The 62,762-nt window shown below is 37.4% G+C and overlaps 1 protein-coding gene across 1 annotated transcript; it reads left to right on the top strand.

Moving 5' to 3' along the window:
- Positions 1-9,466: 9,466 nt before the first annotated feature.
- On the top strand, positions 9,467-50,917 carry LOC139718763 (nitric oxide synthase 1-like). Its single transcript, XM_071630228.1, is given in 25 exon segments — positions 9,467-9,865; positions 17,116-17,246; positions 17,796-17,928; positions 17,931-17,960; positions 19,094-19,185; positions 19,940-20,081; positions 20,590-20,729; positions 21,120-21,294; positions 21,402-21,503; positions 21,697-21,891; positions 22,561-22,594; positions 22,697-22,719; positions 23,947-24,150; positions 25,979-26,083; positions 32,696-32,754; positions 37,042-37,140; positions 40,339-40,513; positions 42,002-42,231; positions 42,709-42,908; positions 43,538-43,701; positions 44,626-44,836; positions 45,526-45,613; positions 46,170-46,461; positions 49,214-49,402; positions 50,780-50,917. Coding segments are annotated over 25 exon segments (3,750 nt in total).
- The last annotated feature ends 11,845 nt before the right edge of the window (positions 50,918-62,762 follow it).

The raw sequence follows: 62,762 nt of genomic DNA, 5'->3' as shown, positions 1-62,762 counted from the left end.
GGGAACTTTCACACCCCCACCAATTATACAACTTGTTTGTTATTCGTTTTTTTGAATTGTCACTGTATAATATAGTTGAGCAAAAACATCCTAACACGCTCAAGCCTCCGCACACTTTCCTCATTTGCATAAACATGCACACACACGTACACACATAATTTCTATCTGCGTCAAACGCAGAAGTCACCCACATAACGTGTTTCACATACCTGCTCGAAATACCTGCACTTGTCGTAGGCCCTTAACATCGCTAAATGTTGGAGCGTTTGGCAATATTTCTTTTTTTTTTTCGGGGGGGGGGGGATGAGGTGGGCGGGTCACTCACTTTATGTGATGAATATTAAAGGAAAGTACGTTTACCATTATTTTTTCAGCTTTCTAGGACTACACAATTCAATTTTGTATCCTTGACAAATGCTTTTTTTTCTACTTGTGGACAAGCAACTCTTTCGCAGTTGAATGATTAGAATATGAAGTGTGAAATCCATATTTTCTGTAATTTTCAATCTAAAACATTACGTTATTTTAAGCCTACCTATTTGAAATTGTTAATGAGAGTCAATGAATGGTTCATAGTAGATATGTGGTTTTGCAAAAGCAGACAAAGCGGGCCAAAACACAACTTAGCAGAAAAAGATCTGATATTCAGTTAGTTACGCATACCTTCATTTCGAATTCTCATTTTTGTTGAATAAGCATGAATGTTTCAACTCTCTTCTCATACTATGTATGTGTCCTTTTTCTTTTTTTTTTGTAATAATCTCTTTGTGTTTAACGTACGACCTTATTCACACGACGACCTATTTAAAATGAACATATATAACATTGGTTCCATACGTGTAATGTCGACAAAGGGCGTAAATTGTTTCTCCTCCCCGCCACGGCTGACTGATCCCACGTCAGTCCAATGTGGCATGGTGCTCTCAAATTGAACACATGTTGCATTGGGTTCATTGTGTAAATAGATTGATTGACCAGCCTGACTTAGGTTTTAAAATTGCGTTTTGCTTGTTTGTTTGTTTTTGATCAGAATTTAAACTTTAATGAGAAAGTATTAATCATATTATGTTTCTTTTATTCTTTGGGAATGCCAATATACTGTAGTTCTCACTAAAGGGATGTATTCTGAAGAGTTATGATTATTCGCAAACATGTACGTTTAATAGCTCGCATGATACACATGAACGTCTCGCTGTGTGGATTGCGATGGCGGATACGATATTTATTTTCCACAACTCATTTCCTTTTCTTGGTGTACGTGTTTGAAAACACAACACCCTTATACTGGGTGGTCCGGCTATCCCCTGGTGATCTGTTGTAATTGAGTAATTATTGTATTAATAGTGACCAAGATGGGTCTAATTGAATCGTATTTTGTACTGTATATTAAAACCCCACACCCACTTGCACTTTGTACACACACCAGCACAATAGTATGCACTTGCAAAATGCACATCAGCACCTATGCAGTTGTTGTCTTTCAAATCTCCGGTAATTTGCATTTCTGTATTACAAAATGGCGTCACATCACGTCTTGCTGACGTTATGCCTATGCACGACAGTAAATATTACACACCTCTTGAATTCAATGATACCACACCGTATAGTCCAGATAATATTTCACTTCTTCATATAAACTCTAGGAGTTTGAATAAAAATTTTGAATATTTGGAAAATCTTTTGCACTCTTCAAATAACTTTGAATTTTCTGTTATTGGAATAAGTGAAATTTGGTTACATCAGAACTTCCCAGATATTTTCAATTTACCTAATTACAAATCTATTAGGGCTGATCGTCAAGGAAAAAGGGGTGGCGGTGCTGCGTTTTACATTGCACAAAATTTAAGTAAAATCCGTTCTGAAATTACATAAAGATATGCAGAAACGTTATTCATTGAAAGTGATAACCCAATCTCTAAAAATGTTATTATAGGTTTAATTTATCGACCCCCTGATTTGAACTGTGACTTATTTTGTGATGAATTGGATTTACATCCCCATAAGATAAGTAATAACAGTAAACATATCTTCATTTTTGGTGATTTCATCATTTATTTTCCCCCCACATCCGACAACAACAATTCCCTTAATTTCATGCACTTAATGTACTCATATGATTTTGTGTCGATTATTAATAAACCCACCAGGATAAATCCGCACTCATCGACTCAGATTGATAATGGTTTTTTTTTTTTCGAATGTATATAATAAAACAGCTATAGGGGGTTTATTCTGTTCTGAAGTTTCTGATGATTTACCAATATTTTCACTTTGTGAATGTAAATTAGGTTGTAAAAATTTTTTGATAAAATTTGGTATTATAAAGAATCAAAACGCAATGTAGAATTGCTGAAACAGAAATTATTTCTAGAGGAATGGACATACATTTATAGTGTTAATAATGTTAATATGGCATATAAATGTTTTAATGCAAAATTGTTGTATTATTTTGAAAATAATATTCCTTTCTGTAGAATAAAAAACAACAGAAGTAAGCCAAGAAATCCTTGGATTACTAAAGGTATTTTGAAATCTATAAACAATCGTTATTCATTGTATAAGTTATATAGTCGTAACCCAACTGAATTTAATTTGAACATGTATAAAGTTTATCGAAATAAATTGACAAAATTGATTCGTTTATCCCGCAAATTATGTTTTTCTGATAGATTAAAAGAGGTCTCTTCGAATATCAATGCAACATGGAAAATCATCAAAGAGGTCCTGGGTAAAAAGCCCGATTCTCCACCAACGGATGAAGTTACATTAAATGGCATCAAAATAACTGATCCCAATACGTATGCAAACTCATTTAACTCATTTTTCGTTAAAATCAGTCCGGAACTTGCAACTAAGATTAGCAATACTCATTTTACAGATTAGCTCTCTGACCAAAATCGAGAGTCTGAAATTATCAATATCATCAAATCTTTAAATAGCTCTAAATCTTGTGGTTTTGAAAAAATAAGTTTTTGTGTATGTAGACTGCTCAATGCAATCACCTCTGTGTATCTATTTGTGTACTGTTATTGATTTATTTCACTGCACTTGCTATTCTTTGTCTTTGAACTTTTGAAATTTGTATTCAAATTGTATCTGATTGAATGCAGAAATAAATCAAATCAAATCTAAATCAAAACATAATATCTGCCATACTTGCTATCTGATTTGTACATTTCCTTGTAACTTCGTAACTTTCCCCTCTTAGTTTGCTAGTTTGCTTCAACATTACTTCCATGCTTTTTAAGGGATGGCACAGTTTTGGTTGAGATTGGGCTTCAGGAAGTTACCAACGTTTTTCGATGATAATTTTTTTGAAATAATCAGAAACGTTTCATGAAATGTGAAAGAGTATACAATTCTTTAGAAGTGGAATTCAATGTTTATTTGATGAAAAATGATTTTGAAATGATTAAAATGTCCAGAATAAAGCGATCCTAATTAAAGGTTGGACCCATCTTTTAATAGGGTCGCTTTGTTTTACTTTTTTTTAATATCTCAGCCATTTAAAACCCCATTTTCATCAAATAAACTTTGAATTCCTCTTAAAACTGCATGGTCTTTAAAGGAGACCTCCGGATATTTTCAGATTTTTACATTTGAACGACTTATACTGAGTACGAAGTTTTAACATTTATAGTGACTGGGATGAGGAATAACAATGTTTACAAAATTTATAACAAATTGCAATGAACAAGGATGACGACAGCCTCGCTATAAGAATGCATGAATTTATAGTGACTGGGATGAGGAATAATAATTTTGACAAATTGCAATGAACAAGCATGGCAGCCTCACCAAAAGAATGCATGAGCTGGGGCTCAAGGAAGCAGAACAAAAGAAGAAGGCATGCATGGATTCTACACAGGTGAACTGGTTGAGCAAGCGGTATTATAATGGAATTACACTGCTACATTTCTGAAAGGATTGAGGCTCCTGTGTCATGTGATTTGTTTAAGATTTTCAGAGTAAGGGTTTCTCTGCTCAAGGACCACAATAAATTCCACAAATCTACACATGCAGTCGTCGATTTATGTACTTCATGATGTGAAATTATGAAAATCGTCTGGAATGCCCCTTGAACATTTCATGGAGAGGTTTCGAAGTATCTCGCAAAAAAATGAAAGCTAAATCCTCACCGCAACCAAATACTGCATCTTACCTTTAAAGTATTGTTTCCTGCAAACCCCGAACAAGATGGCACATTGCAACTGATTGACAAATTGCCCTACATCGACGTAAACAAGTTGATTTACGTCGATGTAGGGCAATTTGTCAATCAGTTGCAATCAAAACATCTCGACGGAAGAATCTCTTGAAGATGACATATTTAAACACTACAATAGTAGGTGTTACAACGCTCTAACAACAATAACAACAAAACATTTTCCACTTTTAATCCTTGATAGTTCAAAAACTATCTATCAGATCACACTGGCATTGATATGAGCAAAAACTGAATATTGTACAATTTTGCTGGAGGTAACGTGGACATGGACATGAAATGGAGGCTAAAACAAAACAAGACAAAAAAACATACAAAATCAGTCTGCCATTGACTACGGGGATATTTTAAATTCACCATTTCCTTCCCGAGCGTAATGGGCGACACTGCCTCTCATGGACCTGCTGCTGCCTCTAGAGATCCAATTGTAGACTTTGCAATAGAACCTTACTCTGCAACAGTGATAGATTACCTACATTTAACAATAATCATTGATTTCTTGTTATATGTGTATGATTGTACCAAACAGGGGCCGATCCAGGAATTCAGGGAAGGGGGTGGTGGGGAGGGGGGCGTAAAACTACTTTTGGTGCATACCACTTCCGGGCTCAATCAGTTGACAAGCCAAAAAAAAAGGCTTCAGCACAACTCTCTTGTACAGTACAATCGAAAATTAAAGGCCGCACAATCTTCTTATCTCTTTTGTTGAAAAAAAAAATTAAAGGGGCCGCGCACCCGCTGTGCTCACCCCCCCCCCCCCCCCCCCCCCCCCCCCCCGGTCCGCCACTGTAGAATATTAAAGAATGCAATAAACGACATTTTGGAGGGCTTTTTTTTTTAATAGTCAAGTTCGTTGAACGGATGACCTGGGAGTAAATACGGAGGCACCTCACATAGGTCAAGCAAATTCATGAGGCTCATCTAAAACACTCTAGGAAAGATTTTTGGCCGTCATTTACAAAGACAGTCCCGCACTGAGCATCAGATCAGGAAACCTCGGTAAGATCACATTTCAACAATGCAGCCGTTTTTCCAATAATGTTAAACTGTTCCTGGAGTAACCAATAATCCACTTCCAAGAGCCACATTAAACCGCGTTCTAGTCATTTGCTCATGAAGAACTCATCGTGTTGCCGACACCTGCCTAGTGCATCTGGATTCACAGTGGAGCTTCTGAAGTATAAAAGTGGGTAAAAGGTAGTAGTCAAGGCGCAGTGACCCAGAAAAAATGACTTCGTTCAACCCACCCCGCAGAAAAGGTTTGACTGCATGGGGTGGTCGGCTTGACCCTCTGGAACACCCCTAGGTATTACGTGATTCCAAATTGTGGTATCAATAAAATTTTACAGGCCACTTTAGTTGCGACAAGACCTTATTCTTCGAGAAAGAGTCTGCGCACGCTAAGACTACTACACGTACCACTAGCACTGCTACAGGCGCCAATGCCAGTGGTGCGTGTAGTAGTCTTAGCGCATACAGACTTTTTAGGCGACAAACAAGGGTTTTTGCCTGCAAACTAACTTTTCACGCCAAGCTGGGTTCGGTGTAGTGTAGTTTCTAGACGTTTTTATTTCGTCTTTATTTCTACGAGTTAAAGCAAGCCGAGTGAGAGCGCATACCCAGTGACTGCGACGCCAGAACCGTTTTTTTGTCGCAATCACTGGGTATGCGCCCTCACTCGGCTTAGCGCAATACAGCGGGCTTCTGCACAATGCACAAGCTGCAACTCAGAGAAATAAAGACGAAATAAAAACGACTAGAAATTAAGACTAGGGTCGGTGACGCTTGTCGCTATTGGGGCACTGAAAATGACAAACTTATCACAGTTTTTGCATTCATTTCATGAAGAATTCATCAAAACTGCATAAAACTATAAACACCGTAAAATTAGCCTGGATAAAAGGGAAAAGACGCCCAAGAGTTTTCCCTCATTCTCTCCTATGCATTAATTCATTACTGCACGTTTTGATACAAATGAAGACTTTGTTTGCAAAAACCGATAAGTCCATATTTGTCAAATGGAGATATTATTTGCGATTAAAGGTCAAGAAAAATAAAGAGAATAATAAGAAAAATTTTGCTTCTTTTGACCATAACTTCAAAAATATACCTTTCTATGTAGTGACCAATATATCATTTAAAAGGTGTTATTTTGTACTTCATTGACAGAGACCGTACTTCAAAATCTTCAAAAATGGACTTATCGGTTTTTGCAAACAAACTCTTCAAATGTACATATCAGGATTTTTCATTTTATTCTATATTTTTTTTTCACAAAAGCTAACGACCACAAAAGTATGCTTAATTCTTGATGGATAATCCAGCGCACGAGTATATTCCTTCTTTAGAAAGGAATTTATCTGCATTCTTGAATAAACTTCCTTTACGAACATGAACAGTTATTGCTTTCCTCTGCTCTTTTCCAGGATTGTTTTGAATAACCATCGCTCGTTAAATACTCAAAAGAGCTAACATTAGAATGTAATTGGCTTTGCTCTCTGTATTCACCTATATTTCTAAGGGAAATGTGTGTCCATACATTACTAAAAACTACATTGGCCTATATACTTTGAAGTCAAATTTGTGTTGAAAGTATACGACGGATGCAACTTTTTCATGCAATTTACTATTCGAAAATGATATCTTTCTTTCAATGGCCGTTTATCATGCCTTTGTTTACAAATTTTGCTGTAACTTGAGAATGCTTCAATATATTCTTCACATAAGTGGTACACAATGCAGAGGGAAGGACATGCTTATTGAGCTTTTTGAAATTATGGGCTTTAGTTTTTGAGTTATTGACAGCTGAACCCTGATTGGATAATACTGGTTGCCTTGGCAACAGAAGAAAACTTTTTTCTTTACAATAATCAATATATTTTTTTAATTGGATCTATAAAATATAAAAAGAAATCAAAGTTTGCAGCAGTAGGAGGCATTTGGGGGTTACCAATCACCTGTAGGCATCTGGTTACCATGGTAACCAAATACAATATCATAACTTACAATGAATTCCACTGTATTGCTGACATCTTTAGCAACGTGTACATATGTGACCCTGCACCTCAAAACAAACAAAAAGTCGCCAGACATGAATTTTTAGTTAAGACCATATTCTGAAAGAGCAGATTTTAAGCTTTAAAATGATGTATGACTCAAATCAAATGGACTCTCCTAACCTATCTAAATATTGGAAAGAAAGCGCAAACTCAGGAAAAGTGTGAACTGAGAAAAGAGGCTCTGAAGTACAGTGTCTATTCAAGCGCTTAATCTCTACCAAACCGTGCTGGCTGTGCGATGAATGGGACAAAAAACAGGAAGTAAACCACCAGAGTAACAACAATGAAGGGATTATCAGATTAAACTGAAATTAAGTATGCCTCATTAACACATTCTGTCCATAATTAACGGCAACTTTCAAAGCATTAGCACTATCCTTTCAAAAGTTATTAGAGTTGAAAGTGAAGAGTGTGGACAAGGTTTCTCAGAAATGAAAATGGGATCCCAAAGACACACCTAATCACACTATTCTACCAAAAATGTTCGAGATAAACTGCTAAAAAAACACACTTTCCCTCCCGTTTTATGATACCAAATTTTAGCATAATGTAAAAGAAGACCCGCTCTTTCAGAAAATATGAAAAAGTCAAGTTCGGCTAGGTTGACCCATTTCACTGATTTTCAGTCCTCACGCAAAATCAGTGTGTGCGACTTTATGTTCGTTTTGAGGTGCACGGTCACATATATAGTTTTATGCAGTTTTGATGAATTCTTCATGAAATAAATGCAAAAACTGTGATAAGTTTGTCATTTACAGTGCCCCAATAGCGACAAGCGTCACCGACCATGGTCTTATTTCTAGTCGTTTTTATTTCGTCTTTATTTCACTGAGTTGCAGCTTGTGTATTGTGCAGAAGCCCGCAGTATTGCGCTAAGCCGAGTGAGGGCACATACCCAGTGATTGCGATTCGGGCGTCGCAATTACTGGGTATGCGCTCTCACTCGGCTTGCTTCAACTCGGAGAAATAAAGACGAAATAAAAACGGCTAGAAACTACACTACACCAACCCCAGCTTGGCGTGAAAAGTTAGTTTGCAGGCAATACCCTTGTTTGTCGAAGAAAAAGTATGTGTGCGCTAAGACTACTACACGCACCACTGGCACTGGCGCCTGTAGCAGTGTTAGAGGTGCGTGTAATAGTCTTGGCGTGCGCAGACCCTTTTACGTTTATTCCAACAAATAATGATGAAAAGTGGCCAGTAAAATTCTACTGACACCACAATTTGGAACCACATACTACCTGGGGATGTTCATGGAGGTCCCATCTACCACCCTGTCTGGTCAAACCTTTTCTGCGGGTTGGGTTGAACGAACTCCTTAAGAATAACTTAGATGTCACATGCGTACAACAATATAAGGAAAATATAAAGAGAATTTCACAAAATTCCATCTTTTGAAAAAAGTACACATTCCCCTGACTCCTTACCGACAAATGTTATGGGTAATATCATTCCCCCTGCCTTTAGAAAGAGGCAAGTCAAGTGCTCTTTTATTATGCGAAAAAAATAAAAATATGTTGAATTTTCTTTTACATTTTCTTTATACTGTTGTACGCATATGACTCACAAGCTGAAGTAGTCTCCTCATCCAGCGGTTCCAACACAAAAATTTAAAAAATTCATAACTTTTGCATCGATTGTCCGATTTTCCTCAAACTTTCACTGATGTGTTCTACTGATATTGTTGCATTTTCTCAATCCTTATGTTTATGAAGGTGAACTTGTCCTTTAATTAAGCCTCTTACAGGAATTAGCGCCTTGACTATAGCAAACATTGTTCCTACACTACGTCATGACTTGCTGGTGCCAGATTTTTAGCCCCATTTATGCCACGCCCCGGCAGTTAACCTATGAAACAATTATTGAAACATGAAATTTCCTAATCATCTAGTGAATTGCTTTGTGTAGTTCAGAGAAAACAATGCGGAGATAGCCCATCATGCGTGATGAACTAGTTGCAATCTCAAACAATAACGGCAACATTCATGCCTTAATAAACATCATGTATGACAACGATGATAACAGCACGAGCAGAAAGAAGCACACCCTTTGTCGGAAAGGAGGGTCGCAGTGATCGTTTTAACGAGCTTGGATTTTGAGAGAGACTCCACATGAGCTGCAAGGAGATTGAGGAGTACATCACTGATCTAGGGAACTATCTACCAGCGAAATAAGACTCGACATGGAGAAACAGTGTTCAACAGATGACGTCACAATAATAAGGGATGAAGGCAAAGAGGAATATTATTCCACCAGTGACAAGGTTACAGGGAAGGGCATCCAATTAGCCCTGGTCAACAGAGAAGCAACCACTTACCATGGTTACGGGGATGGACACAGCCGGACAGTCCCGTCCATCTCAGAGTCGACGTCCATTCAACCCGATCCCCTTCCCTCCGTACAGTTGGGAGAAAGTTCCGTGAAGACGAGTGTCCAGCAAAATGGACAGTCGCCTGTGCGGTCAAGCAAATGTCCAGGCAACCGGCATATTACGTGTCCCTTGACTCGACGGTACATTCCTTTGAAAAACATGGTCGATAGGAGTCGAATTCATGATACATTGCACCAGAAAGTTTGCCAAGTAAGTTGCAACACATCTTTCATAACGACAGGTCAATTTCACTCGAAGTGCTCCCCCATTTCATTATGTGAAAGAAGGGTTCAAGAGTTTCATTTCAATAAAAAATTACAAACACAATGTGCTTTACATTATCGCGCATTTTAACGAATCCGTGATATAGGGTTGTAACTACAATATGCATGGAAAGTAAATGAAGCGACTGTTATCATCATATCTCCAAACAGATTACCTTATAAAATCGTAAAATACTGCTCGGAACGTATCCCACTGAATATATGCAGTAAATGCAATATTTTCAATTCAGTTCAAATTTATTGCCGTTATCAACATGAAATAAAGTTTGAATTAAATTAAATTTAACAAAAGTGATAACAGAAGTAAGACATATTAAAATTATGCATTTGTCGGTTCATGTTATTGATCAAATAATATGATTATGTAGTGTTACTTCGTCACTATATCTTCGTGGTAAACATGGCTGAATAGTGTCCGTATACCATGTTTTTCTACGTTTATATTTTCTTCTACTTTACAAGTACTGTTTATGAATGCTTAAAGGGATCGTATAGTTTTGGTCGAGACTTAACTTCAGGTTTTTATCATTTTTGGTGAGATAGTGAGAAACCTCTTATGAAATATGAAAGAGCATATAATTCCATGAGGATATCAACGCTTGTTTGATGAAAATTGATTTTGAAATGGCTGAGATGTCCAAAACAGAGTGATCCTAATAAAGTGTGGGACGATCGTTTTGCTTTACTTTGTTTTTGGATGTTTCCGCTATTCCAAACCCGATTTTCACCAAATAAACTTTTAATTCCTCTTAAAGTAGTATGCTCTGTACTCTTTCGTAAGTGTTTTCTTGGTATCTCGCAAAAAAAAATTAAAGCCCAATTTTCATCCCCACCAATACTGTACCATCCCTTTAATATCATTATAACATCAATATATCTACATTATGTCATTATAGCTATCTCAATTGCTTAGCGGAACAAGTAATTTTTATCAAATTTGGATATTCTATATCTTACATTATTTTTTTTTTCTCTCGAGTGATCTACGATGTACAAGCTTTGCTTCTTAGTGGATCAATCTTTTAATTGCTACGGACGTCTCAAGGTGAATGTGTGGGTCGGAATGTATTGAATAGCACCATCCGTAATAACGGATCAACATGCTGTCTTTTGAAGAGAAACAATGTTTGCTTCACACCAGATGATAACAAAAAGACAACAGATAATCATCTGCTCATAATAAATCTAACAGATGCATTCACAAACATTTCAAGAGGCATTTTTGGTGAGTTACAGTCTATTTGACACACCAATCTAATGTGGAAAACAGAGATCCAGGTCGTTGCCACAACGGACGTCTCACGGTGAATGTGTGGGTCGGAATGTATTGCACCATCCGTAATAACGGATCAACATGCTGTCTTTTGAAGAGAAACAATGTTTGCTTCACACCAGATGATAACAAAAAAACAAGAGATAATCATCTGCTCATAATAAATCTAACAGATGCATTCACAAACATTTCAAGAGGCATGTTTGGTGAGTTACAGTCTATTAAACACACCAATCTAAGGTGGAAAACAGAGATGCAGGTCGTTGCCACAACGGACGTCTCACGGTAAATGTGTGGGTCGGAATGTATTGCACCATCCGTAATAACGGATCAACATGCTGTCTTTTGAAGAGAAACAATGTTTGCTTCACACCAGATGATAACAAAAAGACAACAAATAATCATCTGCTCATAATGAATCTAACAGATGCATTCACAAACATTTCAAGAGGCATGTTTGGTGAGTTACAGTCTATTAAACATACTAATCTAATGTGGAAAACAGAACGAAGGCCACATGCAATACAGCCTCACATTTTCAGAGAACTCTAAAAATACATATCATTATACAGCAGGGGCCGCGGAACCGGGGGGGGGGGGCCCCCCCCCCCCCCCACACACACACACACACTTTTGTATCGTAAGAAAAAAAAAGAAAAAGAAAGGGGAAAAATCGGAGAAAATCACACTACCCGAATTTCTCACAAAAAGTGTGCTTCAGATCGCTTTATCTTGATTTTAAAAACGCAAAAGCTCCGTCGAGTGGGAGGGGGCATCCCCCTCCCACACCCTCTCCCTCTACCTCATTAGACTTTGTACATACACACAGATGATGCACACGCGGAATAAGAGCTAAATGCCGTGATTTTGCTATTAACAATTTTCTGAAAAAAAAGTACAAATTATTTCCATAAATATTTTTTTTTTTTGGAGGGGGGCCGGGGGAGCTAGAAAAAAATCCAAGTATTGCACCAAAAGTTTGTACCAGATCTCTGAATTTCAGGTCTGAAAATGTAAAATCACCTTCGTGTGGAAGGAGAAATATCCCCTTTCAGTGGCGGATCCAGAGGGGGGGAGGGCGCAACCGGCGCACGCCCCCCCCCCCCCCTCCCTTATTTTTCTTGAAAAACAAAAGAAATAAAACGAAAAAGTGAAATGAAACCGGAAGTGGCACCAGAAATATTAGTCACGCCCCCCCCCCCCCCCCCCTTTACAGAATTCCTGGATCCGCCCCTGCTATTGTATATGTGACACGGCACCACAAAACAAACAAAAAGTCGTCTGACATGAAATCTTAATTAAGAGCATAGTCTGAAAGAGCAGACTTTAAGCTTTAAAATGATGTATAACTCAAATCAAATGGACTTTCCTAACGTGTCTAAATATTGGAAAGAAAGCACACACTCAGGAAAAGTGTGAACTGAGAAAAGAGGTTTTGAAGTACAGCGTCAATTCAAGCGCTTAACCTTTACCAAGCCGTGCTGGCTGTGCGATGAATGGGACAAAAACAGGATCTAAACCACTGGAGTAACAACAATGAAGAGATTATCAGATCAGACTGAAATTGAGCATGCCTTATTAACACACTCTGTCCTTAATCAATGTCAACTTTCAAAGCAGTAGTATTATCCTTTCAAAAGTTATAGGAGTTGAAAATGGAGAATGTGTATAAGGTTTTTAGTCACACTATTCTGCCAAAAACTGTTCGAGATAAACCGCTAGAAAATACACTTTCCTGCCCGTTTTATGATCCCAAATTTAGCATAATGTAGAAGAAGGCTTGCTCTTCCAGACAATATGAAAAAATCAAGATCGGCTTGGTTGACCCATTTCACCTGTTTTCAGTCGTCACACAAAATCAGTGTGTGCAACTTTTTGCTCGTTTTGTGATGCACGGTCACATATACACCCTCGTGAGCATGCCTTTTCTGTTTGATTGCTTAACAGACAACGTTCATTAAACCTGTAACAATAAAAGACGGAAAAAACATGCAACAAATTGCACCATTTACAACATAAAAATGCAAAAAGTTCTCACCGTGGGAGGGGGAACACCCCCCTCCCACACCCTCCCCCCCCCCCCCCCCCCCGTTCCCTCCGCTCGCTCGGGCCCGGTCGCTTCGCTCCCTCGCATAGTAACCACCGCCCTCCCAATATCACAAGATCATTGTCCAGGCTAGGCCGGTGCGTGTAAGCGGAGGGGGGGGGGGTTCAAGTCGATAAAAGACGCAAAAAGATGCATAAAATTGCACCATTTTCAACATCAACATGCAAAAAGTTCGCCCCGTGGGAGGGGGAACATCCCTCTACCTCCGCTCGCTCGGGCTCGGTCGCTTGGCTCCCTCGCATAGTAACCGCCGCCCCTCCCAAGATCAGAAGATCATTATCCAGGCTACGCCGGGGGGGGGGGGGGGGGGAGGGGGAGGTGGGTTTGACCTTGATTCCCCCCCCCCCCCCCTGGCTGCGCAGCCCCCCCCCCCCCCCCCCCAAACTGAAAAACGTTCCGCGGCCCCTGTACAGTACTCTCCGCGTAATCGGGTATCGCTTAAACGGGTACGCCGTTTAATTGGGTAGTAATGTCAAAATCAGTTCCAATACACATTAAAATTACCTGATAATCGGATTGCCTCTCAGGGTAAATATTATGGGTAAATATTTCCTTCTAATCTAATTTCCACCCACATTTTATCGCAGATAGGCTATAACACTTCAAGAAATCATGAATGTCAAAATTTCCACGGCAAACGCGTTCTCTGCTTAATTTGCAAAGAAGACCGATCATTTGGGTAGTGATTAAACGTGAAAACACATGTACCAGTACCGACTTGCCACACGTAAACGAACATTACACATGTAGCTGGCACTCACAATTGCATAGACAGACAGGAGTTGAACACACTTGCGCTCCTCCCTTGCTCCGCAACAACATTCACAATACGAGAAGTTTACAGCGAAAATCGGGCCATGCACCAGCTCATAATCCCCAGTTACTTCTCGAAAAGTTACCGGACCTTCTACGTGACTAGTGCACGCAAAGAGACGTGTTCATTTCGCAAAATGCCTGCGTGTTAGCGAGGAGTCTATAGTCAAACGACAGAGTTTTCTTAAGACATATTTGTCCTTAAGAAGAGTGTAAATTATTGCTCGTCACTGAGCAAGTGTAAAGTATGTATAATGTGCCGTGCAAGCACGCGTGTTTAGCATACATTATAGGTGTTTAGTGCAGTGGACAATGCATGTTCATACACATTGTGTGTGTCAATTGTGAATGAGACGTGTTCTTCTGTTAATCGGGTCCTCCGCTTAATCGGGTAAGAAACGCTCTCCCTGAGCCTACCCGATTATGCGGAGAGTACTGTATTTAGTCACGATGGAGAGAGACAATTGGAAACAGCAACATTGCAAGACTGATGAATATGAGTTGCATATGAATGGAATTGAATTGAACGGAATTGAATTGAATTTATTCACATATTTCACAACAAACCAAATATAGCACATATCACTGGGCAAAAAAAAATATCAAAATCATCAGAATTACAATTTAAAACATAAAAGAAAAAGTATTGCTACGAAACTAATCGAAATTATATCAGGGTGAATCGACAAGAAAAGAAAATCTGTGAGTAAATTATGAAACCAAAGTCTATAGGTCTGTTACGAATAAAAGCGTGCAATATGTAACCTAATACTGTACCTCCTAAAACCAATGCTCGTTACTATACTTGTTGGTTCGTAAGGTTGAATGTTATATACATATGTTCATATATGGAAGACAAATTTAGCCATGAGAATAAAGATGCTCAAATGTTTGCTAATATTTATGATAAGCAAAAATAATTAAAATCGGAAAGATTTGAAAACGCCTCTCTATAACTCGTAGGATCAAGAAAAAGAATTTTGGGCCAGAATAAAGTCAAACAGAATTTCATTTGAGTTTTGGTTTCTCTGGGACGACAAAACCTTAACATGGAGCTGTTGATTTATGTACTACGTGATGTGAAGGTATGAAAATTGTCTGGATTTCCGCTTTAAGTACTTTATTCAAGACACACCATAATACATACTTATTTATGAATATATGAAAGTATACAGCAGTTGTAGAATGTTAGCAGGAAAAATATCTTCCAGTGTGTAGAGAATTCCAGTGTTTGTTGCAAGTAATTTACATAAAATAAATTGATTTTGGGATTTCCGTGAGGGATTATCATCAATTCATAAAACTTCAAAATCTAAGAAGATTTTTTCTGATTACTGTTAGGAAACACCATTGGAAATATTCAGAGACAGCTTATTAGCATGTATCCAATGTAAGTAACAAAAAATTGTTTTCTGATAGAAAAATAGCTCTTGAACCAGTCCAAGCCCTTTGCATGGAATTATTATGAGACGGTTTACATAACAAAACATCGTTGTCAAATAAAAATTATAGCAACAAGGGCAGAATTGATCATCGATCGCTTGGATATCCATAGAAGTCAGTGAAGCATGAGTGGTGAAATGTTTCTTCCTGAAACCAAATTGTGAATTTAGAAAAAGCGTTTTTTTTTTTTATTAAAAATTCGAAGTTAGAAAAAGCTTTTTTTAATTAAAAATTCGAAGTGCATTTACAAACACACTTTTCTTTAAAGTATTGTAGATGTAAATATTGAGAGTTACATTAGACGATGATTAAGGTCTGCCTAACCTTACTTTTAATTTCCCTTTTGAAATGTAATAATAACTTTAGCGATTTTCAAATCATCTTGAACGATGTCTTGTAATAAGGTCATATCTATAAAGGAGAAATAATTTTCTTAACAGTGTGCTTTAATAGAAAATCTGTTTTCTGCCAACACAAGAACATTGTTCGCACAGGCGTGACGTCTTTATTCTTAAAACAGTAAACAGTATACAATATTATAGTATGACCAGCTACGCACCCTCATAAAAAAAAAACATGGAAAATGTCTGCTTTTTAGACATCTGATTCAGTATCGTTGATGTCGTCGCTAATAGAGGGGTGTTATTTACTTTTGTTTAGGCATTCTACTTCACAAAATAGGTTCTCAAAATTGAGTAGACTGTGTAATAATACAACTGAATCTGACAAAGGTTATTTCTTGACGAAATTGTCATTTAGTCGGCGAAATACCCGAATTCGCGATGAAGGAGGAGATCGTATGAAGCCCCATACTTACCTACACGAGCTTATGCTGTATCTTATCCTCGAAGTGAAGGACCACCGTCTGAACGTATATATTATCATCTGTTTCACTATCAAAGTTCCCATTCTCTTTGCACGCCAATAGACACTAAAATTACTTCCTGATTTGTAACATGGATATGTGTGATGAAAGAAGGAGTGGTGTGCAATAACCTTGTCACCTTGTTATTTATGTTCAGTCTCAAAACAATCTAAAATACTGGTATTTTAGAGGCGGCGTCTCTAATTAAAGCTGTCTGACAGATCTACCGTACTATTTCTACTGACTTGTTGCAATGTTGCAGGTCTGACATGTCCGCGAAGACGTTTCGTGATGAAATTGCTCGGTTTGGGTTTCAAAAAGTATTATACTTTAACGTTATTTCAATACGCGTTTTCTCGAAACTTATTTTTCCCTCAATGCCACTCGAGAGAACTGTTCGTGTTGAGAGCGACGAAATGATGACTTTCAGCTGAAGGTAACGTGGAACATTCTTTGTGTTCTGCCATCAGGTTTTCAAATGTAGGTTTGGGGAGTTTTAAAACAAATTATTAGTAATCACATTTCGTTTGGGAATTTCTTATTTGTTTCGATTTTAGACTCTGAAGATGGAATTTTTTTGTACGTCGCGCCTCCCACACAGTTTATCAGTAATGTTATTATGGTCCATTATTGTAATTGTCCTTTAAAGGCTGCTGAAATATATTCCTATCACAGAATGGGCCGTGTACGGAGCAGAGGTGCATGGGATCTATTGTGTTCCCTCCACGCAAAAGGGACCGGACTAAAGAGGAACTCTTTCTTCACGCCGAGGACTTCGTCAATCAGTTCTACGCTCACATTAAAAGGTAACTCTACGTTTCTACGGTATTTCTTGATAGTTTCATTACTCAATAGTAAGTGTGCCTATTATACATAAAAAAACACTCAAGCATATTCTGTAAAATACCACAGAACGACCAAACTGATAACGTTGATACCCACCGAAGTTTGCTAAAAATTCACAGATTGTATGCGTAAGAATACAGGTTAGACCCTGTTGCTGAGGAGCGGATAAATATAAGTCACTTCCACTTCGTAATACTTCTCCATGCCAAAAAAATAAAAAAACAAGAAGAATGAGATCATTGCTGTTCTTGTCAAGTTACGTTGTAGATTAAAAGAAAAGGATGTAGTTGTAAGTTTATGGCACGGAGCGCGATTTTTTTTTCTTTTTTGAGATATCATTTTGAACACAAACCGATGGGAGAGCTTAAACATCACTCAACCTCCACTGACCTCTGTTGACAAGATATCACATAGAGCAATTAATCAACGTAGTGTTAGTGTTGCAACTGATTGACAAATTGCCCAACATCGACGTAAAAAAGTAGTGTTAGTGTATTTTGCTGATCCAGGTCAGGTAGCAAGCTACACAATGAGAGACTTGCAGACGTTGTCGAGTCGATTGAGAAGACGGGAACCTACGAGTTGACGGAGGCCGAGCTCACTTTTGGAGCCAAGACGGCTTGGAGAAACGCATCTCGCTGTATATTGGCCGCATTCAATGGAATCACCTTCAGGTTCTTCAAATTCACTTAAGTCTATATAAGAAAATAGATAAATGAACAGATAAATTGCATACATGAGACGTTAATGTAAAATTGCATGTTTTGTTGGTTAAGCCTGTCTACGTGGTCGGTCATGGGAAATACGCTAACAGTTCTTGAGTGCATGTGGCTTTAATAGACAGTTATGAATTCATAGAATCTGTGGAAAAGTGATAGTCGTTCCTTTTTTTCACATAATTTTTTTTTTCAGTTATTCTTGTCGCTATGGAAAATTCCTCATTTACAGAGTATATCCCTACGTGTCTCATTATGTAGAGTTAAAACATTTAACGGACCATGCAATCAAAGAATAGCCACATTCCTTTACGATTTTCGTTCGGCCGTTTATTATGTAAAGGTTATGTGATTAAAAACAACAGCAAACCAACTAATGCCTGATAATGAATAGTTTAGTTTTTGTAAAAATTAAGACGAAATAATGTGTGCCTATGAAAGGAAAAGAAATTTACAAAATATAGTCAGTTCAACAAAATGTGCGAACAACTCTTGGAGATGATAAAACCTACCCTCCCTCGAAGAAGTGCGTATAGGTTGAGATTCACTTAGTTTAAAAGCAAAAACATGCTGAGCACAAAAGGAATTATCTGATATTTATATCGACAGAGACCGAACGCAACATATCACTTATAGATGAATTAAAGCTCATAGTATAACTTAAGGCACAAAAAATGAGAGTACTGAGATTGAAATAGAAATGAACATTGATTAGAGGCAAACATTGAGAAGTCATAATAAATGTATATGCTGAAATAGAATTATTGCTAATCAAGAGATTGGTCATTTTATTCCATAAGCTTTGTCCGTCTTGGACTACGTAACACAACAATATCGCAATTTCAGAGCCTAGGCATTTATTCCAAATTCAACATGTCACTGCCTGCGACCAGGGACAGCCTGGTGGAAGTGTCACTGTCCCGGCCGGAATTGTAGATGATAGTCTCGATTCCTGCTGGCTTCTTTTTTCGACAAGTTTGTTACAATATCGATCAACGGTTGCGATTTTAGAATATATATTTGTAGAGAGGGAGACGAATGATCAAAGTCTTTTGTAGCATAATCATTGTTACTTTTGCTTTCTTGCCAAGGTGTTTGACGCACGAAAAGCGATTTCGTCGAGTGACATGTTTGATGCTCTCTGCAGCCATTTGAATTATGCGACGAATAAAGGGAACATAAGGTAAGTATAGGCCTGGGGAGGCATTTCATGCAGTGTTTTGTCCGACAAGTTTGTCGGACGAATTTGCCCTCAGCTAATCAGATGCAAGGATTTCAGTAGCTTGTAACCGCTTGTCAGAAAAACAACAACATCCCATTAAAATGCTTCATGAAATGCCCCCTGGAAGGTACAAATGAAAAATTGTACCCACCCTTGCCCACCTTCATTCCCACAATACATTCATTGACACAACAATCACGAGGTGTACTTACCCCCAAGTACATGCAGTAGCATTACAAACATGCCGAGAGCTAGGCATCCACTAACGGCATAGTATACAATCGACTCAATTACCATTGCAAAATCCTCTTTTATTTAACTTCCAGAGGGTTCTAGGGAGACTCTTATCATGATCTTGGCATAGTCTCACTGGTATCTAAATGATGAATAAAATCAGTAGATGTTAGGACTGATAATATGTAATCATCATGTGTTTAATCAGTTAATAAATGACCTCGATATCGTTGCCCAGTCGGATTCTTTTCATTTCTCCTATTTTATTCCATTTTACTTATTTTCATATCTGATAAAAAGCATTTACAAAGAATACAAGAACTAACTATACATAGAACATTGAAACAATACAGGAAAATGTATTACTTGTATAATTTGACAAGAGACAAAACACAACATGGACATTTTTCACGTGACCAAATAGCTTCAAGTGTGATACTTTATCAACAACAGATATTTTACTCAATTCTATGTGCTTCAGGTCAGCGATCACGATCTTCCCCCATCGTAAAGGTCACAGGGGTGACTTCCGGGTGTGGAACAGCCAGCTGATTAGCTACGCAGGGTATAGACAGAAAGATGGATCCATCGTAGGAGACCCTGCAGGAGTAGAATTCACACAGGTATGTGGGATCCCATTTTATTAGGAACACAGCTTTGTTTTAATTCGACTTGGGATATCTCAGCCCGTTCAATACCGATTTTAATTCCCTCTAGCAATAATTTGTTTGCCCTTTAACATTTCATATAAGTCGTTTCTAATTGTCTCTAAAAAGTTAAAACCTGAATCACCAACTCTAACAGATGCTATACCAACCCTTTAAAGAGGACTCCAGATGATTTTCATGATTCCACATCGTGCAGTGTGCATAATCGATAGTGACATGTTTAAATCTGTGAAATTTATTGTAGTCCTTGAGCAGATAAGATACTAAATACTCTGGAGAAAAAAAAAAGTTGCACTGAACATGGATGATGACGTAGGAGGCTCACATATTCCATTAATGTAGCACTGTTATTCACTACCATTCCACTTGCTTAGCAACTTTACCAGTGTAGAATTGATGGATTTTAAAAAGGGCTTCAATGACTTCAATAAACCGATGATTTTATATCTGGCGACTGATACAGGTGTGTGAAAGGCTAGGATGGAAAGGGAAAGGGGGTCCTTTCGAAGTCCTCCCACTCGTACTACAAGCCGATGGCGGGGAGCCAGAGATGTTCGATATACCGTCTGAGCTCCTACTCCAAGTGTCGCTTGAACATCCAAAGTGAGTGGTATTACAACAAGGATGAAGGGGTTAATTCCATTGTTTTTGTTTTGTTTTTTTGTACGTGTACGTGTGGGTGTTTTGTGTATACCGTTGTAAAAGGATGGGGCGGGAAAAGCACATGCATTGACATATGAATCACCTAATATCCTCGTAGGGTGTTCAACAAATTATTTCGTTTAATTTCATTGTACTTCCTTGGAAATAGAATGTAAGATTACCTATTGTAATGTCTGTCTAAGTAACATTTGTATGACTATTATTTATGATTGTATAAAGTGCATCAAAGGAATCGAGCTTTGATTATATACAGAGGCGCGACAAACGACATTAAAGTCAAACAACCCTTTGAGCTAACAAGCATAACATTTCTTTGTTCCCCATGTGCAGGTACCCATTGTTCAAGGAGCTGGGGCTAAAGTGGTACGCCGTACCAGCCGTCTCCAACATGATGCTCGACCTCGGTGGTCTGGAGTTCACCGCCTGTCCCTTCAACGGCTGGTACATGGGCACAGAGATCGGCGCCAGGGACCTGTGCGACAAGAACAGACTGAATATGCTGGAGGTATAGAAGACTTTTTTTTCATGCACTTTACATTACAAATAATTGTGAAAGCCTCTAAATAATGCCTTTGATCTTGATCTTTGACCTCTGCTTATGTCTATAAACAGAAGGTGGGACGAAGCATGGGTCTGGATACCAGTACGAACTCGACTCTCTGGAGGGACCAGGCTCTTGTTGAGACCAATGTGGCCGTGCTCCATAGCTTCCAGGTTAGTGTTTGTCTCAAAGAAGTTTAAGGATGGTATCACTTCCCTGAGCGAATTATTAAACAGGAAACAATCCAAAATAAGGGTCTTAAACATAAAAATCATAGTTGTTAGTAGGTATCTGAAGCCTATTCTGGGGTTGTGAGAGAGAAATTAATCTTTCTACCTTAAAATTGTGATTTTCTGTGCTTCTAAGAAAATGAACGTGACCATAATTGACCACCACTCGGCGTCGGAGTCGTTCATGAAGCACATGGAGAACGAACAGAGGCTTCGTGGCGGTTGTCCAGCGGACTGGGTGTGGATCGTCCCCCCGATGTCCGGCGGCATTACCCCGGTCTTCCATCAAGAAATGCTAAACTACGAGTTGAAACCATCTTTCGAGTACCAGGTTTGTGCTGCAAGGAACCTCCTCGCATACTGTCTACGGTATAACCTATCAACAGCGATTTTTAAAGGGGAACGATCAGCAGCTAAAATATATTTATTTTCTGTTTTACGATTTGTGTGTGTGTTTTGTTTTAATCTATATTTTGTTTTGGGGGTGGGGTGGGGCGGGAATACTTAATATCTTAAAGAACAACTCAAGCGAGTGTCGAGAGAAGACGTCATCGCTACTTAAAATGTTTCCTACTAAACATCTATTATCATGTTGAATCGAACTGAAAATAAAGGGCCTACGAGACACAATATATTCTATAATTAGTTTTTGTGAAACTATGCGAAACGTTAACATTCCGTGACTTGTTCATTCTTTGTCTAGGTTTGTGCAGAACGTGTACCATTCACTCTGTATGTCTTTCTGTCTGTCTGCCGGATTTAGCGGTATCTATTAATCCTTTGGGTTTTTGAGTGCAAAATTGCAGACACCGTCCAAAGTCCCCGTATGGCACAGGAAGGGTTCAGGTCAACTTGACTATGCTGTGGCATTGTACTACATAATCGACATAAAGTAAATCTCTGGCTGTTGTGAGAAGCATGTTACCAGGAAGGGCAATACATCAATCAAAATGTGCTACATTTCCACTGCATCTGTTGTTTCTGTACCACTCGTTCCCAGGATGAGCCGTGGAAGAGCGGAGCGTGGAGGGCAGGTAGAGCTGCCACAAACAGACAACACCTCTCCTCCTTCAAGAGCGTTGGAAGGTGAGGACACAACCATTTCAAGTCATGGTGCGTGTGTGTGTGTGTGAGAGAGAGAGAGAGAGAGAGAAAGAGAGTGCGTGAATGTGTGTGTGCGTGTGTGGGTATGTGTCTTTCAATTTCTTTTACATACAATATAACGCGCAGGGTGGCCCAAAACTTGAAATTTGAGCCTGGTGCAAGGTCTGAATCTGAGAATATTGCAGAAATTGTATGTGCGCGGAGCGCACATCACGAGAACGTAGGAGTAAGCAATATTTCACAGCATATCTCTCTTTGTGCTGCTTACATTCAATGTTCTCTCTTATGTTTTGCACACAAATACTGTATCTAAATACAAGGTAGTTTGATGTTTCTTATGCTTTCCACACATGTTCTTCACATCTTTGAATACATTTTATTTCAAGCTTGTTGCAAATTCTTGAGGATGTTGCAAAACATGGTGCTGGCTTTTGAGGATGTTTCACAAGATTTGAGGATGTTGCACAGGAATTTCAGCATGTTGCAGCGAAGTGCTGAAACCCCTCGTGTACCACCCTGAACGCGCATCGCTACTATTTCCTTTCATTCATACTATAAAACGGTACACCTGATACCAATGACACTGATGATAACGAAGAAGTCTTGTCAATCTGTCTGTCTTGTTTAGGTCAATGTACATCAAGAAGAAGTGTTTCCTCAAATGTTTCGTGATTTGATTCTTATTGTTGCATTCAGATAATGTTATGAAATAATGAACAGATGATAATGAGAATGTTTGGAATTTTTATGTCTTGTGCGTGTCAAAATAGAGTCTGTGGAGCAGACATCAACAAGAGAGATTCTTAAAAAGGTTTAACGGCTCGACTCACACCATTGCTTTCAGACAATGTTGTTGTTATGAAGTTTACCTATTCAGTCCATATTCATTGTGTAAGGGTAATTACCGAGTCTATTGAGGCAAGAATCCTGCGCTCCGCAAATAATCTTTAGCTCGGTCTGCGGGGTATGTTCTAGCACTGTATGCTCTAGCATGGTTTGAATGTTTTGAGTCTGAATAACATGGCCTTCGTTCGTGCCGTTAATTCATGGTGTCCTTCTGTTGGTCTATTCTTTGTTTTCAAAGAAAAGGAAAATAAGATATGCCCAGCGGTGATACTCACCGTTGTACCCATACACGCTTAATGGACTGATTCACTTTAATGTCAGGGTTATTTGTATTTGTATTTGTGACTGTATATATATATGTATATGTAATGAATGTATGATATTTGTATTTTTAACCCTTGTGGACCCTTTTGAAAGCCAGCATTTTCCTGACGAGGATGTTCCACCCTACGAGTGGAAAATATTGAACTGAAATGAATTGAATATTTGTTACAGGGCAGTGATATTTGTTACAAGATTGATGGGTAAAGCCCTGGCCAAGCGAGTCAAGGCAACCATTCTGTACGCCACAGAGACAGGCAACTCGGAGAGGTTTGCTAGGATGTTATGCGAGATGTTCAACCACGCATTTAATGCAAAGGTGAATGATGACTTTGATAACATTATTTCGATTCAGCTCGATTCAATTTTGTAATATATCTAAAAATACATCGGAATGAAGAGACTGGGATCTATGTTATTCTGATAGCACAATACAGAGGGTGTAGATCAATTATAGACATTTTTTCACAAATTGCCTAATAAGATTATCGGGTTTTCTTTACATAGTTGTAGAAGGACCAACTAAAAAGTAATGAAGCATACGACAATATTCCCTAACTACTCCACGCTTCTCTCATTATGATAGTACATCTCCAAAGCATAATGTAATATGTGACCGTGTATCACAAAACAAACAAAGTTGCACCCCTTGATTTTACGTGAGGACTAAAAAAAAAAGTGAAAGGGGTCAACCAAATAGGTGAGTTTTTCATATTTTCTGAAAGAGCTACCCTTCTTCTACATTATTCTAAAGTTAGGGATCATGAAATGAATGGAAAAATGCATTTCCAGCAGTCTTTCTACAACCCTTTTTTTTGTAGAGTAGGTAGTTTTTTTTTTTTTTTTTGCAGAGATCAGGTGTGTCTTAGACGCCCCTTTTTATTTCTTGATAACCCTTGCACACTCTTTATTTTCAGGTCTAGTAACTTTTGAAGGGATTACGTTACTGCTTTGAAAGTTGGTATTAGTCATAAACAGAATGTGTTAATGGAGCAGTTTAATTTCAGCCTAATCTGAAAATCTCTTCATTGTTGTTGCTCCAGTGGTTTACACCCTGTTTTGTCCCATTCATAGCACAGCTACCACGGTTTGATGAAGATTAAGCTCTTGAATAGATCTTGTATTTCAGAGCCTCTTTTCTCGGTTTCACACTTTTCCAAACTGTGTGCTTTCTTTCCAATATTTAGATGGGTTAGGAGAGTCCATTTCAATTGAGTTATACATCATTTTAAAACTCAGAGTCTGTTCTTTCGGAATCTGCCCTTAACTAAAAATCTGTGTCTAGCGACTTTTTGTTGGTTTTGTGACGCAGGGTCACATATATTTGCTTTTGTTTGTGCCCATAGCGTTTTTGTGTTCTGTATTCTCATAAAAGAGCAATACCACAATACCTTTTTTATTGTGGTTTTCCCGAGACGCATATTTTGCTATTGTTTTCGTGTTGAGGAGCATAATTTATTGTATAATTTGATTTCATTGGGACTGTATTGACAACCAGACTGATGTTCGATGATTTATGAGTTGGCATCGTATACTCCTATCCCAGATGAATCCTCCAATATTAAAGGAAAAATCTTTCCTGGTATTATCAAATATCAAAGAAGTAGATCAATTATTATTTTTTGGGGAAAAGTTAGAAATCTTTTGAAGTTTAGAAAATATAAAAAATTGGCAACTCTGTGAGACGTAGTTGCTAAGCAGTTCCCCCTTCTCGTTGGACGAAGAAATTTTCCAATCTTGTTTTCTCTAATATTTGGGCAGAGACAGTTCTTAACCTTCGATGAGGGCATGTAGAAGCATCATTTTTTTTCATATAACAAGAACAGGTATAAAAAAAAGGTTTTAGGGACAAGAAGGAGATTGGTAAGTTACTGTGGACAAAGAGAATGGAAAGTTGTTCAACTACTGTACATCACACAGAATTGCCAATTCACCTTGCTTTCTAAACTTCAACAGTTAACCATAATTATTTCTCTTAGTCTGTGAGGTTATCCCCAAAGTTTCCATTATCTACTTCTCTGATTTTTCTGTTTTCATACAAAGCAACATAGCACCGTAGCAAGTTGCGGTCGTAGTTTCTCTTGTTACTTTAACTAGTCTACGATGAAGTCACTTTTTTTCCAAATTGCCTCAAACAATGTCAAAAGGTGGTGTGCATGGAGAACTACGACGTAGAAAACATTGAGAGCGAATCTCTCCTGTTGGTTGTCACAAGTACCTTTGGCAATGGGGATCCACCGGAGAACGGGGAGGTAAGCACTTCAATCTCACCTCGTTCGATAACAAGAAATATAGCAAAGACAGTAAGGATCCAGCTGACATACCGTGGTTCGGTGCCTTCCATCTCCAACTGGCACTGCGGGAAGTCCAATTGGAGCAAGCAGTCCTACAATGAATTCTTATTTAACTGCACTCCACTGTAAACATACCAAAAGCCAGTCTGCGCTTATGGCTTGAATATTGTGGGCGCACCACTCTTCATTAGGTGATCCGAGTATCCTCTCGGATCACCTTCTGTATCTGTACGGATTCTTTGTTCTTCTTCTTCTTTATTTCTCCTCAAAAGTTGTGCAGAGGTTAGCTCAGAAGGTCCGCTGCCTGTCAATTTCAAAATTATATCATGTATGCATCATGTCCCAAAGACGGCAAATCTAATGTATCATTGTGATCAGTCGACCGTGACGTCACTATGACGTCATTATATGAAAACACATTCTCAATCATATCTCATTAATGAAATAGAATTTTTCAATGAAATTTACGTCACATATATTTAAAGTTATGCGCATTCTACTCATGTTCTCAAAATTCATATTTTCTCTTAAAACGTGCGCGTACGCGCGCGTTGAAATATTTGTATGCTCCAATCGAGCTCAAAATTTTTTTGCACACGTTTCAGACCATTTGGAGCATTTTTTGAAAAATTGAAAAAATCGGACGGACGCGTACGCGCGCGCGCATATACGCACGCACAGCTCATATGCAATTGAAATTTCCAGTTTTTTCACTTTGATCGCATGTCTGAAATGTCAAGGAATATTTATACCACGTTTCAAGTCAATCCGACTCAATATGACGTCATACGGGGCCGTCAAAGTTGAAATTCCGCGCGCGCGTCAATGGCGATATACAGTGCAACTATGCCAAAAAACTGCCAATTTTAAATCCGATTTAACTCGTCAGGATGGACGGTGACCCCCCATTTTCTTTACATATATTGAAAGCTGATGAGTTGTACATGTCATTTCATGGGTAGGCAATGCTGACAAAATGATTAAAAGATATCAAATTTCTTAATAAATTAAAAAAAGTAAATTTTCAAAATGACGTCATCAAATTACAAGTTTACTCGAGCGTATCTCACTTATCCTCTGCCAATTTTCTCCCATATTTCAGTATGTTGTAGCTTATGAAATGTTCTTTCATTAATGTAAAAACAACATTTTGATTGGATGACGTCATCGCCTCGTAAAAATGGATTGAATGTATCCTTGTAGAATTTGACCAGTTTACGTGTTATCTCTATGGGAGAGCAGTTTTTCTGGCAGTGAAAATTGACATGACTCTCTTTTTCGAGAACTAGCTCACTTTTGCTTCGGTGAATTTTTCCCAGATTTTAGTATGTTGTAGCTGAGACTTTGGGCTATCGTAAGTGTGCCCTTCATTTTTTCATACGACGTCGGCATCACGTCGAAAAACTTGGTTGAAAATGGCACGTGGCTTCGATGCAGCGTCATTTTGCTTAATACACAGGGCCTACGGAGCATGAAATAGGTCATTGCATAGCGCATCCGACTCGTAATCCTAAGGTCCCTGGTTCGAGGCTCACCCCTGCCAATATTTTTTTTTCATTTTTTTAAACACTTTTTTTCTTCTTTTTCTTTAGTTAGTCTTAATCTCCCTTCCTAACTTTATCTTTTTCTGATTTTTTTATGCTTCTCCTTCAAATTTCTATAAAATAACATATTTTTTTCTTTATTTTTCTTTCTTTCTACTACTTTCTGTGCAATAGATGAACAACAACAATGGCTATCAATCCCATATTTTGCACATGTTTAGTTCATGTCACGTACATTATTTCATAAAATAACATCTACTTGATCAGACACCATCTTGGGTATGTAAATTAGGGTCAAAGGTCATAAATGTTTCATCCTGTATCTTGGTGAATACATGTCCTATCTTTCCCATATTTTGCACACACAAAGACCATGTAACAAGGATCATTTCACAAAATAACCACTTTTTGCTCAGACGCCATCTTGGGTGTGCAAAGTGAGGTCAAAGGTCATATGTACTTCTTTCTGTATTTTCGTTATGACGTGTTATCTCTATGGGAGGGATTTTTTTTTTAATGTGAAAATCGACATGCTTTTCTTTATCGAGCACTAGCTCTCACTTACCCTTCGGTGAATTTCTCCCAGATTTTATGTTGTACCTAAGACTTTGCATTTTGCATCTTGGTGAATACCTGTCCTATCTTTGCCATATTTTGCACACGAATATAGACGATGTCGCAAGAATCATTTCACAAAATAACCACTTTTTCCTCAGATGCCATCTTGGGAGTGTAAAGGTGGGTCAAAGGTCATATGTATTCGTTGCTGTATCTTCGTTATTCAGTGTATACAGAATTGGTACCAAAGATGGCAGATGTGACTCCCTTTTCTAAATGAGAATCCAAACCTCACACGGCCAATGTCACTAAACACAGATGAAACTTGTATTGTCATGCCTATTACGATCAGGACTCGAATCATTGATTAAAAAAAAAATCGGATCACCTTAATTTGTCAGTGATGACAAATTACAATCTCTAGTTGTGATTGGTATTCAGACCCTGAGCGAGATACGACACGAACGGCAGAAGAAATATAAAAGTCTCTTTTTTAAAACGTGATCATAAGCATCAACTTACATCAGAATTGTCGTTGTTTTCCAGCATGGTCATTACTTTGTTTGCTATTTGCTCATTCATCACTGTAATTAGGTGATCCGAGTATCCTCTCGGATCACCTATTGTATCTGTACGGATTCTTTCTTTCTTTCTTTCTTTCTTTCTTTCTTTCTTTATTTCTGGACAAAAGTTGTGCAGAGGTTAGCTCAGAAAGTGCATTGCCTATCAATGTCAAACTTATACCATATATGTATCATATCGCAAAGACGGCAGCGCAAGTAAAATCATAGTGATCAGTCAACCGTGACGTCACTATGACGTCATTATATGAAAACACATTTTCAATCATATCTCATTAATGGAATGGAGTTTTTCAATGAAATTCACGTCACATATATTTCAAGTCAGGCGCATTCTACTCATATTCTCAAAATTCATCTATGCCTTAAAACGTGCGCGTACGCGCGCGTTGAAATATTTGTATGCTCAAATCGAGCTCAAATTTTTTTTGCACACGTTTCAGACCATTTGGAGCATTTTTTGAAAAATTGAAAAAATCGGACGGACGCGTACGCGCGCGCATATATACGCACGCACAGCTCAAATGCAACAGAAATTTCCCGTTTTTTCACACGCATCGCATGTCTGAAATGCCAAGGTATATTTCTATCAAATTTCAAGTCAATCCGACTCAATATGACGTCATACGGGCCCGTCAAAGTTGAAATTCCGCGCGCGCGTCAATGGCGATATACAGTGCAACTATGCCAAAAAACCGCCAAATTTAAATCTGATTTTACTCGTCAGGATGAACGGTGACCCCCCATTTTCTTTACATATTTTAAAAGCTGGTGAGTTGTACATGTCATTTCATGGGTTGGCGATACTGAAAAAATGATGAAAAGATATCAAATTTCTTAATAAAGTAAAAAAAGTAAATTTTCAAAATGACGTCATCAAATTTCAAATTCACTCGAGCGTATCTCACTTAAATTTCGCCAATTTTCACCCAGATTTCAGTATGTTGTAGCTTATGAAATGTTCTTTCATTAATGTAAAAACAACATTTTGATTGGATAACGTCATCACCTCGTAAAAATGGATTGAAAGTATCCTTGTAAAATTTGACCAGTTTACGTGTTATCTCTATGGGAGAGCAGTTTTTCTGGCAGTGAAAATTGACATTACTATCTTTTTCGAGCACTAGCTCACTTATGCTTCGGTGAATTTTCCCCAGATTTTAGTATGTTATAGCTGAGACTTTGGGCTATCGTAAGTGTGCCCTCCATTTTTTCATATGACGTCGGCATCACGTCAAAAAACTTGGTTGAAAATGGCACGTAGTTTCGATGCAGCGTCATTTTGCTTAATACACAGGGCCTATGGAGCATGAAATAGGTCATTGCATAGCGCATCCGACTCGTAATCCTAAGGTCCCTGGTTCGAAGCTCACTCCTGCCAATATTTTTTTTTATATTTTTTAAACACTTTTTTCTTCTTTTTCTTTAGTTCGTCTCAATCTCCTTTCCTAGCTTCATCTTTCTCTGATTTTTTTATGCTTCTCCTTTAAATTTCTATAAAATAATATAATTTTTCTTTATTTTTCTTTCTTTCTACTACTTTCTGTGCAATAGATGAACAACAACAATGACTATCAGCCCCATACTTAGCACATGTTTAGTTCATGTCACGTACATTATTTCATAAAATAACAACTACTTGATCGGACACCATCTTGGGTATGTAAATTAGGGTCAAAGGTCATAAATGTTTCATCCTGTATCTTGGCGAATACATATCCTATCTTTCCAATATTTTGCACGCGCAAAGACCATGTTACAAGGATCAGTTCACAAAATAACCACTTTTTGTTCAGATGTCATCTTGTCTGTGTAAATTGGGGTCAAAGGTCATATGTACCTTTTTCTCTATATGACGTGTTATCTCTATGGAAGGGAATTTTTCTAGATGCGAAAATTGACATGATTGTCTTTATCGAGCACTAGCTCACTTACCCTTCTGTGAATTCCTCCCAGATTTTAATATGTTGTAGCTGAGACTTTGCGCTATTGCTAGTGTGCCTTTTGTTCTTCATACGAAGACGAAATCATGTCAAAAAACGTGGTTGAAATAAGCTTATCTTTGATGTATTGAATTTTACAAAATAACCACTTATTGCTCAGATGCCATCTTGTCTGTGCAAAGTGGGGTCAAAGGTCATATGTACTTCTTTCTGTATCTTCATTATGACGTGTTATCTCTACGGGAGGGAATTTTTCTAGATGTGAAAATTGACACTATTGTCTTTATTGAGCACTAGCTCACTGACCCTTTGGTGCGTTTCTCCCAGATTCTAATATGTTGTAGCTGAGACTTTGCGCTATCGTTATGTGCCCTTCGTTTATTCATACGACATCGAAATCACGTCATAAAACTTTGCTAGAATTAAAGCTTAGCTTCGATGTATTTTTTTTCATATTTCTTTCTTTTTGCAACTTTCTTTGTAATAACCCAAGAAAGACATTCCCTATTACCCCCATATTTTGCACATGTTTAGTTCATGTCACATACATTATTTCATAAAATAACAACTACTTCATCGGACACCATCTTGGGTATGTAAAAAAAAACGTGGTTGAAATAAGCTTATCTTTAATGTATTGAATTTCACAACATAACCATTTTTTGCTCAGATGCCATCTTGTCTGTGCAAAGTGGGGTCAAAGGTCATATGTACTTCTTTCTGTATCTTCGTAATGACGTGTTATCTCTATGGGAGGGAATTTTTCTAGATGTGAAAATTGACATGATTGTCTTTATTGAGCACTAGCTCACTGACCCTTCGGTGAGTTTCTCCTAGATTTTAATATGTTGTAGCTGAGACTTTGCGCTATCGTTATGTGCCCTTCGTTTACTCATACGACATCGAAATCACGTCATAACACTTTGCTAAAATTAAAGCTTAGCTTCGATGTATTTTTTTCATATTTCTTTCTTTTTGCAACTTTCTTTGCAATAACTCAAGAAAGACATTCCCTATTACCCCCATATTTTGCACATGTTTAGTTCATGTCACATACATTATTTCAAAAAAAATAACAGCTACTTTATCGGACACCATCTTGGTTATGTAAATTAGGGTCAAAGCTAAAAAATGTTTCATCCTGTATCTTGGTGAATACATGTCCTATCTTTTTCCACACTTTGCACACGCAAAGACCATGTTACAAGAATCATTTCACAAAATAACCACTTTTTGCTCAGATGTCATCTTGGGTGTGCAAAGTGGGGTCAAAGGTCATATTATATACTGTACTTCATTCTGTATCTTCGTTACTGTATACGAAATTCGGTACCAAAGATGGCAGGTCTGACTCCCTTTTCTAAATGAGAATCCAAACATCACACAGCCAATGTCCCCTCAACACCGATAAAACATGTATGGTCATGCCTATTTGGATCAGGACTCACATCATTGATTTCCAAACAGATCGGATCACCTAATTTGTCAGTGTTGACAAATTCTAAGTCTAGTTTTTATCGTTTCCATCAACCTCGGTCATGTTCACCACCAACAAAAGCAGAAAGCCGATGCATTAATTTAGCAAATGGAAGCCTAGTATAGCTCCCCTTTATAGGTCATCTTTGCTAAGTTATTGGCACATTCAATTTTTGCACATGTGGCTGTTATGAGTGTCGTTAATGGAGTCTTCATAATATCGTCTAGAGGGTTTGAAATCACATTATTTTTTTATGCTCAAGTCCGATGTTGACAGAGTCTGCACCATACCGTTTGTCAGATTTCATTCTATTTTCTAGAGTCAACCTTTAATGATGATGAATTACAAATTTAAAGGAAGTGATCTTTATCATGATATATCACCTCATGATGATGGATAGTGACGTTGCTTGTGCGCAATCGTGTTTTAGAATCTGACAAGCCGTCTTTCGTTGTTGTCTTCTGCAGAAATTTGGAAACTTTCTACTCGAGCTCTGTAGGGATGACCCCGGAAGCAAACCAAGTGGGTGGGTGTCACTCCTTCCGGGTCGAGTATTTTTGCAGTATGAATGCATCCGGAGTGTAATCTCCTAAAAACAGAAACTCCACGCTGCATTCAATTTATTTTGATAATTTGAGTACCATGAAACAGACGGAATGGTAAACACTGGTGAAGGTTTTATCTTAATCAGACAAAAAGTGAAAGTTTCGAATTGTAATTTTCAAGTGTAATGTTTTTATTTTCGCTGAACAGTAATTAGTCACAAAAAAAACTATACGGTTAACCAAATGAGGTAATGATCTCAAAACTTTATCCATTGGTTTGTCGATTTTAAAAGTTAAATCTTTCTCTCTATCAATGATTCAACAATTATTAACATTTTCTCATTTTCATTTTCCCTGTACAAAATAATAATTGCTAGATTGTTAGATTTCAAGATTGTCATGATGAAAGGAGTATGAGTTCTTTCTTAATTCGTTCTTTTTAATCTGCTTCATCAAAACAAAGAATAAAACCTTGGTATACTATGGTTGAAGAAAATTTGTGAAGGCATCAAAATGTTTCTTCAACATTTTGGCATAATGTTTGAAAGTGACCGATGTCATCATTTCTTGGAATGTTCTTTTATCCGTCTTTTTGTGTGTCTGATTTCGCACTGACCATGTTTCTATATCAACTGTTAATAGAAAGCTGTTTCATTTCAAAGTAAAGCAGGAAAGGGGAAAGAAAAGATGAAAACGCAGATAAAACGAATGAATTTAGGTATGAATTCAAAGGCAGCGCTCTGTATTCGAAGAATTAGAAAGCTGGACTAAGATTCGTAGCCACAAAAGAAAACTAGAGAGTATAGGGTATTATTAACTTCAGCCTAATGATTATATATAGGTTTTCCCCGGCCAATTTCGCACCTTTTTCAGTCCAATTCCTAATTGCTGCATTCAATTTAGCACAATTTAGCCTAGATGGCATGTTCGCTATTTCAATTTTATGATCTTTTCATTCAAATTCATTTTGGAGCATTCAAATTACCTTTAATATCATTCGAATCAGCACTTTTCAGTTCAAATTCGTAAGACAAGCACCATTTCGCAAATCGTTCATTCAATTTAGCATGATATAGTCAAGTGATCACGTATACGCTGCGCTAGTTCATTCGAATTCATTCTTGGGCATAAGATTTCGCATTTTCTGCAGTCAATTTAGCAGACACGTTTATGCTTTTATTCCTTTTTTCCATTTTCATTCATCATGTATGTATGGTTTGCAAGCATCTGAACATTTCATATTTTCGTATTCATTCTTTGTTATGATATCACCTTTGCAACAGTTCTTTCAAAATATGTGTATGTGTTTATATTGTTCGATAGCACTATTTCATTCACAGATGCATTAATCTTAAGTTTGTTTTGACATTAATTGGGAGGAGGTCTCAATTTACATCGTGATTATTTCTTTCATCTGCATGTTTCATTATTTTCATTTGGTGGGTGCTATATTGCATTAATCATCATTAGGAATAAAGTTCTTGGATCAGCTCTAGCCATCAATTTGTCAAGGTTATTACCCTCAAATGCTTCTATGATTCTTTCCCTGTCTTCTTGAGAGATACGCATGTATCTAACTCGTGCTGCCACGACTGGACATAAGAAAGTGAAGCGAATCTATGGTACTGGTGCATGTATAGTTCTGTGAAAGAAGAGGGGCAAACAGAACAACAAACATGAGTTATTTAGGGTCAAAGATAGCTTTACACTATAGTGTGTAAATGAAATAAAAATTCACATTTAAATACGTATAAATCACGGTTCTCACCTTTTCAAAATAGAAATAACATTACGCCAATTTGAATGAACATGTTTGGAATTTGACTGCCCATACGCGAAATTGAATGACTGAAATACCATTTTCCGCCAGTGCTGGCGAATTTGAATGACTGAAGAGCACGTGCCAATTTGAATGCCCGTTTTACGAATTCGAAAGGCACATGTGCGAATTTCATTGATCGAAATGCTAAATTGAACGAACAAGTTTCAATTTTGAATGACAGAATGTGCAGTGACGAGGATTTCCGCTAAATTGAATGAACCTTTTATCAAATGGACTGACAAAAGTGCGAAATTGGCCGGGAAAACCTATATTATACATAATCCACTTGGTACCTGATATCAAAAAAAAAAAAAACAAATATATGTATTATTCAAATATGTGATGATACTTTAAGGAGAATTCATCATTCCTTCAATAATGCAGATGAGCCATTCAATCCAATTTCGTATTTAAAGGACAAGTTCACCTTCATAAACATAAGGATTGAGAGAATGTAGCAATATTAGTAGAACACATCATTGAAAGTTTGAGGAAAATCAGACAATCCGTTCAAAAGTTATGAATTTTTGAAGTTTTTGTGCAGTACCCGCTGGATGAGAAGACTACTGCAGTGTATGAATAACTTAGATGTCACATGCGTACAACAATATAAGGAAAATATAAAGAGAATTTCACGAAATTCCATCTTTTGAAAAAAGTACACATTCCCCTGACTCGTTACCGACAAATGTTATGGATAATATTATTCCCCCTGCCTATAGAAAGAGGCAAGTCAAGTGCTTTTTTATTATGCGAAAAAAGTGAAAATATGTTGAATTTTCTTTTACATTTTCTTTATACTGTTGTACGCATATGACTCACAAGCTGTAGTAGTCTCCTCATCCAGCGGTTCCAACACAAAAATTTTAAAAATTCATAACTTTTGCATCGATTGTCCAATTTTCCTCAAACTTTCACTGATGTGTTCTACTAATATTGTTGCATTTTCTCAATCCTTATGTTTATGAAGGTGAACTTGTCCTTTAACAATGTCGGATTACTTCGTATTCTGAAAAAAAAAACATTCCTCGAAAAATAAATTTTCATTGTATTATATCGCACATAGAACGAAAACTATTTGGTGAAATCAGTGGTAGGCCTTGATCTCACCTGTTCGAAAAATAGCGCCGAAGCACCGTCAATGTCCCCGTCACCGAACCATTGTCATCTAAGTGTCACTGCCAGTTTGTAAGAGAAACACACACACACACACACACACACACACACACACACAAATGCACACTCGCATTTCGATAAGAAAATGTAAGATGACTGCGTTGCTCAAGACAGGATGAAGGATTACTATAAGTTAAGAAATAATTATATTAAAATCCCCACTTAATAACCTCATCCTCACATTCTATTTTCGCTAAACTTTTGCAGGGATTCAGAACAGAATCTTGAGAGTAAAATACGCCGGCAAAGCAGGTAATAAAAGTACTCCTACATATTATGAGTACAGGGTATCCTCTTATATCAAATGATGTAATGAATTCGTGTATTATTATTATTATCAAAGACTTATTTTGCACTATTTACACATATCATTTCCATGGTTTATAAAATGCTGAGTGGGCTGCGGGCCTCCAACAGGATGGTCTTGATTTGTTACTGTGTTTATTTCATTGAAATTGATTATACTTTGTTATTTTGTTGCAGGACCCCCAAGAATAACTGTGTATGTTTAAATCACTGCATGATGGGGCTACTCCGAGAAAAGAATACTGAAGAGATGAATAAATGGATACCTAATAAGTTGTTACACATTGTAAATTTACATATATATTTGTGCAAAGACAAACACACACACACACACACACACACGCACACACACAGATGTGGCGGTCCTATAGAAGTAGAGACACTAACCCTTTCCTGAAAACATTATGCATATTTCCGACAACAAAAGTTATGATGTCTATCATAATCATTGTACATATGAGAATATGCTAATATCAGTACATGTATTTTGAGCATGAGATTCATATCTTCATTTTGCATTTCCTTTCTGAGTGTCTTCGTAAGTATATATACGTAGTTACATGGAGGTCAACATGTATATATGATAAAAGTGCACGATGTTGTGTTAAACCCACATACTGCCTTTTGTGTTGGGTAATTTACACCAGTCAATACAGGCCGCTGTTTCAAGCCTTTCTGTGGCAATTAGTCAAATGTGAACAAATTCCACACACAAACCAATGAAGAGGAAGTTAGTGTGGCATGCAGAGATTTAAGAAGGAAGTTGCCATCTTAAACTGGAGTGAAAAAAGTAGTAATATCCACCAATCCCTACCCTATTGGCTCTCTATGTGCCACAATAATCTCTTGTCCATAGCTATGTGTGTGAAATTAGTGCACATTTGCTCACTGGCACAGAAATAAGTTCACTGTACAGGAAGCACTCTCCTCACATAATAAGGTTCATTGTATTCATGCTTGATAGTATCCGATCAATCCGCCTCGATGAGCATTCTGGACCGATACCCCAAGTTACCTCCCCTTCCAGCCTACTTCAGAGTTGTAGGAAGCTCTTCAATGTCAGGTACGTTCACATGCGTATATGTCTGTGAAGTTATGAATATTTATTTTCATCAAAAGTTAAAAGCCGTGAATTTTTTATATACTTCTGAATTGTATTAAACAGAAGAAAAGCTTTCTCTTTTTCATAATTCGCATGGTACACTATGATGAAAAACAGGTGAAAAAAAAGGTGGGCGGTGAGTTGGCTCAGTCGGTAGCGCGTCTGCCTCACGATCCTAAGGGCCCGGGTTCGAACCCGAGTCTGGACTGAGCAATGTTGTGTGTAAGCATACAGTCCCCTCTATATAGCAAGAGGCAAAACACTCTGTCCCTCGGATAGGACATAGAATGGAGGCCCCGTGTATGAAGAGTAACAACTCATGCACGTAAATGATTCCGCTTCATTCATTCATCACAAAGAGCAGGGTGTTTAACCCGGTGAAGTGGTCCCACCTCACATCCAACTGGACCCCATGGAAGACCAGCTTAACATATAGCTGAATATGGGTTATCCAGCCATCTTCTCAGATGGAAATGAACAAACAAATGAACAAACAAACAAACCCAAAATACACAAATAAGCAAGCGAATCACAAACACAGCAATTAAAACAAAGATAAACATTTCATCAGCACTGAACAAATAATTTAAAAAAAAGTTTATAGAATTTTTATCAATTTCACGAAACGGGGAGATTGAGGGTAGTCACATTGGGGGCATCCCACGAGACCGACACCCACGAGTCATACGGTCCACGAGACCGACATCAACAATAGGTCCATGAGTCATACAGCCCACGAGTTATACGGCTCAGGAGTCATACAGCCCATGAGTTCGACACTACGCACAAAAGGCTCATGAGACCGACACTAAGCAAACATAGCCCACGAGACCGACACTAAGCAATAAAGGCTCATGAGACCGACACTAAGCAAAGAAAGCCCACGAGACCGACAGAAGGCAAAAAAGGCCCACGAGACCGACACTAAGCTAAAAAGGCTCACGAGACCGACACCAAGCAAAGAAAGCCCACGAGACCGACAGTAGGCAAAGAAGGCCCACGAGATCGACAGGATAAACAGCGCCATCTACATGTCAATCACCTATACAGGGTGTTCCATGAACGGAAAAATAACATACAGGCGGTTGTAATTTCGTCATGCTATCAATTGAAAGATGGTGACCATCTACATAATTATGAACGACATCAAGCATGTATTTCTACATACTTCTGGGGGGGGCAAGTGTGTCAGGGAGCGACATTGTTATCAAGTAGAAAAATAGAATTGTATTCTTCATGCCCCCCTCCAAAAAAAAATAGAAGAATTAGTATTCTTCATCCCCCCCCCAAAAAAAAGACACAAAAAAACCAACCCCACAAATGAATTAAAAAGAGGGCAAGAACGATGTATGGATTAATTTTAGAGCTTTGATAATGCCATCGTGCTATTTTAATAGGCTTTCCCAGGTTTTAGCTAGAAGATGGAGAGGATATAATTTTTACCTCTTCTCTTTCCCGATTCACTAGTTACATTTTTGTACTTACTCTAGTTTAGATATTCTACCCTCCTGCTTGGAAGTTTTGCAGTAAGATCTATTTGTAATTTTCTCTGTAACTATAGTGTAATGCTACTGATTAAAACGTTTTATATCGCAGGGATTCACCTCAATTTGTGGCTTGTGTTATTCTCCTCCAAACAGTACATTTTTTCGTGAAATACAATAGCTGTTTTCCTGGATGCATCTAATTTTTCCCGAATCCCTTACGGTACCTTAATAGACGATTACGTTATTTTTTTATTTTTAATTAATACTATTCAATTCAACACCCTCGCAGGTTTACTGTGGAAAGATTTGTTACACAATTTTACTGTACTTTGTTCATTTTTTTCACAAACAAACACCCATGCAAACACAATTAAAGATCCTGATCATTTCGGGGGGGGGGGGGGGGGGGGGGGGCAACTGATGGGGTCACACCCTGCCGGAGATTGCAACTCTTCTTTTCCATCTCTCATATCTTCCTATGCTATTATCAGGACACTATACAATTTATTGGTCTATAGGTGGCGCTGTTCATCCTGTCGGTCTCGTGGGCCTTCTTTGCTTAATGTCGGTCTCGTGAACCTCTTTTGCGTAATGTCGGTCTCGTGAGCCTTGTATGCGTAGCGTCGGTCTCGTGGACCTTTTAAGTGTAGTGTCGGTCTCGTGGGCTTTGATTGCTTACTGTCGGTCTCATGAGCCTTTTGTGCGTAGTGTCGGTCTCGTGAGCCGTATAACTCCTGGGCTTATTTTACTTGATGTCGAAGTCGTGGGCTTTATTTACTCAGTGTCGAACTCGTGGGCTGTATAACTGGTGGGCTGTATGACTTGTGAGCTGTATGACTCGTGGGCTGTATGACTTGTGAGCTGTATAACTTGTGGGCTGTATGACTCGTGGGTGTCGGTCTCGTGACGTGCACCCGTCACATTCGCGAGTTAATCTTAATATACTTTTTCCTTTTTTTTCTTTAATCTCGGAATGAATGCTAAAAGGCACCTACAGCTTTGATTTTTTGCTGGAAATACTTTACAATCTAATTCAAATATAATGCAGCGGAACTATCAAATCAAATTGTTCTTTAATTTCATATTTGAGCAATTTGATTGAAAGGAGGTTCAAGCAAGTTTGCTATTTCAGAGTTCACAACACAGTAGTATATGGGCTTCTGTCAAATTTTGCAAATTAGCCGTAATCACGGGACGAGAATAAGATCCCAATGATGAAATACAAATTAAGTAGTAACTTCAACCGGGAGTACTTATATTACGTAATTATCAGTATTCAATTTTTATATTTATCTTTAGCATGACAAATGAGCAGAACTGAATTTGTTTATGGACAAAATTCAGGGAGCATTTATCAATTCCCAATCACTTTGCAACCTGCTGTAATTCAGTGCGCTTGAATAAACACGATTATTTTTTTAATTCAAGAAATATTTTAGAACTAAATTGCTGTCCTTATTAAATCTTTCTTATCATAATTTCTAGGCTTTGTAAGATCTTCTTATTGAATTAAGTGGAGGAATATAAATTTCTAAACTTGCAATGAATGATATGAAGTTGAATATCATGCCTGATTGGCTTGTTGGATTGCGTGTGGGGGTGTTTACTTTGGAGGAATTTTTTTTTTTGGAAGTCTTTACTTTAGTTCGGAATACTCATCAAATTCACGCAGATATTCAGTCTTCGGATTGGGCTCGCGTGCCTACCCGCATTTCTGCGCATACGCCCGAAAGATAGATGGCGTTCTCGCCAGCCTCGGCGGAGAGAGGATAGCTCTAATGGCAGAAGGCGACGAGCTGAGCGGGAGGGAAGAAGCTTTCCGGCAGTGGGCACATGGCGTCTTTAAGGTGAAAGGTTACGAGATGTCTTTAAGGTGAAAGGTCAAAAGATGACCTTAAGATGAAAGGTCATAACATGACATTAAGGTTAATTGTCACAAGATGTCTCTACAGTGAAAGATCACAAGATGACTTTAAGGTGAAGGGTCGCAAGTTGTCTTTAAGGTGAAATGTAACAAGATGACTTTAAGGTGAAAGGTCACATCTGTCGCTTGGTATTTTGTGTGTGTGTGTGTGTTCCGCAAGTTTCCATGATATTCAGAAGCGCGAAAAAATGATCTGAATCCGACACGAAATCCAACATTACTGTTGAACAGAACAATATTCCGCCATTCGTAAGTAAAACATTTTAAAAATCGTCCTTTTTCTGTTCTTGTATCCTGGCGTTTTTTGGTTTGTTATGTTTATTACTCGAAGGAAAACGTAACTCGAGCGAAGTTTTATGTTTCATACTTTACATATCCTTATTCAGTGCCACAGTGCTCCCAGACTGAAATTTAACCCTAACTAGGCCGGGGGGGGGGGGGCCTCCGAGGCCCCCCCCCCCCCCCCCCGACGTTTTGCGCGATGTATCGCTATCGCGAGAAGCTATCGCCGCGACGTTTCATGACTTTTTTCTTTCGAGTCTCCCGCATCTTTTGACACCAAATTTGCGATGCCCGGGTGCGCGGTTCCGAAGTTGCGCATAAATATGCACGTGCGTGTCAGATCAAAGATTGCTCAAAAACGTGAATTTGTGTACAATTTCAATGCAAACTTTGTTTACAGGCAAATTTCATAAATGCATGATTATTTGGGGGTTTTGTCGATTAAAATCAATTAATAACGCATTTTCCTGTTCGGAACAATGTCACGGACAAATTTCATCGAAAAAACAATGAAAAACATAAAGTAAAAAAACAAAGAAATACATAAGAAATTAAAAAACAATAAAATACTAAGGAAATTTTTTCGGATTGCGCAATTTTTTTCTCTTACATTTTGCAAAGGCCACTAAAAAGAATATTTACACAAAAAAAAATGTGCCTGTTTTGAGCGTTATCTAGTGATTTATACCAAATTGTCTGGTTTCATGCATCATTATGCATAAATTAGCATAATTTAGTGTAGATGATAATATTTGAAAAAAATAACTTCATGGTACTTTAGATTACATCATAGGCAATGCGTGTGCCAATTTTCGTCGGGATCGCGCGGTCGATGGCCGAGATCCGGAGGGAGGGGGGGCCTGGGAGCCCCCCCCCCCCCCCCCCTCCGGCTCTATCATCTACCTAAATAGCCCGGCCTAGTTAGGGTTAATACTTGCTCATCACACACAATAAAAATGTGGGCTTCTAAGCTAAGAGATCGTGATATTATGAAGTGATTAAATTGTCGAACCAAAATTAAAATGCTTTGAAGTCTGTAATTACACTTATGAGAGATTCATGATTTAAGTAAATGATACTTGAAATCGTTGATGAAAATTTTGCTGTACGCATGCCCCGTATCAATCAGGCCGCCTGTGAGGTTTTCTGTGTCGAAGATTGTCTGAACGTGGAAGCAGCGAACGCGGCCTTGAACACGACAGCTTTCACATGGAGCCCAGAGAAGACTCGCCTCTCCCGTGGAGGCGGGGCTAGCTTGGAAGCGGAGAGTGTGGCAGCGGGGCTCACCCTCCTACATGGCAGGCCGGTGGTGTCGTCTCTACTCACGGAGCGCAGACAGCTACAGGCCGAGCACTCAAGGTGTGATTGTAACGCATTCCAAACTTAAGATATACTGTAATTATCTACATTTATGTCTTAATGTTTCTTGATAGTTAATAATGCTATATCTATACACACGAATACACACAAATACACTAATTGCATGTATTTTCTTGTGTTCTATATGTCCATGTAAACTATATAGCCCCATTCTATTTGTGCCTTTAAACATATAGATTTATAACTGCATTTTCTTCAAAGAATCAATGCTTATGCATACATAATAGTGCCTCTTATTTTATGTCAATTCATAATTGTGCATAATGTGTGTAAGGAACGTAGAGTTACTCTTATTATACATTCCATAAATGTGGCACATTGCATAATGTAATTACAAGTAAAGGGAATTTATAGTAATGAAAGCGAAAACGGTGGAAATTATCAAATTCCATTGTGTTCATGTGCCGTATGCAAATGAGGCCATTCGGGTATGTGACGACCTTTGTTCACCCGCAGCCGATCGACAATCTGCGTCCGTCTCGACACGCAGGGCGCACCGGAGCTATCCTACAAGCCAGGAGATCACATGGGCATCTTCCCGCCCAACGAGGAGGAGCTGGTCCGGCGGACGCTGCAGTTCGTCACGGGGGAGCTCCCTCATGACACTGTGGTGACCGTTGAAGTCCAGCAGCACGTGCAAACCGCTGACGGTAAGCGTCGTTGGTGCAAAAGAGCGCGGACAGTGAAGTTTGTACCAGTAGCTATAGTTCTAAATCAACATCATATTTCATCAACTCTTCATATTTATACCTTGCCTACCATCTCAAGGGCCGTTTCAAAGAGAGGTTTGAAATTATCATAAGCTGCGACAATCTCTTTAAAGACTTTGCAAGCAATTCACATGGATCAACAGCTAAAACTTAAAGATCATGTCAAAAAAGTGCTGCTCTTAAAAAGTTGCACAAATATTTTTTTAAGTCCAGTAAATAGCTGGACTACTGAATTTGTTTCGTCCAGACTAGAAATCGTCTAGATCATGCAAGGTTTGTTTTTGTTTTCTTTATGGGCTCCATGAAAGAGAACAGGAAAACTGCAGATTGTCCAAGTGGACTAGTGGAACGAGCAAAGGGTATAGGGATCTAATTACGCCCGTGTTGAATCGTCTGCATTGGCTATCTGTAGCTAAAAGAATTATGTATACGGCTGTTCTCCTGTATGCATTATTTAGGTCAAGAACCCGGCTAAGATCTATGGTATACGAATGTGTAGAATAGTCCCAATATGTTGCAGCACACCATGTTAGATATATCGCACGAAGAGTGGTGTATCTAATTTGTACATTTAGTGCAGAGATGGGTTCCGGCAGAGTGCCTTCCCCAAGGCTCACTTAAAGGGGCACTCACTAACTACCTGGACATCACTAGTCCTCCGACACCAGGCTTTCTGCTGCTCCTTGCATCCCAAGCCTCCGACGAACAAGAGGCGAGAACCCTGAAGCTCCTTGGTGAGGTAGGGAATGAAGACAGCTCAAAAGACCAATCCGGTCCGGCAGCAAAACCCACCATCACTGCAGTGTCCAATGCGCGCACGCGTATGGCGAATGCACGATATATGTTTTATGTCGACCGGCTCGCGCCCGCCGCAGTGTATATACCATACATTCAGCAATACGCGTGCGCAGCTGGGACACTGCAGTAATGGCGGGTGCCCTGCAAGGTCGGATAGGTCTAAACTTTCGTGCACACACACATCTCTATGGTCTACCCGTTAACAAGAATGTGTTGGTCATTGAATATAACGCCATTTCTTTTAGTGTAATTGTTACATCGATTAGATTATCAAACTTAAGTGCATATACACAACACACAATAATTTCAAACCCATATTAACTGATAAAATTCGTCATAGCATTTGCATCACTTAATTTTGGTTTGGGATGAAGAATTTGTTCTTATTTTGTCAGAGTCTGTAAACTCCGTGGAAAACACTCGTTTCGAACGAGCATGGCCTTGAAAGCAAGTAACAAAACTGTGTTGCAAGTCGAATCATTCCCACGGATTGATAGGCCCCTATATGATTTCACAAAAACATAATGTGGACATAAATGAGAAAATTAATGAGGAGTGAAAGATGAAATATGCAAAGCAGAAAGGTTTACATAAAAGTTGGTTACATATTTAGGCATTCTAAAGGTGAAATGAAACGAAGAATGAAATAAAATAAGAAGAGATTTATTTACCAGACAGTAACATCGATAACAGGTATAAAATAATCAAAAGTTAAAGATTATTAAAAGTTGGTGAAAACAGAACCAGTAATAACAAGCAAGCTAGTCGAGGCCATCAGTCCTTTGTCAATACAAAAGTCATTAAATCAGGGTAAACATGCAGTGTGAAACCGACAGCACTTCATTCGTTTTCCTTTTCGATACAGGGTGGGGTTGACTACGAGGTGTGGAAGTACGAACGCAGCCCGAATCTCCCCGAGGTTTTTGAAGAGTTCCCTTCAGTGAAGGTAAACCCCAGCTTCCTACTGACCGAGCTGCCGATCCTGAAGCCACGCTACTACTCCATCTCATCCAGTCCCAAGATGTACCCTGGAGAGATCCACGCCACAGTAGCCGTGATCGAGTATAGAGTCAGAGGTTTGTATCAACATTACGAAGAACAATAAGAGTGAGATTATTGATTCTGTTCCTTGGAATGCGCACTGTTTTGTGTGTGTGTGTGTTTTTGTTGTTTTTTGTTTGTTTTTTGTTTGTTTTTAAGTGACAAAAACAACTACAAAGGCAAAAGAGGCTATAGAGACGGCATGCCGTAGTATCATGTCTTTTATGTTCTACCACAGTTTTTCTGTAATCGAATGCTCTAAATTGCTTTTTTTAAAAACTGCATATGTTTAGATACATTACAAACCTTAAAGGTGAGATATGATCGGAAAGTTAATCAAAATCAAACTAAATCAAAGTTAGACAGATGATGCTGGAATCTATTCAAGTAAGAAAACAAATGGTCATTTACTGTACGTGATTATGATTTCTTGTGTCTTAAGACCACTCTGTTGTAGATTGCACCTGATATTTGCTATTCTGGCAAAATTTTGAAACATTTCTTTTGCCAACTTTGTCGCCACCATTGACCTTCTCCTCACTTTGTTTCGAATGACAGGGTGTGTGTCACTTATTTGTTTTTGGTTTTTTTAAGGCGGCTCTACCTTTAGCGAGGTTTTGGTTTCTGCCTTCTCTAACGTACTTAGACTGTATGTCAAATATTATACTGTTCAATGCAATCATGACTACGCCATTATCTAGACTTGCCCATTTGAATTGTTTAGGTGATTCTGGACCAATCCATCACGGTGTGTGCTCCACGTGGCTCAACAGGCTTTCGATCGACGAAATTGTTCCGTGTTTCATCCGTCGGTGAGCTCTTTTCTCATCTAGTAGGAGGCGCTACATCCTCATCTGAAAGTATCTCTTCTTTTTTTTTTGTCTAAGATAACCCCCTTATATTTCGCATTCGATAACAGATAAGCATGCCCCCAAATCTTGGAACTTTATAACACTTTCCCCAGTGAATTGGGAGAGTCAATACTAGAATTCATTTCTTGGGAGGCCGTCACACTCTGGCAGAATGAAACCACACGACGCATGATTTTTACCTTTCATTTAGTTTCCAACAAAAAAATGCTATAGCAAGTAAACATTTGAATACACATGATTACACAAAATCAGCATAGCATTGAAATCGAGGAGAATAGAGTGAACTTAAGTTCAATAGATACTAAATATCAAATGCCGAAAAAAATTGTCGAAAATGGAGTGTGCAACGATGCTTGATAACTTGTACAGTCTTGGGATTGTCAACAAAATGTAGCAGGATGTTTCACAATGATCAGTGAAGACGGTTGTGCATCCCAAACTTTCCACCTTGTAAGTCGCAGCTGCTCTCATCGTAGTATTGTTTTGCTTTTATCAGAGCTCCAACCTTCCGTATGCCAGAGAACCGGGCCCTGCCAATACTTCTGGCAGGTGCAGGGACCGGCATCGCTCCGTTCAGATCCTTTTGGCAGCAGAGACAGATCGAGCTGTACCAGGCAAGACCGGAAGCAGATGACGAAGGCAAGTCCTTTGGTGACGTCACGCTCATCTTCGGCTGCCGAAGGTCAAAGGTTGATGATCTCTACAGGAGTGAGAGAGAGGAAGCTGTCAAAGAGGGCGCTATTTCGCAGAACTTGACAGCATACTCGCGGGAGCCGAACCAGGAAAAGGTAAAGCCCCTATCAATGCCCATCACGCTGACCATCGGAGGCTTTGTTATCTGATTCCCCAAATGCTTGAATTTTTATGCTCCGATAAGTTCCGGATCAAATCTGATCCTACAAGCTCGAAAAATTGGCAACAAGGATCACCGAAGATGATACCAACCTCAGAAGCGTCCTAGAACATGTAGGACCTGGACTCAAGGTTGATCGATTTATTGATTGATTGATTGATTGATTGATTTTGATTTTTTTCTGAATTTCTTGTTCATACATAAATGAAATACAAAGTTAACTTGTCAGATGACTTTAAATCGTCGGAAACTCACCAGACAGGACACGTGCGACAGTCGCACAACACAAGTCTTACACATTGAATTGACATGACACTTATCGGACTGACTCGATACTTATCGGACTGACTCGATACTTATCGGACTGAATCGACACTTATCGGACTGACTCGACACTTTTAATATCGAACTGATTCGACACTTATCGGACTTATCGGACTCGGACTTATCCGGCACTGACTGGACTTATGACTGGAAATGGAGTCCGATGGCAAATTAAGCTCTGAGCTTATTTCCTTCATCGGACGGTCTTGCCTTATTTGACCAAGCTTGTCATGTCTGACACTGACCTTATAATCGACCAACACGAGTTGGATTCATAAAACTGCAATCCAATGAACTTCGGTGAATGGCCGGAAGCAAACAACAACAACAACAACAACAACCTCAATGACAACTTTGCGTTCCACAAGTGATAGATGACAAAAGAAAAAAAAATCTCTTATTGAACGGGGGTATGAGACAAACAGGGTGCAAACAGCGCGCACCACATTGGCTATTGTCGACGGTTGAAATTTCAAAAGTTACCATACTTAAAGGACAAGTTCACCTTCATAAACATAAGGAGTTAGAGAATGCAGCAATATTAGTAGAACACATCAGTGAAAGTTTGAGGAAAATTGGACAATCGATGCAAAAGTTATGAATTTTTAAAATTGTTGTGTTGGAACCGCTGGATGAGGAGACTACCACAGCTTGTGAGTCATATGCGTACAACAGTATAATGAAAATGTAAAGAAAATTCAACATATTTTCACTTTTTTCGCATAATGAAAAAGTGCTTGACTTGCCTCATTCTAAAGACAGGGGGAATAATATCACCCATAGCATAATGTCGGTAACGAGTCAAGGGAATATGCACTTTTTTCAAAAGATGAAATTTTGTGAAATTCTCTTTATATTTTCTTTATATTGTTGTACGCATGTGACATCTAAAGTTATTTATACACTGCAGTAGTCTTCTCATCCAGCGGTTATTGCACAAAAACTTCAAAAATTCATAACTTTTTAACGGATTGTCCTATTTTCCTCAAACTTTCAATGATGTGTTCTACTAATATTGCTGCATTCTCTAACTCCTTATGTTTATGAAGGTGAACTTGTCCTTTAAGTATGGTAACTTTTGAAATTTCAACCGTCGACAATAGCCAATGTGGTGCGCGCTGTTTGCACCCTGTTTGTCTCATACCCCCGTTCAATAAGAGATTTTTTTTTTCTTTTGTCATCTATCACTTGTGGAACGCAAAGTTGTCATTGAGGTTGTTGTTGTTGTTGTTGTTGTTTGCTTCCGGCCATTCACCGAAGTTCATTGGATTGCAGTTTTATGAATCCAACTCGTGTTGGTCGATTATAAGGTCAGTGTCAGACATGACAAGCTTGGTCAAATAAGGCAAGACCGTCCGATGAAGGAAATTGCACAAAAACTTCAAAAATTCATAACTTTTTAACGGATTGTCCTATTTTCCTCAAACTTTCAATGATGTGTTCTACTAATATTGCTACATTCTCTCAATCCTTATGTTTATGAAGGTGAACTTGTCCTTTAAAGGGAACGTACAGTTTTGGTTGAGACCTAATTTCAGGTTTCTAACATTTTTAGGTGAGATAATGAGAAACCTCTTATGAAATATGAAAGAGCAAGTAATTCTATGAGGAATTCAACGTTTATTTGATGAAAACTGGTTTTGAAATGGCTGAGATATCCAAACAAGAGCGATTCTATTAAAGTGTGGGACCCACACTTTATTACCATTGCTTTGTTTTACTTTGTTTTTGGATGTTTCACTTTTTCCAAACCCGATTTTCATCAAATAAACTTTGAATTCCTCTTAAAATGGTATGCTCTGTACTATATCATAAGTGTTTTCTTGGTATCTCGAAAAAGTTAAAAGTCCAATTCTCATCTCCACCAATACTGTACCATCCCTTTAATATTAATGTATCATATTGTAATACCTGACAGAATTTTCCTTCACCTTGTGAGAATGTTTGGTAAATCGCAATCTCCAAAATGATTTCGCCTGCTTATTAGCATTAAAGAAAAGGGTTGTTGCATTTTGACGTGACAATCATAGTGATGAATCAAAATTTTGAGGGTGGATTTTCGGCAGCGAACTAATTTGTTTAGTCATGTCATGTCAATTTATGAGGAAACCGCATGTTGCACAAACGAACGAGCAAACAGAATTAGATCCGTTACATTTATCGGCCAGCACCCCGCCCCCTGCGATGTCTTTGAAACTACCCACTCCCAAGGAAAAAATTACCTGCTGATGGCACTGTAAAAATAATTTCTTCAAGTAATGTGAATAATTTGTCCTTCACATACAGCCTTCAAAACACATCGAGTCAACTCTCATATCTCTTCAATCGATTATCAGGAACATTCATATCATTCCACCACGCAGGTGTACATTCAGGATGTCATATCCAATCACGCTGAGCTCGTTTACCAGATCGTTTGCCGTGATAACGGACATTACGTCTGCGGTGACGTGTCGATGGCTGCAGACGTCTGCGCCACACTTGAGAGCATCCTCGCCGAAGAGGGCGGTATGACACCGACAGAGGCGCGAGACTTCATCGGTGGAATGAAGGTAATATGAATACATTCGTCGTCTGCTACTTCAGGCAAGCTTGATTAGTCGAGAAAAAAACGACTCTTCATTTTCGTATACTTTCCAAGCTCTTAGCCTCCCTACGATAACAAATTTGTCCTCCTATCATCATCTTTAAAGAAAAAGGCAACAAATAATACATAATCATAATTATGAGACAGCAAAGTTGGTAATCAGATAGAGATATCTAACTTCGACGTGTAACTGGTGTCAGTCAGAAGAAACTGTTGACGATTAGACAAAAAGCAATGCAAATCAAGGTCGCTATCCTTATTTCGTTGTCATCAATTCTTATTCACCACAAGAATAAGATTTGTAGAAACCAACCAGTTTTGACTTGAAAGTCGTAGAAGGTTCTGAAATTTGGAAAGGAGTTAGAAAAGATATCACACCTATCTGTTTAAAGAACGGTCAGATGCCTAATACTTAGATATATCCAAAACAAAAGGGGTCCTAATAAAAGGTGAGACCCAATTCTTATTAGGATTGCTTTTTTTTATTCATTGATTTATTTATTTTTCAATATTACGGCCTTTGAAAGCCTTTTTGCAACAAATCAACTTTGGTTTCCTTTTGAGAATTGTATGCTCTGTAACATGTCAGTGGTTTCTTAGTTTCTCGCGAAAAGTTAAAAGCTTATACCCTCATATCAACCAATACTACACAATCCCTTTAAGTAAACAGCTCCCCTATTTTGCAGTTTTCTCTGCTGGAGACGATTCACAGACGCCGGGAGGTAGTATTGCTTCCAACGCGATATCTGGACAGTCATAACTCGAAGAAGGATAACTGCTCAATCCAAAAGTTTCGGGGTGTAAAAAAGATGTTCCCATTTTGTCCCTGTTTAAGAGTTTTCCAGTAGCATAATGGATACACGTACCATCTGGAGAAAGACTGCTAAGACTGAAAAATGCTCCTCCGGGTACAGAACCATGATAATGATAATGTTTTACAACAATGATTATCCCGAAAACAGTGATTTTTATCTTGATAACGAAAACAATAACAACAATGATAATAATGACTTTGCCGATATTTGTAATTCTAATCATTAAGCCCCTATGTTGAAAAGCAGGCCAAAAAAAAAGTAAAAGAAGGAGAAGAAGATAGAAGAAGAAGAAGAAGGAGGAGGAGGAGGAGGAGGAGGAGAAAAAGAAGGAGAAGAAGAAGATGATGATGAAAATAAAGAATTTTGACTTTTCAAAATGGTACTTTATTAACATCACACTTGCACAAGAAGATGAAGAAGAAACACCACTCATAAAAGTAATAGTATCAATTTTTCGCTACTATTCTTGCCAAAATTGTTCAACGAAGTCATTTTGATTGATTCATGTCCTTCATCTGATCTGATAGGACACGAATCGTTACCATGAGGACATCTTTGGCGTCACCAGCCGGGCGGGAGAAGTTCAGAAGATGATGCGACTGGTCTCTAGAAGGAGGAATGAGGGCTCAATACACAAGGGGGAGGTCAATGGAAGTCTGCCTTAACTCACTGGATATGGGTGTGCTGAGTGTTCAGTATAACATTGCGATAGATGGCGTTGTCTGGGAGGAAGAGGGTTAAATAGACGTGCATACCTCAGGCTTCGGGAGCTTCCTCAACGTATAGCCATGTGATTTCCCGCCATTAGCTTGCTGGCCCTGAGAAAATAGCTTAGAAGTGGAGGGAAATAAAAAGATAATAGTGGCCTCTTATAACGCACTGTTCAAGTTCATCAAGAATGATGCCCATGGCGCTCTTACATAACCAGCATGAACAGTATACATGTACATAATACAACCATACAATAATCAAATACAATAAATTATCAGAACAAATGAAATACAAACACAGACAAAATGCTTTACTATACATAATGAAATTAATCTCAAAACATAAGAAAAACTCAACAGCTACGAAATATGCAATAATACGTACAAAACAAATCAGATGTGTAATATATAGGGAAACACAGGGATATCTCCTTTTTTTTTTTGTCTGTCCATCATTCTTTCATTCGTTTTGGAGAGTTACAAACATGTTTAATCAAATTACAGTGATGTGATGTTGTGTCCATGTGTCTATGCCTTTACTCAGATTCAGTTAAAAATAGATTCGACGTCCATGGTAAGATATAGGAGTCATCGATAAAATTCTAACATTAGTGTTTTTGTATGTTTTGTAAGTGTTTATCAGCGGTAGGCCCTAGCTTTGAATGATTAAATATGTTGTGGTCTGGTGGCGAATTACACGAAATGCTACTCCGACTGGTAGCAGAAGCCCTAAAAGAAGCGAACTAAGATGAATCTATTCAAGAAATAACACGTAATATTTACGATAACGATATGTTTATTGTTATAGTAATGCTATACTGTGTGTTGTTGATGGGTCGTGTGTGTGTGTGTGTGTGTGTGTGTGTGTGTGTGTTTGTCCTCTTGATCATATTATTTGATTTTACTGTAATTTTTCTTTCAATAACAACAACAAGCATATGTGGCCAAACTGCAAACCATGAACTTTTCTCTTTACCTTGTCGATGACATTGCACAGAATTATTGCATAATCATGTTTGGAGGGAAATCATTTAGACGGAAGCAGATTTCGGGTTTTGTCTTTTGTTTGTGTGTGTGTGGGGGGGTTTTTTTTAAGTCTTTTATTGCATTTTCTAAACAAAATAGAAAATCAAAATAATGTGGAATAAATTTTGCAATTAACTTTTGTTAAAATTTCTTGAATGCTTTGTTTAACCATACACTGAGCAAAGTTTTTATGTATAATGTTTTCAATTGTACTTTTATGTTTTCCATCTATCACATGTCTGATTACAATGTTTGATGTATAATTATACAACTGCTGAATAACGGCAGGGACATACTAAGAAATGCTATTGTTGCATAACTTTGGTCTATCCGTCTACATGGAATGTTCATCGATCCTTGTATGTCTTTGTAAGTAATTGTTTATTGGTTACGCTCAATTTGATATTGCCATTCAATTCAAGATGTAAACATATTTGTAACTGAAGTTCCTCTGTTCTTCCACATTCATTATGCTTCTCAAATGAAATCGAAATAAAATCACATGGTTTTGAAAACTTTAAATAAAACATTAACAAATGACAAAGGAGCAGTACAAAAGTGCAGTCTATACTCTAACATAATCATTATAAATCATTTATGGTTGCATATATTATATACAAAAGGGGTAGTACATTTTGATTCAACAAGGAGGCAGGAGACCGTCAGCATAAGTATGGTTTGACTTGGCTGATGGTCTCATTGGAAATGTGGTAAATGTAGCTCAGGTTTGCCTCTCACAAAAGGTAGTTTTTGTTTGTTTGTTTGTTTGTTTGTTTGTTTGTTTGTTTGTTTGTTTTGGGGCAATATTATGCTGTAGTGGAAGAAAGATGGGAGGGAATGCATTAGATGTTTTATCAAGGGCAAAATGGGTATATTAGAATTCTTTTGTAAATATGAATAAGATTGATATTATTTCGATGAATTGTCGTGGTTTGGGCAATCGGAAAAAAAGGAACGAGGTTTTTTATTTTTTGAAAGTGAGTAAATTTCATATATGTTGTTTACAGGATACTCATTTCAATGCCTTAGAAGAAGAAAATTTAAGAAGAGAGTGGGGCAGTGATTGTTTTTTTAGTTTTGGCACATCAAATTCAAGGGGCGTAGCGATATTATTTCGTGAAGATATCACTATAGATATAAAAGGATATGAAACAGATGATAAAGGTAATTGGTTGATTTTAGATATGAAGTTATGTGAAAATTAATTTTCTTTGGTTAATATTTATGGGCCAAATACAGACTCCCCGGGGTTTTATGAAAATATTCAGAAGCTTATACTTAAAAGAGAAAATTCGTTAGTTATACTTTGTGGAGATTGGAATTTGGTACAAAATTTTGATTTGGACACATATAATTATGTACGGTTAAATAACCCTAGAGCAAAGAAGAAAGTGGATGAAATGAAATGTGATTTGGAGTTGGTAGATCCGTGGAGAATACAACATTCTACAGAGAAACAGTTTACATGGCGTCAAAATAATCCTTTGAAATTAGCTAGATTAGATTTTTATTTGATATCTAAGAAAGCATTAACATTGGTTGATAAGGTAGATATAATGTCAGGTTTTAGGACGGATCATTCTTTGATTACATTAAGTTTGAATTTAGGATATTGTAGGGGGCCGAGTTATTGGAAATTTAATAATACATTATTGAAAGATGATGTGTATATTGAAAAGATAAAAGAATTGATTACACAAACAGTTAAATTTTATGCGATAAATGATATTTCTTATGATTGTAGAGATTGTCAATTTGTTATTAATGATCAATTATTTTTTGATACATTATTAATGTTGATAAGAGGTGAAACAATAAGTTATATGAGTTATAAGAAAAAAATGGAAAAGAATAAGGAAAAGCAATTAGAAAAAGATATAATTGAGTTGGAAGGATTGTTGTTAATACAACAAGATGAAGAATTTATTTTAGAGGAATTAAAAGAAAAGAGAGAATGTTTGGATAAAATTAGACAGGAAAAAGTGAATAGTATATGTTTTAGATCGAAAATTAAATGGATGGAATTTGGTGAAAAGCCTTCAACATATTTTTTGAATTTGGAAAAGAGTAATGTTATAGATAAGCAAATTTTACAATTGGTGGATAAAAATGGAAAGATATTAAATCAGCAACAGGAAATATTAGAGGAAGTAGCAAATTTTTATAGTTTATTATACAAGAAGCAAAATGTTGAAGATATGGATTTACAAGAAATTTTAGAAGGTCAAGATATTCCAAGGTTAAACGAAGCACTTAGATTGTCTTTAGAAGGCCCTTTGCAAATAGAAGAATTGGATCAAATGTTGAAAAATATGAAAAATAATAAGTCACCTGGAATGGATGGATTTACTGTAGAATTTTTTAGAGTATTTTGGGAAGATTTGAGGTTTTTAGTGTTGAGATCATTGAATTATGCATATACAGAGGAAAATATGTCCTTTTCTCAAAAATTGGGTGTTTTAACTTTGATTCCTAAAGAAGATAAAGATAAGTATTATTTGAAAAATTGGCGACCAATTTCTTTGTTGAATGTAGTTTATAAATTAGCATCGGGATGTATTGCGAATCGAATTAAGAAGGTTTTGTCTTTTGTGATAAGTGAAAACCAGAAAGGGTTTTTATCAGGTAGATTTATTGGAGAGAATATTCGCCGTTTATATGATTTGATTTTGTATACAGATGTCAAAGATATTCCAGCATTATTATTATTGATTGATTTTGAAAAAGCTTTCGATTCAATCTCTCATGAGTTTATAACAAAAGTGATGTCATTTTTCAATTTCGGTCCCTCAATAATTTCTTGGATAAATATTTTATATGCTGATGCTTTTTCGTCTGCTCAGATTAATGGTTTTTTTACTGAGAGATTTAAGATAGAAAGAGGTTGCAGGCAAGGCGACCCTCTTTCTCCATATATATTTTTGTTGTGCAGTGAAATATTAAATTTGATGATTTCTGGACCTAATTCATTTGAAGGGATAAAAATAGATAATATGTTTCATAGAATAGTTCAATATGCGGATGATACACTGTTGACATTAAATGGTACAGAGAAGGATTTATTTATAGCAATGAATATTGTAGATAGATTTGCAAATATATCTGGTTTAAAAATCAATGAAAATAAAACAAAAGTAATATGGATAGGGAAATGTAAGAATAAAGAAGATAGAATGTTGCCTGAAAGGAATTTTCATTGGGTGTATGAAGGAGGTTTTAAGTATCTGGGTATACATTTTTTGTTGATTTAGAGAGAACTGTTCAGTATAATTATTATGACAAAATGGAAGTGATTAGGAAACAAATGAACTCTTGGCGTAAACGCTCTTTAACAGTGCTTGGTAGAATTGTAGTTATTAAGTCACTGTTGTTATCAAAATTGAATTATTTGTTTTTGTCTTTGCCAAGTCCTAAAGGTAATTTTTTGAATGAGATAAATGATATGTTTTATAGTTTTATATGGGAAAGGAAACCGGATAAAATGAACAGAATTCAAATGTCTCAGACATACGCACAAGGTGGAGTGAAAATGATAAATATTTACACACAGGTTACAGCACTGAAAATATCATGGATTAGGCGATTGTTATTTACAACGGATAAATGGTCAGAAAAATTATTGAGTATATTTTTGCCCCGTACCCATCAATTAGACATGAGTCTCGGAAATGATTTTTTTCTTTGAACAAGCCTCACATACGTGTAATCCCTTTTGGAAAGAAGTATTCACAGCTTACGGCGAATTACTTTCGGTTTATTGTAATAATTTTCAGTGTCAACCTTTGTGGAAAAATAATAAGATTACTATAGGAAATGCGTCGGTTTTTAAACGGAAGTGGTATCAAAATGGAATTCGTTTTGTTAATGATTTGTTAGATGAAGAAGGAAATGTATTATCATTTACTGCCTTTAAGAGGAAATATGATGTTGACGTTAATTTTTTAGATTATTTTGGAATATGTCATGCGGTTAAAAAAGCAGGTTGTGATAGAAGTATGAATAATATGGAAAAGTTTGGTCAACCAATTATACCTGATATTTTACAATTGGTTATAAAACATTCTAAAGGATGTTCACATATTTATGCTGTTTTGTTAAAGAATAGAAATAATGTATATCAATGTAAAGGATTTTTAAGATGGCGACAATTGATTCAACTTGAAGAAAAGAAATGGCAATCTTTTTCGTTGGCCCCGTTTAAGAGCACGGAAGATGTTAGTTTACGATGGTTTCAGTTTAAAATAGTTAATAGAATTTTATATACAAATAAGATGTTGAATAGAATTGGATTGGTTGAAAGAAGTGAATGTTCATTCTGTAATGTGAATGTTGAGACTTTAATACATTTTTTAGTGAGTGTCAATATGTTGATAGATTGTGGGTTGAAGTAAGAGAATGGATTAATATTAACACGGGGTTAGAAATAACATTTACGACGGAAAATAAATTATTTGGTTTTGGGGGTATTAACAATTCGGCATTGAATTGTATTACCATGCTTGTGAGATATGAAATTTATGTTTGTAAAATAAGAAAAATAATACCTCGTTTTGATTTATGTAAATATAGTATAAGGGAATATTATGATAGAGAGAAATTTATCGCAAGAAATAATCATAAGTTGCAAGTGTTTCAGAAAAAATGGTGTCTTTTTAGACACCTTTTTTCTTGATGTATATTGTATTGAATTCGAAAAAAAAAAGCATGATGTTATTTGAAATATGTTGTAATATGTGTATAGATGAAAGAGAATAATAAATATCCCAGTGAGGGAAAAAAAATTAAAAAACAAAAAAAAAATGATATCTGATTATTCGTCAATATATCAATACAATAATACTGACAAATCAGACCAAAAATATGTAAAATTATATTGATTATAATAACTATATTTTACTAAGTGAATTCGTTGAAATATACTTCCTTATGCTAGCTTTAAATGAAAACAGTGATGTCCGTGCTTTCAGGGATTCGGGTAAAGCATTCCATGTATCTGGTCTGTGATGCCTCACTGACCCGTGAGCTATAGAAGGGATTTTGGACTATTGAAGTAGATGCATGCATGTCATTTCAATCGTACAGAATGTATTACAAATGAAATATTTCACCTGTAGTAATTTGTTGTAATGTAAGCTATCGTTCTCCTGAGGTATGTGCATTTTAGTTAGATAAGTGAATTCATCTAGTGGAATACAACATTTTGGATTGAATTACTGTGAAGAAAAGTGATGACTGATGAACGAGGAATCTCATTATGTTAGCTAAAAAGTTAATTCAGCAAAGTCTATGACAACGATACTATCATGTTTGTACGTGTGCGAGTATACTCTCAGGAGGTTCTACACAGTACAGGAAGAAGAAGAAGAAGAAGAAGAAGAAGAAGAAGAAGAAGAAGAAGAAGAAAAAGAAAGAAAGAAGAAGAAGCCCCCTGCTGGAAAGAACACAGTGTCCCACAGTGTGAAACACAATGTGAAACACAGTGTGAGCACACTGTGAACACAGTATGCATCAATTCACAGTGTGAAACATTATTATTATGTGAACTCTCTGTGAAAAACCACACCACGTTGTGAAATCTTCTTCACACTGTTAAATTCGAGCGTTTTCACAAAGTCGACCATGTGAACACATTGGCCTGAATTCACGAAGGTGGTACAAATGAAACCATGGTTTAAACCATGGACAAAACCACGGAGCGCCAAGTGTCGCACGGAATATTTCGTTACAAAATTGGTCGTTTCGTAGACAAAATGACCGTTTCGTTAACGAAATGATCATTTCGTGGACGAAATGTTCATTTAATTACAAAATGTTGTCATTTCGTTACAAAATAATCATTTCATCGACCAAATGACTGATTTCGTAACGAAATATTCTATGCGACACTTGGCGCTCCATGGTTTTTGTCCATGATTTAAACCATGGTTTCATTTGTACCACCTTCGTGAATTCGGGCCAATGTGAACACACTGTGGGACACTGTGTTTATTCTTTCCAGCATTGCTATGTAGTGGGTGTGAATGTTTGTGTGTGTGAGTTTGTGTGTACGTGTTAAGTGAAGTGAATGAATAATTCGGTAAAAAATCTTGTTATTCATAACTATTCCCACTTCAGAGTTGAAATTCTGATTACTACCAAAAGACTGTGAATAGCAAGGTTCAAACAAATATACTGAATAATTCGAAAGTTGTTTTGGATTCTTATGAAGGTATAAAGGCATAACTAGGGCAAGTGAATAAAATCATTAAAGGTATTGTTTACGATTGTTGAAGTATATGTGTAGGTCAGTTATATTACAAAACATCCTATACCATATACATTTCACAATGAAGTTTAAATATAGGGAGATATCACTATTGTTCTCAATAAACCATAACTGCACACGGTTTACGCTAGAAATAATTTCATTATAACTATTGTTCACATTTTGTATATTTCACAATACTTAACATTGATTATACTGATTAACTTTCCTACATTGGTTGTCTTTATGCCTAACTCACATTTATTGTCCCATACCCGGGACAATAAAAATAATCTTTTATTGTCCCGGGTATCTTTGCCTTCCATTTTTGTTTTCTTTATTTTGGTCCTATGTTGCACCCGTGCTCCTTACCTACGCCTAACAAGCTTGCTTATAAGTAGGTTCCGTCATATTTCTTCAGCATTTACACATAGAGCCAAACTTACAAAGATTGACCGCCATGTTTTATATCTTTACATTAATTTACTGTGCATCCAAGCCGGATATTTTGATTCATTTCATTTTATTATACACTGTAAAAAATTTGTTTAGTTTCTAAACACCTAACTAAACACTTTTCTGTGACAGTTTAAAAACACTGCGACGCGTTTATTTATTAAACATGTTTAGGAACTAAACACATGCTGTGTTTATTTTCAGCACACCCGAGGTGTTTATCACACACACATGTTTATGTTTTAAACGGTTATGATGTTTAAAAACTAAACACCTGCTCTGTTTATAGCCTAAACACCAAACGTTTACACCATAATCACTCACAGTGTTTAAATACTAAACACCGCACAGTCACATAATCACCCACAATGTTTAAGATCTAAACACTGAACCAAAAAATAAACATGACGCAATGTTTACAATGTAAACACTGCGACATGTTTATTCGCTGTGACAGATTAAAAACACTGCGACATGTTTATTTGCCATTTAAGTGTTTATTCTCAGAACACATGTCTGATTTTTAGATCGATCACAAAATTGCATACACTAAACATGTGACATGTTTACATATTAAACATCGCAATTTCTCAGTGTTTATATGATACATGTTTACACCTTATACATGCTGAGTGTTTATATGAGACATGTTTACACATCATGCATGGTAATTTCCACGTGTTTATATGAGACATGTTTACACATCATACATTCATACATGCTAATTTCTACGTGTTTAAATGAGACATATCATCATGCATGTTAATTCCCATGTATATTTATTAATGTACAGTGGATTGTTTCCACTTTTTTTGTGTGCATGGAATGAGATAAACGCATAACATTATATAGAATTAAATTTACCCAGTATGTACCAAATCATCAGCACACTTACATCGCATAATACCAGGGAAGACCTGGGCTGGCTTTCACAAACATTTTGGCTACAAGAGTCAAAGGCAATTCTCTGAATGCAAGTTATCAAAACATCAGTCAAAGCTTTGGCAATATCTGATGAATAATAAGATAAAATCCTTTAAGGGGGAAATCGAGTCCAATAAATAAGATAGTCTGATAAAAAAGAGTAAAATCTTACAAGTTTAACAGTAAAAATTTTAATGAAATCGGATGAAAAATAAGGAAGTTATAAAATTTCGAAGTTTTGCTGATTTCTGCAAAGCAGTTAAAAGTGGATATGAATATGCAAATGAGTGAGTTGACCATACCATAACCTCACAATTTTCCGTTGATCGTGTACAAAAAATGATGAAATTCAATGTTTATGTTAATAAAATGTGAAACATTATGGTATTGCTGGTTGAATAACTTCAGAAAAGTGATCAGTTTGACATATCAGGACTTGAGCCTCGGGAATAATTGCGTTTGAATGAAAAACTTGAAATTAAGTAAGTTGTGAGAGAATGACATGCCCACGTTGCCATTTGCATATTCATATCAACCATTCAAGAACTGTTTCCTCAAAAATTAGCGAAACTTCAAAATGTCATAACTTCCTTATTTTACATCCGATTTCTATCAAAATTTCACCAATGAACTCTTAATATTTTACTCTTTCTTATCAGACTAACTTGTATTTGGACTGGATTTCCCCTTTAAATATTGCCATGTTTTGCTATACGACACAATACTGAGTTAAATGCAAGATACCTGGGAGTCACTGGCCTGTACACGAAGACGTAAATGAAATTCTCTCCCATACACACAGTAAAGTTTGTATATGCAGGAAATGGCACACAACTCATTTTGGAGAAAAAAAATATTGCATTTAACAATTACTTTTCAGTCACATGTAATTCTTGGCCTGCTTTCAAGAATTGCCGTCTTTCTACTATATTCAGAACTAATTCTTAGTATTGTAAAACAAACTAATAAACTTGTTGGTTGTGAATTGCTACTCAACGCTTCGGAAGCTTGACATGTATGTAACACCTCCAGGAACATAACTGCAGTCTGTGAACAAATCCATGCCGACCTTGAAGATTGCATCAATTATTGGCAATTAGTGCTTTGGGGTGTACCCGAACCAGATTAGCTCACGGCAAATTATACCCTGCACAACACTTTGGTCGTATTGGTACTGATCAGGGAGTGTAGATGATGCACTCCATCATAAGGAGACCAAAAAAAGAAAAAAAAATGTTTTCACTGTATTTAGCCTGTGGTGAACATCTGCACTCCCTGATCAGTACCAATAATGGAACTTAAATACATACATGATATTGTTCTTTTCACTGCGACGATCACTGAAAGTACATGTAGGCTAACAGTACTGTATGGATTTTTCACTTTTGCTATTTTGAGAGAAATATTAGAATGTTAGTGGATTTCAAGGGGTGAGTGAGAAAAAACTTCTACCTTGCTAGAACCTTGGAGAAAGAAGTCAAACTCAATGGGTATACATGAATAGTCTATTAGAGTCTAATCAGTCTCATCATACTCCACATAATCATGGTATGGAGGGCTACTTTCAATCTCGACACAGCAGAGCTTTTGGTAAAGACAAGAGGATATGAACAAAGAAAAAATAATGCATTGCAACTGGAGGCGGGAGGGTATGCAAGGCTGTCATGAACACGCGATGTGATCAGCAAGACTCCTCCCTTGTCAATTTGTCAGTCAGTTGCAAGACCCCTCCCTATTCTCCATACATGTTGTACTACATTTCTAATACCTCTCTCCATGTGACCGATTTCAAGAATATCTCAGAAAGAAAATATTAATTACCGAATACTGCATTTCCTATCAGGTCTACAAGAAAATTGCAAAGAATTCCAAACAAATGCAACTACTGGCCTCTTATTTGCGTCCAATATCTGCTGATTGTATTGGAAGCACCTGAGGGAAAAAATGAAATGGCTGATATTTTGATTTGATTTGTTTTGATTTCTATATTCCTTTTTGCACAAGAATATAACAGAAAGCCAATCGAACAAAGTTCTTGAGTAATACCTTAACAGTGTATTACAAGGACATTGGTTGATGAATAAAATGAAGTGAATAAAATTGTTTTTCTTAATAGTGTAAAACGATTTCGAGCAAGTGTCTTTACATGTTAGATAAAATTACAATTTACTTACCAGCTGTTAAAAAAGACAATTACACATATCTATGAGCAATGAGAATGCAGGTGACCATTATCGTAAGCACAGAGGACAATAGAATTGCTTTGTTTTGGATATCCCTGCCATTTCAAAACCAATTTTCATCAAATAAGCAATGAATTCCTCTTCGAATTATATCCAGGCCCCCTACCTTCATATTTCTTTAGAGGTTCGTCATTATGTAATACACACACGCATACACACACACGGAGAACTGAAGCCCCATCGCATACAAAACCCTATCACCCCCATATGATTTACTTTATTCTAGTATACAGGTTTAGATGCACACTGTCAGTGAAGACAAAAAAACAATAGAAAGGTTGCTCTAACAGATGGGATGCCTCCTAATAGGTCTGTAGTGCATCATGACGATGTGGGACATCACATGGCTAGCGGGAAAAAGATTAGTTTAGTAACATTCAAAATTATTATCCATGGTTCATTTCCTTCATATGGCATGTAGGCCTATAGATATACTGTATATCAGTATATCTTGTGATGTCCTTGTAATCCTCAGATGTTTGCACGTTTAGACGGGTTGTACAGAAGTAAGCGCATGCATCTGTCATTCTAATCCAGACAGGTTTGGTGTGATCCCTGGTCATTTCTTCCATGACGTACTGGTGCTGGTAAAAAGAAATGATTACACAAGGAAAACAAATCAGTTGGCTTTCCAATACAATGGACTTAACTGCTCCCATAGATTCTGAAAATGAATGGATAGCAAAGAAGTTGACTGAATCCATAAGCAAGTTCAAATTAAAAGGAATGACAGAATCCCTTCATCACGTTAGCACTTAGTGTCTTGCGTCAGTTTTTACTTACTTTGATGAATTTTCTGGAAATAATTCAAGTCTTTTTTGTTGTTGTTGTTGCTTCTTACTTGTTCATCATCATTATCAAGCAGAGTTACGACCATTACTGTATCCTTTGTCTCTTGGGTGAAGAT

Source organism: Diadema antillarum, unplaced genomic scaffold (assembly GCF_040938485.1).
Source record: "Diadema antillarum isolate AM-2024a unplaced genomic scaffold, OU_Dant_1.0 scf00000099, whole genome shotgun sequence".
NCBI classification, from domain to species: domain Eukaryota; kingdom Metazoa; phylum Echinodermata; class Echinoidea; order Diadematoida; family Diadematidae; genus Diadema; species Diadema antillarum.
The sequence above is the reverse complement of the archived record's forward strand: the minus strand, read 5'-3'. Positions and strand labels throughout refer to the sequence as shown.